The sequence below is a fragment of the Schistocerca piceifrons genome, chromosome 3, assembly GCF_021461385.2.
Source record: "Schistocerca piceifrons isolate TAMUIC-IGC-003096 chromosome 3, iqSchPice1.1, whole genome shotgun sequence".
Classification (NCBI taxonomy): Eukaryota; Metazoa; Arthropoda; class Insecta; order Orthoptera; family Acrididae; genus Schistocerca; species Schistocerca piceifrons.
Genome location: NC_060140.1, coordinates 740269506 through 740341594, shown reverse-complemented (window position 1 = coordinate 740341594; position 72089 = coordinate 740269506). Strand labels below are relative to the sequence as shown.

The 72089-nt window shown below is 38.7% G+C and overlaps 1 protein-coding gene and 1 pseudogene across 1 annotated transcript; both read right to left on the bottom strand.

Moving 5' to 3' along the window:
- Positions 1-21306: 21306 nt before the first annotated feature.
- LOC124787761 (eukaryotic translation initiation factor 4 gamma 2) lies at positions 21307-45386 on the bottom strand. Its single transcript, XM_047254636.1, has 17 exons — positions 45350-45386; positions 45138-45243; positions 40696-40806; positions 40144-40404; positions 39876-40055; positions 39632-39793; positions 39387-39553; positions 39141-39301; positions 38909-39055; positions 38686-38813; positions 38439-38607; positions 32676-32828; positions 32441-32601; positions 31879-32130; positions 31604-31790; positions 22665-22786; positions 21307-22355 (listed from the first exon to the last, which is right to left on the bottom strand). Exons 4-17 carry the CDS (start codon positions 40363-40365, stop codon positions 22290-22292), a joined length of 2277 nt encoding a protein of 758 aa, XP_047110592.1. The 5' UTR covers positions 40366-40404; positions 40696-40806; positions 45138-45243; positions 45350-45386; the 3' UTR covers positions 21307-22289.
- A 3438-nt stretch (positions 45387-48824) lies between these two features.
- On the bottom strand, positions 48825-48942 carry LOC124790429 (annotated as a pseudogene).
- Between the last annotated feature and the right edge of the window lie 23147 nt (positions 48943-72089).

Sequence of the window (72089 nt, the reverse complement as noted above, 5' to 3'; positions counted from 1 at the left end):
TGCTAGTAATCGGGAATTTTACACAGTTTTGATAATAGTATTGAATTACACGGGTGGGTTTGTAAATGTTCATATGGGATGGGCTTTACTTTAAACATAATTACTCCTTTTCATATATTATGTGGGCTAGTAACTTTAAACAAGAAGGGTAACAGCAATCGTTTACTGTACTGAAGAATTGCTTAACTGTTTCATGAGTAGCCAGCAGTGGTGAAGTCAGTAATTGAACCTGGAATGTACTTGATGGACAATCTTGTGTGTGCATAGCACACACATTCCTGATAATAAACTTAATAAAGAATCATATGGTATAAAGAACAGCAGTGTGAAAATAGGATTGTTGTTACTGGATTTGTATGTTAAATCCATGGACTGATATAAGCACATGTACACATAATACATTGAATGTGCACACAAGGATTTGAAAGAAAGCCAAGATGTTTAATTATTGTTTAAAACTTAAGAAACTATTTGAGTGTAAAGCAAGGTGCTATGAAGTTTATCATTTTGTTTCAGATGGAAGATACTGTTGCTCTGACTTACTGAAGATGTGAGTTGAAAAACAGTTAACGTTGATTTAGTTTTTCTGTACCATAGGATTGTCACATCATCATCTGTCTCTGGGGACTTTGACGTGTAGCAGATTGCTTTGGCTTAAAGCAATGTGTTATACCTTGCTCTTCAAACGGGATGAACATTATCCAAGGTTTTCAAAAGGAATTTTCTGTTTCTCTTTAGTAGATGTTTACGACTTTCCTTCTGTGCGCTTTTTTTTTCCCCTGTGTGCTGGGGTGAACACAGCATATCTGCAAAACAGGGAGGCGATATTATGGCACATTGTGTGACGTTTCACCCACTTTATTTATTTATTTATTTTTTTTGTTTGTTGTCCTCAGTGTCGACATACTGCGTTGCTATACTGGCTGAAAAACGGGGTTGAAAGTCAAACATGGACTACTTTAAATGATGTAGCCAACAGGTGCACATTTGTGTTTCACAGTTGTTTACTTTCAGTGTTCACAACCCCCACATACACATTTAATATGGCCAATGCACTATTGTTTAACTTTTGATAAGCCTCATTAATAGCTTGCAGGTGAACATCCACATGCTGCTACAATAGTTTACTATTGAACATCTATGAGCAGTAAAAACCTAACCACACAGTTCTTGAAGAATAACAATGCACGTATCGAACAGACACTGTCATTGTTTTAACACACAGCCTAATTGTGTTACACTTATTTCACGGGTGCATTGTTGTTGATCTAATCAATACAGGTTCCTCGTGTAAAACTCGGACATGGACTGACTGACTCGTGACCAAAAATCGGGCCCTTATGCATCCTCACAATAATAGGTACTGAAACTAAACATTGTTCGAAGTTAAATTTACAGAAATTACAATTAAAACTTAACTCATTAAATTCACTGAATACATAAAAAAATTGGTTCTTTTTAACAGTTTCTTCTACTACAAGGGTTAAGCCAAATTGTTTGTCTAAATCATGAAATTATCATTTATAGTTACACTAACAATACTTTTGACAAAACTATTAATTACTCTGGAATTAATTAAGGGCTGGCTTTGCTAACATGTTTTTGAATAGAGCCAAATGGCTGCTTTAAGAATACTACTAGTTGTTCCTCCAAATGTTTATCAAATGGCTGCTTTAAGAATACTACTAGTTGTTCCTCCAAATGTTTATAATTAGTACAGAATTTATATTAGTTTCTATGTCAACAATAGAATTTAAGTTACAAAACAATTACTGATTTCACCCTATAACAAAAGATACTAACTAGGAATAGTCAAAATAAATTAGAAAATCAATTACATATATAAAGCTATGCATAAAATTAGATCTGGTGTTGCTGTTGTTATGGCCTTCAGTCCCAATACTGGTTTGATGCAGCTCTCCATGCTACTCTGTCCCATGCAAGCTTCTTCATCTCCCAGTACCTACTGCAACCTACATCCTTCTGAATCTGTTTACTGTATTCATCTCTTGGTCTCCCTCTACGATTTTTACCCTCCACGCTGCCCTCCAATACTAAATTGGTGATCCCTTGACGCCTCGGAATATGCCCTACCAACCGATCCCTTATAATCAAGCTCTGCCACAAATTTCTCTTCTCTCCAATTCTATTCAATACCTCCTCATTAGTTATGTGATCTACCCATCTAATCTTCAGCATTCTTCTGTAGCACCACATTTCGAAAGCTTCTATTCTCTTCTTGTCCAAACTAGTTACCGTCCACGTTTCACTTCCATACATATACTTTCAGAAACGACTTCCTGACACTTAAATCTATACTCGATGTTAACAAATGTCTCTTCTTCAGAAACGCTTTCCTTGCCATTGCCGGTCTACATTTTATATCCTCTCTACATTGACCATCATCAGTTATTTTGCTCCCCAAATAGCAAAACTCCTTTACTACTTTAAGTGTCTCATTTCCAAATCTAATTCCTACAGCATCACCCATTATAATTTGACTACATTCCATTATCTTCATTTTGCTTTTGTCGATGTTCATCTCCTTTCAAGACACTGTCCATTCTGTTCAGCTGCTCTTCCACGTCTTTTGCTGTCTCTGACAGAATTACAATGTCATCGGCGAACCTCAAAGTTCTATATTTCTTCTCCATGGATTTTAATTTCTACTCCGAATTTTTCTTTTGTTTCCTTTACTGCTGGCTCAATATACAGATTGAATAACATCGGGGAGAGGCTACAACCCTGTCTCACTCCCTTCCCAACCACTGCTTCCCTTTCATGCCCCTCAACTCTTATAACTGCCATCTGGTTCCTGTACAAATTGCAAATAGTCTTTTGCTCCCAGTATTTTACCCCTGCCACTTTCAGAATTTGAAAGAGAGTATTCCAGTCAACATTGTCAAAAGCTTTCTCAAGTCTACAAATGCTAGAAAGGTTAGGTTTGCCTTTCCTTAATCTATTTTCTAAGATAAGTTGTGGGGTCAGTATTGCCTCAAGTGTTCCAACATTTCTACGGAATCCATACTGATCTTCCCTGAGGTCGGCTTCTACCAGTTTTTCCATTCATTGGTAAAGAATTCGTGTTAGTGTTTTGCAGCCATGGTTTCTTAAACTGATAGTTCGGTAATTTTCACATCTGTCAACACCTGCTTTCTTTGTGATTGGAATTATTATATTCTTCTTGAAGTCTGAGGGTATTTCGTGTGTCTCATACATCTTGCTCTCTAGATGGTAGAGTTTTGTTAGGCCTGTCTCTCCCATGGCTGTCAGTAGATCTAATGGAATGTTTCGACTTAGGTCTTTCAGTGCTCTGTAAAACTCTTCACGCAGTATCATATCTCCTATTTCATCTTCATCTACATCCTCTTCCATTTCCATAATATTGTCCTCAAGAACATCACTCTTGTATAGACCCTCTATATACTCCTTCCACCTTTCTGCTTTCCCTTCTTTGCTTAGAACTGGGTTTCCATCTGAGCTCTTGGTATTCATGCAAGTGGTTCTCTTTTCTCCAAAGGTCTCTTTAATTTTCCTGTAAGCAGTATCTATCTTACCCCTAGTGATACGCTCCTCTACATCCTTACATTTGTCCTCTAGCCATCCCTGCTTAGCCGTTTTGCACTTCCTGTCGATCTCATTTTTGAGACATTTGTATTCCTTTATGCCTGCTTCATTTACTGCATTTTTGTATTTTCTCCTTTCATCAATTAAATTCAATATCTCTTCTGGTACCCAAGGATTTCTATTAGCCTTCGTCTTATTACCTACTTGATCCTCTGCTGCCTTCACTATTTCATCTCTCTAAGCTACCCATTCTTCTTCTACTGTATTTCTTTCCCCCATTCTTGTCAATCTTTCCATCAATGCTCCCCTGAAACTCTCTACAACCTCTGGTTCTTTCAGTTTATCCAGGTCCCATCTCCTCAAATTCCCACCTTTTTGCAGTTTTAATCTACAGTTCATAACCAATGTGGTCAGAGTCCACATCTGCCCCTTGAAATGTCTTACAATTTAAAACCTGGTTCCTGAATCTCTGTCTTACCATTATACAATCTATCTGAGACCTTCCAGTATCTCCAGGCTTCTTCCATGTATACAACCTGTTTTCATGATTCTTGAACCAAATGTTAGCTATGATTAAGTTATGCTCTGTGCAAAATTCTACCAGGCGGCTTCCTCTTTTCATTTCTTCCACCCAGTCCATATTCACCTACTACGTTTCCATCTCTTCCTTTTCCTACAATCGAATTCCAGTCACCCATGACTATTAAATTTTCGTCTCCCTTCCCTATCTGAATAATTTCTTTTATCTCATCACACATTTCATCAATCTCTTCGTCATCTGCGGAGCTCGTTGGCATATAAACTTGTACTACTGTGGTAGGCGTGGGCCTCGCGTACATCTTGGCCACAATAATGCATTCACTATGCTGTTTGTAGTAGCTTACCCGCATTCCTATTCATTATTAAACCTACTCCTGCATTACCCCTATTTGATTTAGTATTTATAACCCTGTATTCACATGACCGGAAGTCTTGTTCCTTCTGCCACCAAACTTCACTAATTCCCACTATACCTAACTTTAACCTACCCATTTCCCTTTTTAAATTTTCTAACCTACCTGCCCGATTAAGGGATCTGACATTCCTCACTCTGATCCATAGAATACCAGTTTTCTTTCTCCTGACATCAACGTCCTCCTGGGTAGCCCCGCCCAAAGATTCGAATGGGGGACTATTTTACCTCCGGAATATTTTACCCAAGAGGACGCCATCATCATTTAACCATAACGTAAAGCTGCATGCCCTTGGGAAAAATTACTGCTGTAGTTTCCCCTTGCTTTCAGCCGTTCGCAGTACCAGCACAGCAAGGCCGTTTTGGTTAGTGTTACAACGCCAGATCAGTCAGTCATCCAGACTGTTGCCCCTGCAACTACTGAAAAGACTGCTGCCCCTCTTCAGGAACCACATGTTTGTCTGGCCTCTCAACAGATACCCCTCCGTCGTTGTTGCACCTACGGTACGGCCATCTTTATCGCTGAGGCACGCAAGCCTCCCCACCAATGGCATGGTCAGTGGTTCATAGGAGGAATCTGGTGTTATATTCTTTAAAACTGAGGGCCAATCTTTCTCTCTTATTAAAATGCAGATTATAGTCATGTATGTTACTGCTAATTAGTTAAAATTGAAAAAATGAATTCAAGGAGGCAGATGGATAAACAAGAGAAGTAAAACTATCCCACCTTGCTTCGTCACAGTTGTAAAGAGCAGTTATTATATGCTGCTTACACCCAGCTTAGGAAGTATGTTCCACTCCATGGAACCCCCAAGAGTAGGAAATTTTGCTTTTGACATCTCTAGTAAGAAAAGTCAATCATTGGCAGACAGTCCTGATATAAGAGACATTGTAAAGTGCTAATGTTGTAAACTTGGAATTGTAAGTAAGTGTAAAAATATGATGTATTTGTTGTAACGGGAATGTATTGCAAAGAAAGAGTCCAAACTCATTCAGTAGTAGCTTGTTTTAAGCAAATACCTGGGCCACGATTCTTCTGCAACTGCTTTCAAGTGCAGGATGATAAACAATTGTAATCTATGGCAACTGTAAAATAAACTCATAAATTGATGCTTACAGACGCCTGATTCATTGCTCTAAGGAGATATAGCACATATTGTGGCCCATGGTTCAATACTAGTGCCAGTTCTGTTCCTTCTTCACATAAACAACTTGCAGTACACTCTAAGCAGATAAAACTAGTATCTTCACTACCAGTGGAAATGACTCATGAATGCCAAAAGGCCATAACTGCAAGTGCAGGTGAGTTGTATGATTGGTCTGACAAGTTACCTGACAGTTAACACAAAGGACACCACCTTTCTGAACTTCCACCAGAGAACCTTAGGCCTGTGGATCCAGGACAGCTTAAAATGGTGCAGACACATCAGGAAAACGAGAGTACACTAAACAAAGTGTATCACATCTTACACAGCCGTGCAGACTGCAAAAACCCAGATACTCTTGACAGTCTCTACATATTAGAAATGTGTGTTTGTAAAAAGTAATTCTGTAAAACTCAGCAAAAATGTGAATGCCCATGATCATGGTACAAAACAGAAAACAAAACTCCATGTTCACAAAACAAGTGTACTGCTGCCTTTGAAAATTCACCATTTAACCAAGATAATGGGCTTTACAACAATCTGGCGAAAAAAAAGAGAGAGAATGACCCAAGACACTTATACGTATAAGGTACATTTGATAAGCCAGATAAAATTTCCATGAAAGAACAGAATATTTTTATTTATTTATTTATTTTTATGCCTTCATCGTTGGTAAGCTTGATTGTTCCAAGGATCTTATTAAGAATTTCAAAATTGTACAGCATATAGTTCATTGTTGACAGCCATCTGAATTGGTCAGTGTGTCAACTGTGATAGAAAGTGGAGAAAAACGAGTTTCGTGCTGTTATTAAACATTTTCATTTGAAGGGGTGGACTGCCGCACGAATCGAACACAGATTGGATGAAGCTCAGGTGGATTCTGCACAATCATTGGATACCATTTACTTTTGGGTTAATTAATTTAAAACTAGTCGGAAAGCACCAAAGACAAGGCATGTTCTGACCATCCAACTGAAGTCGCCACAAAGGAAACCACCGTCAAAATCCACAATATGGTATTGCAAGACTGCCGAATAAAAATTTAAACAATGGAAAACCCAGGATGGAATAATGACAATATTATTAAAAGGTACGGTTGCTATTCTCCATATAGTGGAGATGCTGAGTCACAGACAGACACAACACAAAGACTTAAGGCCAAAACGCCTTTTTCAAACACAAAAAAACACACGAGTGTGGAATGCGCGAACAGTCCCGGGCCAGTGAGGTCATGAGATTGCAGACTCTATACGCATCTCAACTGAGCAAATGCATTATATTCCACAGGGAGAACTGTTTAAGAAGAAGCTGTGGATGATATGAACACCACAGTTGTTTAGTCAACCAAAGGTGCATCCAGTACATTTCAACAAAATGTCTGGTGATGTTCAATCGCAATCAACAAGACGTTTTACGCCACTTTACGACTGTTAATGAAACCTGGATCCATCATTTTATTTACTGGTCAAGTTCTGTACGACTAAATTGAGAAGTAAATCTCCAAGGTCATGGAACATGTCAGTACATGAAACTACAAAATAAAAGTAATAACGGATAAAAATAAAATGTTTATGAACCCAAAAAGTCAAGCCATAAGTTTAAGTAAATACAATCAACAATATAACATAAGAATCAACTTTACTTTTCAAGGAACTCTTCAACAGAATAGAAAAAGTGACCCATGAGGAAACTCTTCAGTTTCGATTTGAAGGTACTAAGATTTTTGAACTCTCTTGGTAGCTTATTGAAAATGGATGCAGCAGTACACTGCACACCTTTCTGCATAAGAGTTAAGGAAGTCCAATCCAAAGGCAGGTTGGGTTTCTGCCGAGTATTAACTGAGGGAAAGCTGCTTATTCTTGGTAATAAGCTGATTGTGTTAACAAGGAAGGACAGTAAAGAATATGTACGAGTATATTGAGAGACCAATGTCAAAATACCCAAACTAGTGAACAGGGGTCAACAAGGAGTTCGTAAACTTACACCAGTTATTGCACAAACTGCCTGTTTCTGAGCCAAAAATATCCTTTTAGAATGGTAAGAGTAAGTCCAAAATATAATAACATATAACATAAGCAAATGAAAATAACCAAAGTAGATTAATTTTCGTGTCGAACGATCACTTACTTCAGATACTGTTCTAATAGTAAAAATGGCAGCACTAAGTCTCTGAACAAGATCCTGAACATTGGCTTTCCATGACAGCTGACTATCTATCTGAGCCCCTAGAAATCTGAACTGTTCAGTTTCACTAATCGTATGCCCCTTCTGAGAAATTAAAATATTGGTTTTTGTTGAATTGTGTGTTAGAAATTGTAAAAACTGAGTCTTACTGTGATTTAGCGTTAGTTTATTTTCTACAGGCCATTAATTTATATCATGAACTGCACTATTTGAAACTGAGCCAGTGTAGCACACGTTCTTTACTACCATGCTAGTGTTACCTGTAATACTAGAGGGCATATCATTTATATAAATAAGGAACAGGAGTGGCCCCAACACTGATCCCTGGGGCACCCCCGACTTGACCGTATCCCACTAAGACCCCACGTCACAGACATCCTGTGAAATACAGTACTTCATACAGCCTATGAATCTCTTCAACATCAAACTCAGAAAGGCATTTGGCAAGAGAGTTATATGATTCCCTTTTGCTGTTCTGTTGTTAAAGTAAGAGGTGAACCAATTGTGGGCTACTCCCCGTATTGTGTTATTGGTCTAACTTCTGGAGCAATATTTTGTGACCAACACAATCAAATGCCTTAGTTAAATCAAAAAATTTGCCTAACGTTCGAAATTGACCATTCCTAATGGAAAAATTACAAATATGGCTAAGTACAGAGCTAATATGTGAAGCACAGTACTTTAAAATTCTGCTAGGCGCTCCATCATATCCATGAGAGTCCTTACTCTTCAGAGATTAATTATTAACTCAATCACCTCCTTGTCAGTATCACACAGGACTATTTCAGACATCAATATCGGAAAGGCATTTGGCAAGAGAGTTATATTATTTCCTGCAGAAACTAAATTTTTATTTAATTCATCAGCGATGCTCAGAAAATGATTTTTAAATACTGTACATATATGAACCATGGACCTTGCCATTGGTGGGGAGGCTTGCGTGCCTCAGCGATACAGATAGCCGTACCGTAGGTGCAACCACAATAGAGGAGTATCTGTTGAGAGGCCAGACAAACGTGTGGTTCCTGAAGAGGGGCAGCAGCCTTTTCAGTAGTTGCAAGGGCAACAGTCTGGATGATTGACTGATCAGGCCTTGTAACAATAACCAAAACGGCCTTGCTGTGCTGGTACTGCGAACGGCTGAAAGCAAGGGGAAACTACAGCCGTAATTTTTCCCGAGGGCATGCAGCTTTACTGTATGGTTAAATGATGATGGCGTCCTCTTGGGTAAAATATTCCGGAGGTAAAATAGTCCCCCATTCGGATCTCCGGGCGGGGACTACTCAACAGGATGTCGTTATCAGGAGAAAGAAAATTGGCGTTCTACAGATCGGAGCGTGGAATGTCAGATCCCTTCATCGGGCAGGTAGGTTAGAAAATTTAAAAAGGGAAATGGATAAGTTAAAGTTAGATATAGTGGGAATTAGTGAAGTTCGGTGGCAGGAGGAACAAGACTTCTGGTCAGGTGACTACAGGGTTATAAACACAAAATCAAATAGGGGTAAAGCAGGAGTAGGCTTAATAATGAATAGCAAAATAGGTATGCGTGTAAGCTACTACAGACAGCATAGTGAACGCATTATTGTGGCCAAGATAGATACGAAGCCCACACCTACTACAGTAGTACAAGTTTATGTGTCAACTGGCTCTGCGGATGACGAAGAAATTGAAGAAATGTATGATGAAATAAAAGAAATTATTCAGATAGTGAAGGGAGACGAAAATTTAATAGTCATGGGTGTCTGGAATTCGAGTGTAGGAAAAGGGAGAGAAGGAAACGTAGTAGGTGAATATGGATTGGGGCTAAGAAATGAAAGAGGAAGCCGCCTTGTAGAATTTTGCACAGAGCACAACATAATCATAGGTAACACTTGGTTTAAGAATCATGAAAGAAGGTTGTATACATGGAAGAACCCTGGAGATACTAAAAGGTATCAGATAGATTATATAATGGTAAGACAGAGATTTAGGAACCAGGTTTTAAATTGTAAGACATTTCTAGGAGCAGATGTGGACTCTGACCACAATCTATTGGTTATGACCTGTAGATTAAAACTGAAGAAACTGCAAAAAGGTGGAAGTTTAAGGAGATGGGACCTGGATAAACTGAAAGAACCAGAGATTGTACAGAGTTTCAGGGAGAGCATAAGGGAACAATTGACAGGAATGGGGAAAAGAAATACAGTAGAAGAAGAATGGGTAGCTTTGAGGAATGAAGTGGTGAAGGCAGCAGAGGATCAAGTAGGTAAAAAGACGAGGGCTAGTAGAAATCCTTGGGTAACAGAAGAAATATTGAATTTCATTGATGAAAGGAGAAAATATAAAAAAGCAGAAAAGGAAGCAGGCAAAGAGGAATACAAACATCTCAAAAATGAAATCGACAGGAAGTGCAAAATGGCTAAGCAGGGATGGCTAGAGGACAAATGTAAGGATGTAGAGGCTTATGTCACTAGGGGTAAGATAAATACTGCCTACAGGAAAATTAAAGAGACCTTTGGAGAGAAGAGAACCACTTGTATGATATCAAGAGCTCAGATGGCAACCCAGTTCTAAGCAAAGAAGGGAAGGCAGAAAGGTGGAAGGAGTATATAGAGGGTCTATACAAGGGCGATGTACTTGAGGACAATATTATGGAAATGGAAGAGGATGTAGATGAAGATGAAATGGGAGATACGATACTGCATGAAGAGTTTGACAGAGCACTGAAAGACCAGAGTCGAAACAAGGCCCCCGGAGTAGACAACATTCCATTGGAACTACTGACGGCCCTGGGAGAGCCACTCCTGACAAAACTCTACCATCTGGTGAGCAAGATGTATGAAACAGGCGAAATACCCTCAGACTTCAAGAAGAATACAATAATTCCAATCCCAAAGAAAGCAGGTGTTGACAGATGTGAAAATTACAGAACTATCAGTTTAATAAGTCACAGCTGCAAAATACTAACACGAATTCTTTACAGACGAATGGAAAAACTAGTAGAAGCCAACCTCGGGGAAGATCAGTTTGGATTCCGTAGAAACACTGGAACACGTGAGGCAATACTGACCTTACGACATATCTTAGAAGAAAGATTAAGGAAAGGCAAACCTACGTTTCTAGCATTTGTAGACTTAGAGAAAGCTTTTGACAATGTTGACTGGAATACTCTCTTTCAAATTCTAAAGGTGGCAGGGGTAAAATACAGGGAGCGAAAGGCTATTTACAATTTGTACAGAAACCAGATGGCAGTTATAAGAGTCGAGGGACATGAAAGGGAAGCAGTGGTTGGGAAGGGAGTAAGACAGGGATGTAGCCTCTCCCCGATGTTGTTCAATCTGTATATTGAGCAAGCAGTAAAGAAACAAAAGAAAAATTCGGAGTAGGTATTAAAATCCATGGAGAAGAAATAAAAACTTTGAGGTTCGCCGATGACATTGTAATTCTGTCAGACACAGCAAAGGACTTGGAAGAGCAGTTGAATGGAATGGACAGTGTCTTGAAAGGAGGATATAAGATGAACATCAACAAAAGCAAAACGAGGATAATGGAATGTAGTCAAATTAAGTCGGGTGATGCTGAGGGAATTAGATTAGGAAATGAGACACTTAAAGTAGTAAAGGAGTTTTGCTATTTGGGGAGCAAAATAACTGATGATGGTCGAAGTAGAGAGGATATAAAATGTAGACTGGCAATGGCAAGGAAAGCGTTTCTGAAGAAGAGAAATTTGTTAACATCGAGTATAGATTTAAGTGTCAGGAAGTCATTTCTGAAAGTATTTGTATGGAGTGTAGCCATGTATGGAAGTGAAACATGGACGATAAATAGTTTGGACAAGAAGAGAATAGAAGCTTTCGAAATGTGGTGCTACAGAAGAATGCTGAAGATTAGATGGGTAGATCACATAACTAATGAGGAAGTTTTGAATAGGATGGGGAGAAGAGAAGTTTGTGGCACAACTTGACCAGAAGAAGGGATCGGTTGGTAGGACATGTTCTGAGGCATCAAGGGATCACCAATTTAGTATTGGAGGGCAGTGTGGAGGGTAAAAATCGTAGAGGGAGACCAAGAGATGAATACACTAAGCAGATTCAGAAGGATGTAGGTTGCAGTAGGTACTGGGAGATGAAGAAGCTTGCACAGGATGGAGTAGCATGGAGAGCTGCATCAAACCAGTCTCAGGACTGAAGACCACAACAACAACAACATATATCTGACTTATCAGTATCAGAAATATTTGACTACAGACTGACTTTACATCGTCGACCTTGTGCTGCTGACCAGACACTTCCTACAAAACACAATATGGCTTTAATTTTATTCTGTGAATTAGCCATTTTATTTGTGTACCGCATACTCTTTGCCTTCCTAATAACATTTTTAAGCACCTTACAATACTGTTTGTAACGCGCTGTTGTAGCCTGATTGTGCTACTTCTAACATTTTGATATAATTCCAACTTTGTTCTACGCGATGTCCTTATCCCACTAGTCAGCCACCCTGGTTACCTTTCACTGCTAGTACAATGTTTAGAACATTCTAATGGAAAAAAATTTTCAAAGATTATGATAAATGTATTAAGGAAAGCACTATATTTGACATCTATGTTATCGGCACTCTAAACATTCTGCCACTCTAGTTCCTTAACGAGGTTTTAAAAAACTCTGTATTGCCATTGGATTAGCTTTTCTACATAGTTTGTGACATTTGTTTGAGTACAAAATCCTTTTAGCGTTAAAATTTGTGCATCATGGTCTGAAAGGCCATTCACCCTTTTACTAACAGCATGACTGTCTAGTAATGGAGAATGAATATAAATATTGTCTATGGCTGTGCTACTGTTCCTCTGCACCCTCGTTGAGAAAAACACAGTCTCCATCAGATCATACGAATTTCGATCTTCCAATATACTTTTTCTTGCATCATCATACACAAAATTTATATCAAAGTCACCACATATACCTAATTTTTGATATTTCCTATAAACTGAACCAAGAACCCTCTCTAGCTTGAGAAGAAATTATCTGAAGTCAGAGTTAGGGGACCTATAAATAACAACTAGAAGTTAGGTTTCACTAAATTCAATTGCCTCTGCACAACATTCAAAAATCGGTTCAGTGCAGTGCTGTGATGAGTCTGTGGACTCAAACAGAACACTGTTTTTTATGCACATGGCCACTCCCCAACTCCACAAGGAACTCCGTGAAAAACAGCCAACTAATCTGTATCGTGGTAAAGGAAGCCTCTGAATTGTCAAATTATTTAAGCGTTGCTCCGATATACCAATAATTTCAGTCAACATCTATAAACAGTTCACTAACTTTATCTCTAATACCTCTTATTTATTGATGAAATATACTAATTCCTTCACTACTTCGAAACATCTAAAAAAGGTGCAGCTGTAACACCAATTACTACAGGATTTTCCCACCACCCACTACACCTATAAGCTTTGCCAGTCTCTCCTTTCCATACCTGTTGAGGTGCAGGCCATGCCTAGTGAAACCCGATATACTTATAGACTCAACTGGCACCACTGCACACATCACAGTCAAAATACTGGACATATGCCCTGCAGAAGGCAAAGATCATTTTGTCACCTGGTATGGTGATTGCCACTTTTGTGATTCCGAACGGATAATCCTCATAGATTACTTGGGAAAAGGCAGGACCGTAACTGGAACCTATTGGAAACTCGTTTTGGCTGAAGGAACACTGAGGATGGCACTCAGGAAAGTGTTCTTACATCAGGACACCCCTGCCCTGTCCCCCAATCAGTTAACAATGTTGAAAGTCCATGAATTGGGCTTCAAAATGGTTCCTTATCCACCCTATTCACCAGATCTAGACCCAATTGACTTCTTCCTGTTCACTAACTTGAAACTTTGGCTTGCTGGGAAGAAATTTTCATCAAAAGAGGAAATGAGAGTTGCAGTCAACAAGGGGCTTGATGAAAACTATTCTTTCGACGGATGAAAAAGCTGGAGGATCACTGGACCAAGTGTATATCCCTTCGAAGAAGACTTATGCCTAAAAGTAGGGTGAACTGTTTAAGAAAGAAACATTTTCTCCTTGCTTTTCTTTTACCAGACTTGGTTTTCTTTCCTTCCATCCAAAAGATTATCTGATTACAAAACATGGCACCCAGAATAATAATGATGGATGATGATCATGATCCATGTAGAGGTTGGGCAAAACAAAACTGGCCTGGAAAACATTCCCAAGAATGACTCTGAACTGACCTCACTAATGAGCATAACTGCTCATCACAGAAAATATTGGATACAGTGATTTTGAAGGACAAATCAGTTGTTACATATACACTGCCGATGTGCCCTGTCCCAAATAGTTTGCTGTACCATTACATTTAAGTGATGGGAGCATACATGTTTAGTGAACACTTGAATGCAACACAAAATGGCCCTCACAATAAAAGAGCGCGTTTTCAGTGTCGAGTGTTATGCAAAGCACAATTCGTAGAAAATTTGCAGAACTGTTTGCGCAAGTTTAAGACAAAGTGTTTTGGCCAAATATCCCATAAAGAGTGAAAAAAAAGAAAGCTATTGCCATTAAAGAGGCTTTGTGACTAACAAAAACTAACTATCCAAAAGAAGTTCAAACACCAAAGGACACTACACAGGTGGTGGGAAACCTGGAGCAAAGTCCAACAAAATATAAACACAAAATTGTTAAGGCTTTCGTCATGCCCACTTGTTGACAAACTGCCTATTGGCTTCTGTTTCGGGTTCTTCAGCTGATGTTCATCTAATGATTTTACTGACATTTTGCCAGCACGAGTGGCTGGCATTGTCAAAGCTTCACCCTCCATTGCCAGTAGTGAACTGGAGCCGAGCTCGCGGCCGCAGACTGTGTGTACCTGGCACGCCAACGTCCGAAGGCTCCTCCTCAGTCATTTCCAGTGCGGTTCTCCTCTTGCTACCTGCGACGGTCGTTTGCTGCAGTACAGGAAGCCAGGATCTGTTTACCTTAAGGCTTTCCTCTTTCTTGTTGAAACTGTTTGCGTGTTTTTGTATTTCTACAGCTTCTCTGAACAAGCGCGTATGATAGTGCTTCTCTACAGCCAGAACTTCCGTGTCGGCAAATTTTATTACGTGCTCTGCCACAGCCGATTTCTCAACCTGCCCCAATCTGCAATGTCGCTTATGTTCTTTGATTCTGATGTTGATTGATCATCCAGTCATTCCGACATAACCTTTTCTGCATGTACATGGTATACGGTATATTCCAGACATTGCTAGTGGGTCCCTTTTCTCCTCTGCCGGTCTAAGACTCTCTTTGATCTTCCTTGTCAGTTTGAAAATCGTCTTTATGCCATGTTTGCGCAATATACGGCCGATTCTGTCCGTCACTCTCGGAATGTATGGCAGAAAGGCCATACCCGACATTTCTTTTTCTTATTCCTAACTCTGCCGAGTATTTGGCTCTGTCACACTTCTAATATAATTTGTGGAGTACCCATTGCTCCTCAGAACACTTTCCAGGTGTTGCATTTCGTGTCTGAGGTGCTACGGCTCACATATTCATCCTGCTTGCATTACGAGCACATTAATCATGCCTCTTTTCTGGCTCGGGTGGTGGTTTCATAGTTTGTGCAGGTATTGGTCTGCGTGTGTTGGTTTTCGATACATGCCGCGGTCCCAGGTTTTCGCCATCCCTTGTGACCAGCACATCTAGAAATGGCAGTTTTTTGTCCTTTTCTACTTCCATGGTAAATTTTACGTTGGCATCTAGGCTGTTGAAGTGTCTTAGGAAGTCACCGAGCTGTTCTTCACCATGGCTCCACACAACGAAAGTATCATCGATGTATCTGTACCAGCATTTAAAGTCGCCAAATCCAGTGCCTGTGCTTCGAATTGTTCCATGAAGAAGTTGGCCACCACTGGACTAACAGGACTACCCATGGCGACGCCTACCAGCTGTACGTAGAAATCAACATTCCACGTAAAATAGCTCGTGGTGAGACACGCATGGAAGAGCTTTGTGATGTCTTAAGGGAAAATGGAACCGATGTGCTCCAGAGCATCACTGAGTGGCACTTTCGTAAACAAAGAAACAACATCAAAGCTGACCAGGATGTCGTTTGGTGCAAGTTTCAGTTTCTTCAGCTTCTCAGTGAAATGTCCTGAGTCCTTTATGTAAGTGTCGGTCTTCCCCACATGTGGCTGGAGCAGAGGCCAAGTGTTTTGCCAGTTTATACATCGGTGTGCCAGGAGCGCTAACAAGCGGTCTTAGTGGAATGTTGTTCATATGGATCTTGGGTAATCCTTACAGCCTAGGTGGTAGGGCTTCTGTGTTGCGCAGGTTTCTCTGTATGTCCACTGGCAGAGAAGACGCCTTGATTAATCGATTCATATTCCGTGTGATATGCTGCGTCGGATGACGTACTGAAAACTAAGCGCAGATCCTCAAGACATCACAAAGCTCTTCCACGCATGTCTCACCATGGGCTATTTCATGTGGAATGGCGATTTCTACGAACAGCTGGTAGGCGTCGCCATGGGTAGCCGTTAGTCCAGTGGGGCCAACTTCTTCATGGAACAATTCGAAGCACAGGCACTGGACTTGGCGACTTGCAAACCTAAGCTGGTACAGATACGTCGATGATACTTTCGTTGTGTGGAGCCATGGTGAAGAACAGCTCGGTGACTTCCTAAGACACTTCAACAGCCTAGATGCCAACATAAAATTTACCATGGAAGTAGAAAAGGACAAAAAACTGCCATTTCTAGATGTGCTGGTCACAAGGGATGGCGAAAACCTGGGACACAGCGTGTATCAAAAACCAACACACGCGGACCAATACCTGTACAAATTATGAAAGCACAACCTGAGCCAGAAAAGAGGCATGATTAATATGCTCATAACGCAAGCAGGACGAATGTGAGCCGCAGCACCTCAGACACGAAATGCAACAACTGGAAAGTGTTCTTAGGAGCAATGGGTACTCCACAAATTATATTAGAAGTGTAACAAAGCCAAACACTCGGCGAAGTAAGGAATCAGAAAAAGAAATGTCGGGCACAGCCTTTCTGCCATACATCCCCAGAGTGACAGACAGAATCGGCCGTATATTGTGCAAACCGACAAGGAAGATCAAAGAGTGTCTTAGATCGGCAAAGGAGAAAAGGGACCCACTTGCAATGTCGGGAATATACTGTATACCATGCACATGCGGAAAAGTTTATGTTGGAATGACTGGACAATCAATCAACACAAGAATCAAAGAACATAAGTGACATTGCAGGTTGGAGCAGGTTGAGAAATCGGCCGTGGCAGAGTGCACACACTGAGTGAGACCGACCACGTAATAAAATTCGCCGTCACGGAAATTCTAGCTGTAGAGAAGCACTATCACACGCACTTGTTCAGAGAAGCTGTACAAATACAAAAACAAGCAAATAGTTTCAACAAGAAAGAGAAAAGCCTTAAGGTAAACAGATCCTGCAGCAAACGACTGTCGCAGGCAGCAAGAGGAGAACCGCACCGGAAATGACGGAAGAGAAGCCCTAGGACGTTGGCACGCCAGGTACATATAGTCTGCGGCCGCGATCTCAGCTCCAGTTCACCACTGGCAATGGAGGGTGAAGCTTTGACAATGCCAGCCACTCGTGCTGGCGAAACGTCAGTAAAATTATTAAATTAAAGTCGGCCAAAGAACCCGAGACAGAAGCCAATAGGCAGTTTGTCAAAATATAAATACCATTTATCAGTGCAAGTGGGAACGAAGATTGTGTCATGTCAAAATATTTAAAAAGGAACTGCATCTCCATCCTTACTAGTTTGCTGTTGTGCACAAATTAAAGCATTTAATTGACTTTTGGGTCTTCAACTTTTCCAATTCTTTAGAAGAGGCCTTGCTCAGCGATCAACGATGGCCAGTTCCTGCATCATAAATGATGTTCATGAACACATTTACTGCCGCACACTTAGTCATGGACGTTAGGGCAAAAACATGGCATTTGGCTATGCTGAAGCTGGCGACAGTCAATGTGTTAACAATGGTCAACTCTGTCAGTCTTATTGTAAACATTTTCCAGGCCAGTTTTTTATGCAGGAAAGCAGTTAAATAATTGAGTTGCCACTCTGTTTTAGGTGTATCTTATGCGCATCACTTGCGTACTGTAGGAATTATGAGAGCTAATGGACTCAAATTCAGACAAACATCTTTTGTGACTCTGAAGTGAGGCTATCAGTGCAATAATGGTCTAACCCACATTTTTTGGAAAAAATGAGACATTCGCACAGAACATCACTTTACACCCTACCATTATGTCCTGCAATCGCCAGACGTGTGATCGGACACCATCGACAAGTTGGCAGCATCAGATAAAGTTTATGCAACTTGCAGTGCCATACGATACAGGGCGTAATAGTGGCCTATGCCGCATAGGGCACTAATGGGCCATGTATGCATAGCTCTGTGTGTGTGTGTGTGTGTGTGTGTGTGTGTGTGTGTGTGTGTGTGTGTCCCCATTTCAGACCTATTTGGTTTGGATACTACTACTGATGCCTCAAGACATGGAATGTGCACCTGGCCGATTCAGCCAGCATGGAAGTGATTCAGTGGATGAGTTTGTGTGTGTGTGTGTCATGTTAGCAGAGCCTGATCTACCCAGTACACCTGATACCACACCCACTACGTCAACCATGGATGTATCAGACGGGGATCGTAGTACTGGTACCGTAAGTGCACCACAATGAGAGAGAAAACATGTCCGAAATGCACACCTGTGGGCACAGAATGTTCAAAAAGAAAAGCAATCAAAAGGGGAATACATTAACGTGAAGGGAAATTTAGTGCCAAAGAAATGTCCTACCCTCAGAGCATGCGCTTCTCAGAAGGAATGTGGTTGACACTTCACCTAACACCAGCAACATCTATGACTCATTCTATGCATTGGGGTAGTTTCAACTTGCAGTTGGCATACATTTTTGCCATGGTGAAGGTAGTCCCTACGGCACGTGTGTATTCTTCTGCCACTACAGTCACGACGACTAACATGCCTATACCATTTCCAAAATGAAGAGGCAGTGGACGTAAAGATGTGTAAAGCATTCTCAAAGAACATTTTGCAGATAAGATTACAAGGGTTCTTTCGCACAAAGTGCAGCGCTAGACAACCCATCGATAATCAAGGCGCATGCTCTGCTAAAAACAAAACACCAGTATCAAAGACAGTTGCGGTAGAGAACTTCATAAAACGGTTTCGAGCATATTGGACCATTATACACAAATGAATGAAACAGTGGATTGAAAGTATTTGTCACCAAACCTGAGCATTGGAAGTTATACCATTTATATAAAGCGAGCATGATATCTTGGTCTCGTACTACATGTTTGGTCAGATATTTAATACAAGATTTAATCTGTCCTTTCATCGCCCTGTAAGCGATTCCTGCCATAAATGTGACCTCTATAACATCAAACATGCTGCAGCCGACACTGCGAAAGAGAAGGTTAATGGGAACTTGAAAGCACCGCGAAAGAGAAGGGTATATGGGTACCTGAAAGAATTACATCAATGAAAGGCCAAGAGCCCACAGACGGGATTGCATTAGGACGCAGCAGAATGATATGACCGTGATTGCCTTTGATTTGATGAGGATTTCACCGACACCGGTACTTACGACATGTATTTGTTACTACAAGCTGCAATTGTGGACATACTGCCTTGGAACACACAACCTATGTACCAAGAAAGCTACCATGTATGTATGGAGTGAGGATGAAGCATCCCGAGGACCGCAAGAAATTGGATCGTGCCTCATGCATTACATTAAACATAACGTCCACACAAATCGACTGATTATGTACTCGGATCAATGAGGTGGGAAAAATCTGAATATAAAAATGGCCTTAATGTGTCAATTTATGGTTCTGCACGCAGACTTCACACTGGAAGTAATCCACCATTAAATTCCTAGTCAGTGAACATTCATACCTACCATGCGACCAGGACTTCGCTATCATCGCTAAAAACAGGAAATTTCACCTGAACATATACATACCCCCTCTGACTGGAGGAATGTCATCATCACTGCACGAAAAACAACAACCCTTCGCCACTATACAGATGCCAAGGAATGTTTTCATGTCCACAGCACGTTTAGAGAGAAACACACACAACCATAGTGTTGTCACAAAACACCAGGCTGCAATGGCTCTATACTCAGTGGCTTCAGTATAACGCATCCTCCCCCCATATGTTAAAGTACTCCAATGAGCCAATGTCCCGTTTGCCAAGGTCAGTTTTGCTAAATAAGGGTTGAAAGTAATTGAGACTCTGGACGTACTATACCCCAATGGAAATGCTATTAGCATGTTGAAAAAGACAGATTTAATGACCTTGCTGCAATTCGTACCCCTAGTGTACCATGGTTATTACCGTAACTTTAAAAGACATCTGTGACACCATTCCTGTAACTGATGAACATTAACACCTCATGTTTATCTGTAACTACAGTGTGTAAAGCAATAACGCTCTATCCCGCATGTTTCATGTATTACAGACATGTGTGCCGAAACAATAGTGGCCTAACCCATACAAAAAAGGGTCTAAAAACACTATTATGGGTAACTCTACATACAGCCGATTACTGGACACCATACCACAATCGTTGCTATATGCCAGAATCACTACCTTAACAAATCAATTCTGCAAATGTCAGTATCTTCCAGTGGGCATTCCCACAAACTAGTGTGCTGAGGGGTTAGGCCACTATAGTGCTGACAGCCTCATGTAATCTAGAAAAAGAAAATAAATAAATAAATAAATAAATAAAAATAAACAAACTAGTTGTCTTCACAGATTCACCCACCACTCCCCAAACTTTTCGAATTCCCTTAAAGCTCTCCATCTCTTATAATAATTCATTTTGGAAATACTATTCCATCTGCAGTGTGAAGGAGCAACGCACTATACCTTACATTAGACTGATTATTTTCAATGACAAATTTCCTGGTATCAGTAAAATCACAGCACTCTTAAGTGATCTTAGTGCAAATAATCGCTGCAGTGTGCAAGAAGACTCATTACATCATTTCTGAAGGAATTAGGTCAAACATGAAATAAAAGTACACAAATTAGTATGAAATGTGGTATTTTAATTCTTCATAGCAATTTGAATTTTGTTTTGATTGCCTAGGAATGTCTTTCAAAGACTAAATGAAACTGGAGGAAATGACATTTTCAACCAGTACAGAGAGCACAAAAATGTGACAAATACATTTGTATGACCAATTTTACAGTGCACAATTGTTGTTCCATATTGTGGACAGCCAAAAATTATCAACTGGCATTAAAATTTCAAATTCATAAAATTAAATGTTTTTAATTCATATGGCTGTGATTCAGAAGAGGAACTGGGCATGATAGAATAAAATTTGCACTCACAGTAAAAAACAACTGACATATAAAAACACACAGAATGAAAAACCTGTTATTAAAAATCAATAAATTACAAATAAGGAATTTATTTCAGTTTACACCAAGTCACAAAGCCACACACTGATCACAGTCAAACTGCAACCATGCTATTGTGCTAAAGGTGATTTCTTTTTAAAAATTAACAGTGCCATTTATCTGATCCTGCAACCAGTGGCTAAGACTTACTAGAACATAATATGCAACAACTACATAATCCCACATGCGATTGATAACAGATCATTTAGAATAAATATGAAATTCAAGCAAATTAATTGGACACACACAAGTATTACAACCAAGTATCATGGGGGCTACAATTTGTATTATAATAAATATGCATACCTACAGGCCTGTGGATGTGTCCACAATCTCATTTAATAAGGATGTATAGTAAGCTTTCATGAATAAATTGGCAATTGTTCAAGGCACACTAAGTTACAAATACATGATTACAATAGATGCTAAAAATTAAAAAATGTTTAAAAAGGAACGTACAAAATGAGAACAATTCACGAGGAAACAGCAAAAACTGAGTGACATTGTTAAATACAATATTAACTATGGTTTGCCTGTTAACAAATCCTGAGAGAAATGCATTTAAAATTAGTTAACAGGTTATTTGTATTTAAACAGTATACTAGTATAAAATTGAAATCCACTTTTACAATCAGCTCTCACAGTATATACTAATCTGTCAGTGATTTAACATCACCATTTCCTTCCAATGACAGATGAAACACCGTTCCACCTACACATCTGCATGCAAACCTTTTACAGTATCCTATGCATTGTCAAGAGCCACAAATAAACAATCTGAATAAAAATTACAACTTCAAATTACTGTAATATTTATTAATCTTTACTAACTTTCTTTTCATTTAAATGCATGCATCTGATTATCAAGCATATTGCAACTGTTACACAATACTTTCATTTAAGCCCAGCCGGATGAGTTCACGAACTTTACATGCATCAATTGGCTAATACTGGAGCTATAATTTTTACAACCCATTGTCAATTGTCTCCCTCATCTTCTTCTTCAGACTCTGCTTCTGCAAGCCACATCAGCCAAGTATTTACCTGCAAAACAATATTCACATGAGAACAAGATACTTCCTGCATACAAGTTGCTGCTTGTTGGGAAGGCAGTAATTAAGCATTTCTTCTATGCATAGAAATTCAGAAAATCTTTCACATACATGTACTTAAAATACTGTGGATAACCTTTAATGCCACACTGTCTCTACTTGGTATGTATAATTTTTTTGCTATACATTATTTCACTCATATTCTGGATTTGGAAATTGTCATTAAACATAAAAATACATGAACACTTTATGCACACACAAATAAAAATCTAGTGCAGAAAAAAAATTCAGTGGGACATACCTGGAACAAAGCTTGACCCTTCCCTGGATACGCATCAGTGATATCTTCTTTCCATTTCAAGAAAGCTTCTTCCTCAACCACTTCCAGATTGTACAGATTCACAAACCAACGCAGAAGCATACCTGTAAGACAAATTAGAATGACCTTCCTATAAACATCAGATGTAATGTTTACCAGTTTGGCATGCAATCACATCACAACAATCATTACCAACACTGAAAATCTGTGAGATGTTGTGATACTATTAAGTATCAATTACTAGCATCTGTTGGCTGAACTTGGGTCTATTCAACAGGGATTACGTAGAAACACTTTTTTGTTCATAAAACGACAAAACTGAAGCAGATGAAATTTATAGTGAATAGTGACAACTACTGTAAAGAAACAGTAACTAAACCAATGGAGCTACAGTTAGTGCATTATTGCATATGCAAAAAAGTTAACCTGCTCGGCCTCATCCTAACTCATCACAATCCCCCTTAAACGAAAGGAAGGAACTACAGTTCCACAGCTCATTATCCATATTACCATTATACACTAACTGAAACAATAATTTGGGAAAATGATATAGGCAGAAATTCTAACATACAACACCTTCACCCAGCTGGCTGTGCTGAAGAACTGCATGCAACTCTTCAACCCTTTATGCAAGATGGTTTCATAGTGTACCTCCAACATTTTGAGAGCAACTTAGCAGCTCCATAAAATCACCATGTTGCTGCACTGTGCTACCCTCTGTCCGGAAACTCTACTCACTGCTGGTTTGGACATCAAATTGTCATGTGAAGGCAACAAAAGCACTTAGCTGCACAAAGTGGTCCCACATTAGCCATAGTTCAAGATCATGAGATCATATATTTGATATCAGCTATATTATCTTTCAAGTTGGTGTAGATCTGACATTTTCAGTAGATCTGACATTTTCAAAGTTCATTATAAAGTAGATTAATATTTTAGAGTGATCCATTTCTTGCATGCATGGGATGTAACAGAAAATTGTGAGTGATATCACCACACAACCACAATGACAGTTTAGTGACAACTGCTGTTTTAGGTTTGGAGTGTGATCATTTTTTCAAGAAGAAAAATCAAAGCAAGTTAATTGAACAGCAAAAGCAAGTGAATCACAAGCCAAAACGTTAATGGAAACACTTTATGGAATATCAAGTGATACTGAGTATTGTACATCAAATAGTGTGTTTCGACAATGAAATACAAAATTCTTCATTTCTAAATTAATATACTTTCAAAGATGAAGCTATACAGCTGTGTAACAGAGTGAACAAAAGGAACTGGAAACAAAAAAGCTGATGATGCAGTTATAGGAGAGCATTTTCCATCAACAAAAGCTCAAAGTTTCGTCATGATACACGACATACACTGAAAGAGACCGCTTAATAGACATTTTCTGTACACTGTTCCCGCCAGAGATTTTACAGGTGATAGCATATGAAGCAAATCTATAAGCAACTAAAAAGATGGATGGCTCAACAAATGTTGTGCATATAGATTAAGATTAAATATGGAGATTTCTTGCAATAAATCTACTAATGGGCATAAAGAGATCCCAAGGATTAGGGGAACATCAGGTAGTTTTAACACAGGGCACAGTTTAACATGTGGATTTATGTTTTAAGTTATGTTGGCAACCTTTTGTTTGACTTCTTTACAATCATTTTTTGTCACCACTTAGAGCAAGCAAGTAGAATTAAGCTGTGGTGTGTAGCAGAAAAAAAAGTCATTTTGAGGTATGATAAGTAAATTTTTACCATTATATAACATCCTATTGTTCATAATTTTCTTCTTGTTTGTAACAAACAAAGGCTGTAATTCAGAGTAATATTGAGTCATTATTCTGTATTATTCTGCATTTTGAAGAATTTGTGATGTTTTGCAGTTTTTTCGAAGCTTACAAAACTATATATAGTTGCCCTGAAGGCACAGTGTAACAATTTAATGTGAGGCACAGTGCAACACTGTTACTGTATACCCCCATTACATTACATACTAATAAAAGATAGTTATTTGCCTCTAAAATGATATGTAAAGACACATAAGAACACAATATAAACTGTCTTACACAGGGACATTCAGTTACAGACTGTCAGTGATTCCTCAAAGAGCAGAAGAAACCGATATTGTTCTCTTTACTGAGGATGATAGGAGGGCTTCTGCCAAATTGGTGCTTTGAGCAAGAGTTTTAACAAAGGCAGCATTTTACAAAAAATAGCAAATCAGTTTAAATTACATAATTTATGTTTTAATACCTTCCAGGTATGCTAAGAGTAAGGAAAGATGAAAAACATATTTGCATGTGCCCAAAACATGTTTGTCAGGAAATCATTCCTGATTAACAAGAACATTCTTTGGTATGCTACTTGATGAAACATATTCAAACATGCTACAGCCTAACACTGTAGAAGTTCCAGTTCATCAAGAGTTGCTGCATTCAATGTAAAAAATGTTGGAATATTCTTTAGCAATCAGAAGAGTATTTTGAATTTTAATTCAGCTTTTAGTGACAGAGTAAAGATATTCAATCTGGATGAAATTGGTACCTCAACAGAACAGACTCCAAGAAAAGTTTTGTTGTGAAAGGAATTAAGCAGTTGAACAAGGTTACCAGTGGGGAAAATCTTATACCTGTAACCACAGCATGCATAAGAGGTGCTTCTGGTACTTTTCTTCCTCCAGCAATAGCATTCCCTAGTCATTTTCAAGGATCACATGCATACAGATGGCACATTAGAATTTGCAGCTTCAACAGTCTGCAGAATACGAAATTGTTCCCACATGTAATGGAGCATTTTGTGAAGCATAGACAATCAACGAAAAGTCTTTCCTATTCATTGTAATTCTGTGTAATTGACACTGCTGAGAAGTCTCGTGAAATTAAAGTTTAATTACAGATCCTGTGACAGATCAAGCTAACAGTACAATCCCTGCTCTAGGAGCCACTGAGGGTCAAAGTGAGCCACAAACAGACCCTTCTACCACCACCATGGGCCCTATTCTGTATCTTTCCGCCATTTTGCCAATCGGTTCGGTACGCGAGTGGACCAAACGGTCTTTTTTCGAAACAAGAGCTCCAACATTATTTAGCAAGCATTTCAAAAGTGATGCCGAACAGTCCTAGGGAACTGAAATGCTGTTGTCAGTTCTCCCCATCCCATGCCAACCAATGAAAAGCAATCTGCGCAGATCCGCGCAGGTGCACTGCAGTGCCACAAACTAAGCAGCTAGCAGCAGACACGAGCATGCCATTTTTCACCCAAAAAGTGTGGTTAGAGTATGTAATACTTTTCGAATTTCGCTGACCATGGGCTTCCATGAACGCATGATAATGACAATATTGGCTGTGTTCTGGAAACTGCAGTAAATGTCACATTATGTCATTTTATTCCCATTCACATCGACGTCTTGTTTTGGATTTTAGGTTCCGGAATATGAATTAGGAATAGAGTGTAGTACCACACTGTATAAATACATCTATTTGTCATTTTTATTCTGTTTTCTGTCGTTCCTAAGTTGCTTCAACCTTCACGGAGGTACGTTACATCTATGAAACTAATTGAACGCAGTTTGTTTATTGCCATACGTGTTTCATTTCCTTTATTCGTGATGATGCTTCACAAATAAAAGAAGCTAAACGCATATGGGAATAAACTGCCTTCGATTAGTTGCATAGACGTAACATCTCCATAAATCCACAAAATCGTTTAAGACAGTGTCAAAGAATAAGAAGATGCATAGAATGTGGTTATAGCTCGCTCCTAGAGATCCAAATGATGAAGCTGCCTACTTCCCTATATGATACCTCAACAATTTCGTTCTTAAAAGCAAAATTTTTAAAAATGTCTTTTCATAAGTATGTGGTGAGTTCATTGTAGTTTATAACATGCATCTGATGAATCAAAACGTTTCATATATGGTTGTATATTCCGAAAATATTGTTGTGGTAGCCTTCCATCTCTATCTACTGTTAACGATTTGATCACAGATAAATACCTGTGACACGCTGGAGTATAAAGATGATTGCTGCTACTTTCATTCACAGTAATTTATGTTGCGCTCTTAGATTCTTGTCTGACCAAATTCTTTGAAATCGCTACGTATTTCGAAAAAAAAATGTTGAATTATTTGTGACAAGAAGAAGTATAAATGTCGCTGTCAGTTGTTTCATGCACAGTAATTTCATCCTTCATTTATTGAATATATGGAGGTCACGAAATCGGAGATACTCGTTACTGAGAAAGCAAACTCTTAAATGTAAATCACAATGAATATTTCAGAAAAATGCTTATCTTTGACGATTAACACAGTCTCTGAGCGTGTTGCAAACACGACGACGAAAAAAATATTTTTGTATTTGGCTGTATACGAACCAACGTCCTTTGCAACGGCAGTTCGTTGCCTTACTGACTTTGCTACTTCAGCTCGCGTGCTAGCAGAGCTTTATTTTATGTAATTGCAGTTGAGAGACACGCTGGCTGACTGTTGCCAATTGATGCGGGCGTAAGCCGTAAATGCATGAAATTTTGGAATGTCTCCTCTATCAGGCCTCACAAAATTCCTTTGCATTGGTACTTAAAAGTTTTAAATGCATTTCGACATTTAATACAAAAACCATTTGCGGACAAGAGTAGGCGAAGTCACTAGTACTTTCAGCTAACACTCGTTTCTAACAAAGGAAAATAGTCTATTATGAACTCACTTTCCAACTGAATACGTCCTGCGGTGATTCTTTAGTAACACTATCACTAAATACAAAGTTAAAACCACTCAATATTAAACCACAGCTAACTGAACAACAGAGCCATACTGAAATCCAAAACCTCTCAGTACAATTGTCGAAAAATCGGCAAGATGACTATTCTGCAACAGGTCTCAGAAGCTTACTGAACAGGAAATTCAGTTAAAGAACTAAAACTGATGTCACTACGGAGACTAACCTATTGCACCGATCAGTATGAACGATACAGGATAGCGCCCCAGGCGAAAATCCACCATGCACGAGTTTAGCTGGCCCCAATATTTACAGAGATTTCCCTAAAGCTGAAGAAAGAATGAGCAGCAGAAAAAATAGAAACATTATAACAAATATCCATGTTGAAGAAATGTTCGGCAGTATATTTGAAAATCTTAGTGACCTGGAATAGTTGAAGATAAAATGTGTAAACCTTTATGTTACCCAGACAGTGAACACATTAAAAGTAAAAAACTGACAAAGAAAAAACTGGCCAGCTGTTTGCTTGAGAAAAACCAAGACACCATGGATGCCCTAATTAGATGTCAAATTAAAAAGTCTGATCTTTGATGCTTTTGAAAAAAATTGAAATTATTTTCAAAGATTCTAAATATTAATTCTGACACACACACACACACACACACACACACACACACTTTCAAAACCACAATGAGTTGTGAGCTTTAAAGGAAAACACAGACATACTGAATAGAAAAGCATATTCACCATATTTTTTTATTTAAGAAAAATTCTGTTGCATTGTGTTCCACCTTCTCCTTCTGGTCTTCTGATCCAGCAAGACAAAATGCATTTCTTCAACAATCTCACAAAAAACAGTTTTCTTGGTTGCTGGATATCCAACATCTAAATGACAATGACAAGCAGCTACAGAAAGAAGAGGATGGCTATGTTTAATATAATACCCTCTCTTTTATGTTTTCTCTCCTTCATTCATCATCTTATAAACCAACAAAGAACGTGAGTGAGGATGAATTGATAAGACAGCGACATTACGTTTGAAGCAATACTTACCCCACAAGCCAATAAAAAGGAGTTATATAATATGGGTGCATGCAAATGAAAATTGCTACATCTCTCAATTTGAAATGTTAGAAATGCTATTAAAAATTTTTAGATAATTATTTCACTTCATTACCTCTCATGAAGTAACAAGAGTGTAGGTGTGTGGAACTGTTCAACACAGCAAGTTGGGACACCTTTAGATTCCACTGCCAAAAAAGTTATGGACAGGGAAGATTTCCTGTTCAGGATTTCTGAGAAAGGACTTTCTGCTATATCATGGAAGGATTAAAAAAATCTTGTTTCCCTCAAATTACCACAAAGTGGATGACGTCAACAGTCATGTAAAAAATAAGGATGGCACAGAGCTGTAATTTCATGCTCACAACTTTTAGGATCGCAATACCCTTACGAGATGGGTGTTGAAATCGCTGTGTGAAACTGACAGAAGTACAAAGTGGTAGCACTGTATATGAAGTAAACTGTAGCTGTGAATTGTGTTCTCATACCTGATTTTTGAAAGGAAACTACTGCGAAAGCAAAGGGAGCTCCACTCCAAGTTTAAACGCAGCCAAAACCTCTCAGACAAACAGAAGCTAAACGATGTCAAAGTTAGCGTAAGGAGGGCTATGCGTGAAGCGTTCATTGAATTCGAAAGTAAAATTCTATGTACCGACTTGACAGAAAATCCTAGGAAGTTCTGGTCTTACGTTAAATCAGTAAGTGGCTCGAAACAGCATATCCAGGCACTACGGGATGATGATGGCATTGAAACAGAGGATGACACGCGTAAAGCTGAAATACTAAACACCTTTTTCCAAAGCTGTTTCACAGAGGAAGACCGCACTGCAGTTCCTTCTCTAAATCCTCGCACAAACAAAAAAATGGCTGACATCGAAATAAGTGTCCAAGGAATAGAAAAGCAACTGGAATCACTCAATAGAGGAAAGTCCACTGGACCTGACGGGATACCAATTCGATTCTACACAGAGTACGCGAAAGAACTTGCCCCCCTTCTAACAGCCGTGTACCGCAAGTCTCTAGAGGAACGGAGGGTTCCAAATGATTGGAAAAGAGCACAGATAGTCCCAGTCTTCAAGAAGGGTCGTCGAGCAGATGCGCAAAACTATAGACCTATATCTCTTACGTCGATCTCTTGTAGAATTTTAGAACATGTTTTTTGCTCGCGTATCATGTCATTTCTGGAAACCCAGAATCTACTATGTAGGAATCAACATGGATTCCGGAAACAGCGATCGTGTGAGACCCAACTCGCCTTATTTGTTCATGAGACCCAGAAAATATTAGATACAGGCTCCCAGGTAGATGCTATTTTTCTTGACTTCCGGAAGGCGTTCGATACAGTTCCGCACTGTCGCCTGATAAACAAAGTAAGAGCCTACGGAATATCAGACCAGCTGTGTGGCTGGATTGAAGAGTTTTTAGCAAACAGAACACAGCATGTTGTTATCAATGGAGAGACGTCTACAGACGTTAAAGTAACCTCTGGCGTGCCACAGGGGAGTGTTATGGGACCATTGCTTTTCACAATATATATAAATGACCTAGTAGATAGTGTCGGAAGTTCCATGCGGCTTTTCGCGGATGATGCTGTAGTATACAGAGAAGTTGCTGCATTAGAAAATTGTAGCGAAATACAGGAAGATCTGCAGCGGATAGGCACTTGGTGCAGGGAGTGGCAACTGACCCTTAACATAGACAAATGTAATGTATTGCGAATACATAGAAAGAAGGATCCTTTATTGTATGATTATATGATAGCGGAACAAACACTGGTAGCAGTTACTTCTGTAAAATATCTGGGAGTATGCGTACGGAACGATTTGAAGTGGAATGATCATATAAAACTAATTGTTGGTAAGGCGGGTACCAGGTTGAGATTCATTGGGAGAGTGCTTAGAAAATGTAGTCCATCAACAAAGGAGGTGGCTTACAAAACACTCGTTCGACCTATACTTGAGTATTGCTCATCAGTGTGGGATCCGTACCAGGTCGGGTTGACGGAGGAGATAGAGAAGATCCAAAGAAGAGCGGCGCGTTTCGTCACTGGGTTATTTGGTAACCGTGATAGCGTTACGGAGATGTTTAATAAACTCAAGTGGCAGACTCTGCAAGAGAGGCGCTCTGCATCGCGGTGTAGCTTGCTCGCCAGGTTTCGAGAGGGTGCGTTTCTGGATGAGGTATCGAATATATTGCTTCGCCCTACTTATACTTCCCGAGGAGATCACGAATGTAAAATTAGAGAGATTAGAGCGCGCACGGAGGCTTTCAGACAGTCGTTCTTCCCGCGAACCATACGCGACTGGAACAGGAAAGGGAGGTAATGACAGTGGCACGTAAAGTGCCCTCCGCCACACACCGTTGGGTGGCTTGCGGAGTATCAATGTAGATGTAGATGTAGAAGGACAGCAGATTCATGTTGGTCAAAGAGTTTTACCTTTCAGTCATTGCATTGATGGGATCTACAGCTGTACACCACTGGTGGCAAGAGACTTTAATGGAAAAAATACTCTTCACTAAACAGATTTAGTGCAATATCTCTTAACTTCATTTTAGTCAGTGATTTCACTATACAACCATGTCTGATAATTGTGTTAACACTGATGTACTGTTCTCACTCAAAGTGTTGTATGTAATATTTGTAATGTAAAATATATACAGTTTCTTCTCCTCAAGAAAAGATTTTGGTGTTTGGGATTGGTTGGTTTAAGGGGGATGTTTAGAGCCACAAAGCATTAAAAACTGCATGAAATTATGTGAACAGCACTCACAACAAGATATTCACAAATTGCTTTGTTTCTGATGTGTGTCCTACTTCCTGTACACAATGGCACAGAAATACCTCCAATGCAATAAATGTTACTGTCAGATGTTTCTTCAAGACTTCTGCCAATGTCGACGTGGGTTAAAATCCCATTACAGATTGCATTGTATCTTCAATTTATTCATACATGTGCACGCACAATAATCTCCACTCTGCTACCAGAAATAATACTCTTTCGCATTTCCTGGCCAAGTTTCATACCATCTGTCTCTCAAACACCGAACTAGTGACACATGACACCTCCCCCCCCCCCCAAAACTAATCTTGATACTGTGCACAAGGCTTTTTAATGAGGGTACACATCAAAAGCAATCAAATTAAACTAACCTTTTGGAAATTGTTGTGAATAGCAGAATACTTGTAAGGAGTAAACTGCTGTTACTTGAAGGTCTACATGCTCATGCAGGAATGCTTGCAATACAGCTTTGTACTTCTCCAACAAAGTCTTCTCCTTCTCAATTAAAGTTTTATCTGGAGGGGTGTTGGGATCACATCCTTCTGAGAGTGTTGACTCCTACAAATTAATAATAATCTTATTACTTTAACAGAAACACTGCACGTATAAACAATGTAACTCAACTAAATGAAACGACAACTCATACCTGTGTGATATATTTCAGTAAAACAGTCATGAGAGCATTGATAAATCCAGGATCTGTGTGGTGTGAAGGATCAAGATTTTCTTTGATCCACTTGTAAAACTGTCCTGGATTTGGATCTGTCTGAAGCTGTTTCCACAGTTCAGACTGAATACGTAGTAAGGGAAATAAGAAACTAAGTCCACGACCTTCCAGAATATCTGCTAAACGTTCTTTTGTGCGATCCACTTCAGGAAGCATGTTGAGGAGATTCACCTGAAATCCAGGGAAACATTCATGAGGAGGAAACACACAAGCACAGTGAGCTTAAGAATGTCTGATATTGGGAGAGAAATGATGTCTTTAATATGTTATTTAACATTTCTTCAGAAAAATTCATGGTTTTCACCTTTTATTTGGCAACGATATTTTTATTTATAGTTACAATTGGGATGCTGACTTTTAGGCAGATACAAGTGTTTTCCTTATAAAGTGACTATATTTAATGAGTGAAAGAATATACAGTAAATGGCTACCCAATCATTACAAAACAGAGTAACTACTGAATTGGATAAAACTCAGTTACCTTGCTTTCATTAAATAGCTGAGTTAATTTTGATTTATCTTGAGTCTTGAGAAGTTGTTGCAGTATAAGCAAGAACAAAGGGTAATGTGCACCATTTTCAGTTACTTCAGAAATCTCTGCTAATGTCAGCAGTCCTTCAGACACAGCACTTGCAGCAAATCCTAAAAATTTAAGAATTTTATGACTACAGTGAAACCATAAACTATTACCACCAAACTGATAAAATTTCTCTTACCTGCCACATATGAATATATACGCGGTATCTCTTGCTCTTTTTCAGCCATTATTACAACCAGATCACGGAATGCATCCATAAAGTTATTCGAGGTGATGAGAGACTCTTTCTTCATGGCCATAATTAAATTTGATGCCAGTTCCCTATCTGAATCTAGAACAGAAATGAAATGAGTATTAAGGACTTACCTATATTGCAATTATCTTTTTGTATGCTGTAAGTGGGTAAAAGAGCACTTACAGGTGACCTGGCTCATTTGTTGCATGCTGCAGTTGGTAACTGTTTGTACAATGAGCAATGTCAAATGAACAGGACAAATCACAAATCTGGCATTGCTCATTCGTAATATTCTTTCCTTTATAAACAAGTTAGATAGCATAAGCAGAGTTTAGGTCCCACCATAACCACCACCTTCGAATCACAACGCATTTGGAAAAAAGAGCCACATGTGACAACCAAGATGAGATATGGTTCTCACTGGGTACCTCATCACCCAACTGGTTACAACAGACATATTGCCAACAGTAGTGCCCTACAGAAGAGCCTGGTACTGAATGTACACTCTAGCCCTGTTAGTGTTTGCCATTACATTTATTCATAGTTACAGAACTAAAACAGGTGGACATTAAACGAAACCCTAGTAACAAATACATTTGTACACAAATATAAAAATTTTCTTCTCTGCAATAGCACATTGGACAGCATAAGCTCAAGGTAACAGAGAAACTCATTTTTAGTGTCATTTGTTCATCATCAGTTTCATTCTTACTTGCTTGTTTAATATTTCATGGAGTTCGAACTACAATCTGCCACACTACTAAAATCTCTAATGCATTTGCACTAAACACTATCTACAAAAAAAGTTTTAAATTTGTTCACGATTACAGTCTATGTATACTCTGGAACTACGTATGTCCAGTTTCCTCATACAAACACAGATGCCTGAAGAAATGTGACAATGATTTTGGGACATTCAAATAAAGCATGTATGAATAGATGCAGTACACTTAACACAGCAGCATAAACAACTAAAATGAAGCATGTCTTGTGTTTTAGCACAAATAAGGTATAAAATTAGAACAATACTATTAAATTACTGGAAATATATACTAAGACACAATAATGCATTGGTCCACCTCTGGTGCTGATCCAAGCAGTTATTCAGTTTCACACAGATTAATAAGAGTTATTGGATATCCTCTTGAGGGACATTGTGCCAAATTCTGTCCAACTGACTTAAAGAGTCCTAAGCTGGTTGTAGGGCCCCATAATGGTCCAAACATTTCTCTTTGGGGAGAGATGTGGCAATCTTGCTAGTCAACATTGGGTTTGACAGGCACAAACACAACAGAGAAATTCTTGATATGTGCATTATCTTTCTGACATGCAAGCACAATATGACTTGCCATACAAGGTAACAGAGGATGTAGAATATCATTGACATACCACTACACACAGAAGAATACCGTACACATATTGGTGTGCTTCAGACAACAACCAAAGGGGAACCGCTATGAAATGAAATGGCTCCCCAATCACTCCTGCATTGTCAGGCCATACAGCAGGAGACAGACAGCTTGGTACCCAACTGCTGTCCATGGCATCTACAAGCACATCTTCAACCTGGAATGTCCTTTAATGGAATAGAATTGTCTTCAGTGAGTAGTCATGTTTCAAATGAAGCTCCAATGATCAGTGAGGACATATCTGGAGACACCACAGACAGCGGTGGGATAGCAACTTGACTTTTGCCCACCACACTGACTGACATCAAGGAGTCATAGTATGTGTGCCACTTTTCTTGCCATCCACAGCATCCTTACAGCATGCTAGTATGTCGACCATATTCTTCAGACCATTTTGTTGACCTGTATGGCAAGCCCTCTTGGGCCTACACTTCAACATAATGCCCGTCTGCACACACCAAGAGTTTCTACTATATGAGAAACCCTATGTTGGCCAGCAAGGTTGCCCGATCACTCCCCAATTCATGACATTTTAAGCAGTACTGGCAGGACCCTACACCAAGATCATGATTTTGACACTAACACACCAATTGGACAGAATTTGGCACAACATCCAAAAAGTCTATCAAACAATGCCAAGCAAAATAACTGCTTGCATAAGGGCCAGGAGTGGATGAATGCATTACTGACATGCTGAATTTGTGAGGCTCTGTCTTGAATAAATCAAAAATTTCTGAAATTGTAATGATTTGTTCTGTCTTTGCACATATATCTGATTTCTGGCCTATCTGACCAATTCCTTTAAGTGTACGTTTTTTGTCTTAAGAGTGTATTATTATATACAAAGCTGTCAGTATCAGAACTGTTCCACAGGCACCTACAAAACACACTAGTACAAACAAATTTAAGAATACTAACTGGGTGATTCCTTAATTTGACACAAAAGACCATCTCAGGCTTCTTTCATATTAGGTACACCAAGAAACCCAGATAAGAGATGGGAAACTACCAGTTTTCAGAGGTATATGACAATTGTGAAGTTTTAGGTCTGCTAAGTCTGAAAACAAATTTACCTGCTTATCTCAAAATAAATGACTATATTTCTGGTTCTAATGCAGATACAGCAATGGAATTTTTATAGTTGCAAAGCTAATGATTGGAGTTTTACACCAATATGCAACATGGCAGGTTTCTAAGTCTTTTCACATTCAAGATCACTGACCTTCAATATCTCAAAAGACCCTACTCCCATTTTTTAGAAATTACTGCAGTGCTCCAATATGCTACTATATACAGTGAAACCTCTTTATAATGTTCCTCTATATAATGTTTTCCTCTATGTTGCATCTGTTTTTTTTTTTTTTTGTCCCGACTAAAAACCCATACAAACAATGTTAAATTTTCCTCTTTACTGCGTTTCCTCTATTACAATTTCCTTCATGTAATGCTCATATTTTTGGACCCGTGGTTAATTATTTACCTCTTTATAACATTTAAGCGACTGGATGTAGATGCATCATTTTCCGTTCTGTGGATCCACAGTTTGCACCGGCTCGGAAAGCCTGCACTCAGCGTGTTTCATATGTCAGCGGCAGAACCTGGTCGCGTTACATGTGACGCACATTCTGCTTGCGATCTTTTTGGCACCATTTACTTTCACCCATCCACCTACCGGGTCCCATGTTTTAATTACAAAAAAACTAATCATTTGCAAATGAATATCATACTACAGTATTGTGAAAGTTTAAATGTCATCTATGGCACCATTTGTCAAAGCTGATTAGTGGTATCCTAATCTTCAGTAATGCCCTGTAATTATTATTTGGAAGCCTTCCTCTTTATGTGTTTTCCTCTATACAGTGTTCAGAATTTGTGGTCCCTTGAAAAACGTTATATAGAGGTTTCACTGTATATGGTGAAAATCAAGACGACCCCCCAAAGGAATTAGACTCAAAAATTTATTTTCATGGCATCAGTAGAACCAAGTAGTGCACAAATATGAAACACACATTATTAAAAAGTATTCAAGTAATGTAGTAAAAACACAGTTTATATTACTGCAGTGGTATTAGGAACAATGAAAAAGCAATAAAAAGTGGTTAAATCTCCTTTCACAAGTCTTCAATTAGATCGTTAATGTTCACCAGATCAGATATGATTCAAGGAAAGTGTGTCCTTCCAGAGGGTGTCACTGGATGCAGTCTTGTTGAGAATGTCATATCTTCTGGTAATACAAGTGACTGGTTTGGCAGGAAACTCAAGGGGGGGGGGGGGGGTGATCCATATGGAGGCAAGAACCTGGTGTGTACTTCATTAAGTCTGTGAGATATGCATCCACCAATTATATAGGCAGGCAAAAAATTCATGTATTTTACTTAACAGCATTTCACTCCCCATAGCAAAGAAAATGACTCACTCTTCTCTGCTCACTAAAGAAGCAGTATTTCTTTTCACTAGTTATGTTAACACGTACTACACAATGAAGCTTATGGGTACTTACAATTCTCATTATATTCTTGAAATGGTTAAAGTCTTTATAGTGATGGGAAACCAATGTGTAGTCAAAGGCTCATTAAGGAAGATGTACGTTGCACAACAGCTGCTTTGGTGTCAAAAAATATGGTTTTTAGGAACTAGCATGAGGCTGGCAAGTGTTGCTACTCTCTTTACAGTCTCTCAAACCAACCACAAGGTCCTTTACCATGTGCTGTCGCAAAAACATGCTATTCTGCTTTTACATCATCTTCCTTAGGGTAGGACAGATTCATGAAATTCTTTCTATTTTTGTATTGGGCAGCACAGCCACCAGAAAAGTAATAAATGTCCCTTGTAGTTGGAAAGTGACAAACTGATGAAACTGTGCTGGAAAGAACCCACACGCATACATAGAGAATATCATGCTTATGGCAATCAGATATTTCCACATATTATATGGTGTGTTTTATCAGCATTTGCATATCTGAAGTAATCTACTAGAAGACAAATTGTAACCTGTGAAATATTCCAGTGAAATCTGTGTACTTCGTTCTGAACAGTGATGGAGTAATACTCTGCAAAATTACAGATTACAAGATATTCATTTACTTTTTATTCTACTTTAGTGATTTTAAAGACTTGACTGCCGCAACATGATACAGGAGTGTGGTAGGAACTGTGTAAACTCCATGCAAACACGTCAATGGAATTGACTGTTGATTTAGTTATAGTTTCTATAACTACCCAGCTTATAGTTAACCAACCATTACACATAATTTCGTCAATGAAATTCATTATAGTTTATTTTTTGTCCATTGATCAATATCAACCTGACAGTCATGTCAAACTTTGACAATAGGGGGACACTTAAAACGTGCTGGAAGTGCACAATTGCATGTAACAAATGCTGTACAGTGCTTTTATGATCTAGAATTCAAAGAATACAGTGTCAGGACCTGTACAATTTCCTTTTCATTTAACTACTTTTCTGGAAATACCCATTGACAAGTTCTGTGATACTACCTTTCTACATTGGCTGCAAATTTTTCTACCTAGCAATACATTAGGACACTTGTTTACAATCCACTCCCGAAAATTCCTTAAACTGTTATGTATCCTTGAATGCCTTTCTTTAAATGAACTGCAACCCTACATTTTTGATGTGGAATTCATTTTTTACAAACTAGTACTTAATACTACTTAACAGCACTTGTACACAACAATGACTAAACAAAACACCATGGAATAAAATGATCTGGCTGTTAACAGCAAGAAATGTTCACCAATTTGTCAGAATAATAGTGACTGCTGCTGTTTGCTGTTCTGGAGAAAAAAGCCACATAGCCACTTACAGCAACAGCAATAGCCACTTACTGCAACAGCAACAACAACAACAACAACCTTTGGTGTGCTATCTTGATTATTTACCATATTTATAGTAGCATATTGGATTAATGCAACTATTAAAAAATGAAGATGGAGTGTTCCAAGACAAGATCAAAGGTTGTCAATGACCTTGAATGTGAAAATTCTTACAAACTCCTTATGTTTCATATCAATGTAAAGCTTTACTTATTAGCTCTTCAATCAGAGAAGTTTCAATGCTGTATCTGGATTAGAAGCTGAATTATAGCAATTTACATTTAGACAGATGCACATAATTATCACACAATATCCAAACTTTCCATAATTGTAACTTTCTTCACATCAGTCACATACTTTTGCAAAATGATAGTTTTCTGCCTCTTATTTGGGTCACTGAATGCACAAAATTTGGAAGAAATCAGAGGTGTGTGGGTCGAGATATGTATTTACTTCTTACCATTTTTATCTAAAGTGTGTGTCATAATTTTGAGGATGACATATCGTGAAAAACGTTCTGGTACTTTCTGTTCCTTATATGTACTTATGGCATCTTCCAATTTTGTGGAAGATTGGTAATCATTCATAATTGACTCAATCTTCTTTAAAACTTCTTCTTTGTTTGGGCCCTGAAAATTCGTCATCTAGTTAGACTTTGACAATGCAATTTGAGTAACAATTTCTTTAAGTTTTGATCCACAACTTACCTTGTCTTTTTTATTGCTTTTTTTGCCTTCTTGTGGAGATGGTTTGATGAGGATATTATTTTCCTTCAGTAAGGGAGGAGTTGGTTTCAATACAGGAGAAGAATCTGGCCTTAAACTTGTCTGGCGTGCTATCAATTTAGAAGAGCAGAATTGATTAAGCTTTGACCTTTACACTGCAATTATAAACACATTAGAACAAAATGTTAATAGTTAAATCACACACCAGCATTAAGCCCAAGGGCTGGTTTTGCCATTGCCTGCTTGTAGACAATAGAACTTGAGGGAGGCCTTAAAGAAACATCATCCAAATTCTCTGGTCCCTGCGGAATTATTGTAGGTCGCTTGAATCTTGGTGGTACATCCTTTACCCCTAATACAGATAAAATTTTAAAAAAATGAGGTGGTATACTTAAAGAATTTCAACAGTATGAAATATTAGTTCATAAAATACAAACCATTACTAAAATTTTGCTGATGAGAATTGTTCATATTTCTGCTTTGTTTCCCATGGTTCTGTCCAAAATCCTGTCTGTTATTCCCACCACCTGAATAGAAACTTTGCTGCTGACGTTGCGGACGACCAAGACCACTGGTAAATCCATTTCCTGATGAGTACCTAGAAAACGAAGTGACATCCTGACAATTTACAAAACTTCTCTGAACAGATAGTAATTATCTTGCGCAAGATTAGCACTACTTACGGGAACTTGTCATGTGACATGCCAATACCACCAAGAGGAGGAGGACCTCTTAACGGAAATGAAGACATTGCAGGGCGTGAGAACATATCACTTGAGCTTCTGCTTCCTGGTACGCCAATGTGAGAACCAAATCCAGGGCGACCACCTCTGATATCATCATCTCGTATCTGGAAAAGAAGACAAATGTATTTATAAAACCTGTAACAAGAGCACAGACTTAACCAGCAGACAAGAAATGTTTTTACCTGATGTATAGGCATTGGGCCCTCAACACTCGCCGCCTTGCGAGGAATCCAGTTGTTTTGTCTGAGTTCTATCACATCTTGAAGCATGAAGCGGATTCTCATTGGCAGATCCTTGTTATCTGCATGAAGTGCCATTCGTTCAAAGTATTGATTCATCAGCATCTGCAAAATAATGATACACATTCATATTTGGGGAAACAGCCACTGCTTCCTGTTCTGGATGGAAGTTCAGAATTTGCCTTACCTGGGCCCTTTCAGTGTCCAAGATGCGCCCACAAGTCTTCATTATCTGACAGAGGCACTCCAAATCCTCCGCCAGGTCTTTCGATGAGCCACCACGACTCTTTTCGTGTAATAAGGATTGAATACACTGATGCAAGATACTTTCTGCAAGGATTTCCAATTTTCCCAGTTCTCCAATGAACTATTTAACAGGAAACAGAAAGGGAAAAATCAAACATTTAAGCTTAAACTTTCTCATTTAAGATTTGACCCATGTCAAATCAACCTACCTTAATGTTACCAAGCATTTTGCGTTTTGCGAACTGCCGCCTTTCCTCCTCTTCTGCCCCCAACGGTCCATTGTGCCCTTCAAATTCTTCAGTTGCTCTTGATCGGTTTTCAAATTCAGCGCGACACTTGCTGAGCAGCAGCCGACGGAATGTACAAGGCCCAGGTGGTGGTTCAAGATTTGGTGCTTCCTCTGATAATTTCTTGCACAACAGTGCATACATAGAACTGTACTTCGGCTCATCTAGTGCCTTTTCGAATATCTGCATGAAAAATTATGAAGAAACTTCAGTATCAAACAGCATTATATGGATAACACACTTCTATGCAAATTTTAGTGTCATTCAAATAAACATCCTTCAAGCAATACTACACAAATGCAATCGACACTTTTCAATACTGGAAAGTGAGTGTCAAGTGATACTGATAAGCATAGCTCAAAAATATTGACAAAAGCAATCAAATTGTCTACAGAAGTACCTGTTACTAATACTATCAATTCAATTTCACAATTCAGAAATTAAGAGCACAGTACTCAAAATAACATAACATACCAGTAATATAACTCCTGTAAGAATCTTTGGGGATTTGAGGTCTGTACGGAGCAGGTCATCACTCAGCTTCTGGAATTTTTCTGGGGTAAGTTTATTGAGGATCCCCCGCACCTGAAAAATTAAACTATCAGCATCTGCAACAGCATGGGTTTCCTCTATTACCTGAACTGTGAACAATTCGAATTTTAAACAATTTATCTTCAATCTTCGCGTCTGGATAAATAATCTACAGCGGTGAATTTAAGCAAATACCTAGTATATACCAGGCAGACAAGAACATGAAAGCAAGTTCCAACAAAAATGTTAAATGACAGTACTTTTGCAAGTGGCCTTTTGTCAGTCAAGGGTAAAATACTGACAGGATTGGAATAAAATGTCTTTAATGGATGTGTGGGGCAGTTCTTGCACTTTGGTCTTTTCACACAGATATGGGTTGTAATTATGAAAAAATTTATATGACAAAATGACCAACTTGAGAGCAAACATACACACTTTACACGTTTTTATTACTATCTTTTTGGAAAGTTTTTGAATGAGATTACCAGTTTCGATTATGCAATAGCCATCTTCAGGGCCTAAATACTCTTGTTGTGTATATATGAGTGAGCGACAAATTTTTGGAAGGGTTGGAAAAATTATGGAGTAGTTCCTCACTTCAATTTAACAGACCTGCCCGAGTATGTGGTGTAGCTGTTCTAGGGTTAATTAAACAGCAGAAGGGACAGTTAGGGGTGTCCCTTGCTCGTGTTTAGTGGAAATTTACCAACAACTGCTACTGCATAGGTGAGATGCCTTCTCCCTCCAACGTACCCTTTGTTCTCACAATCCTCGTGGCTTCAATTTATTTTAGTCCCTCTACTGAACCTACATTTCCCCATGTTCCTACTGGGCCATTCTGTGCCAAGTGGTCTAATATTGAGAAATGTTCCCACACGACCATCATGGATTTTGATGAAATTTTGTATGAACATTCACACATGTTCTCAATGAACACTGGTAAAGTTTGTTTCAGAAATTCAATACTTCCGGAGATACAGTCACTTGTTTAAGACCATAGCACAGCTTTCTATAGTGCGTCATTGAATTTTCAGCAACTTTGAGATGAGATATCTCTAAGTATTTGCATGAAAGAAACAAAACTTGGCCATCTTATACAACTTTTAGAGCTCTATAAAGTAAAATATTAAGGAAAGGATTTCTGAGCAATTTTCATATAGATAATTTGAAGCGAAGTTGGGCGAAAAAATAGCTGTTAAAAAAAATGCGAACTTTAGTTTTTTATATCTCCAAAAGTAATTGTGGGATGTACATGAAACTTTGCACACCATAACTCACCAACACAAGGTCTTCGAATATAAAATTTCATTCTCCTATTGCTTTCCATTATTTCACAAATCTAGGGTGAAGTTGACGATTTTTCAAAAAGTGCTAAAAATGGGTATTTTTAGTCAAATTTTTCAAAAAGTGTTCAGTTAGACTTTTAATCAGAAAGACATACATGCAGAAAAGATTGTTACTCTGCAATTTATGGGAAATGTACGTTATCTATAAGAATATAAATGGTCCAGAAATGGGATTCTCAAAGTTTTGTGAACTTAGACCCAAATGGTGTGTAACAGTAGGATCAGTTGGAATGCATGCAGTTAGCATCTGTGCAAGTCACCAAAATGTTAAGCTTATGCTTAGCGGAGCTGATATATGTGAAAATTATATGGAGATATTCCAGCTCCATCAGTAAATTCGTCTGGCCGGCAATACACCATTCCTCTTGATATTCATCGAAAAATTAATGTAGCATACCAAAAATTGAAATAGGTTAGAGGAAACAATCTAAGGAACCCAAGAGTGCCTTCTAATTTTACACAGGGCACTTAATTTTACTATCAGGCTTGGGAACCTGTGTAAAGAAACCCTTATCATGCTTGGGATCCGGTGGTAAAAAAAAATCACCCATGGCTGTTGTTGCTAAGCTATCGGGCGTGGCCCCTATGGCAATGGGAATGATGGTTTTCTCAGGTGAAATGAAACTAGCAGTGGTTAAGCCACCATGGACCATAGCAACGCATTTATACACTTCTTTTCCATCAGTAAGCTGGTGGTGTTCATTAAACAGGCAACAAATAATTAGATGATTATGCAAATAAATTTTACGATTTACATTCATTCTTAATAATAATTTTGTGTGTGTGTGAGAGAGAGAGAGAGAGAGAGAGAGAGAGAGAGAGAGAGAGAGAGAGAGAGAGAGAGGGGGGGGTGACAATTAAGAAATAACATTGCTTCTATTTTTCTTCTTTTGTTATTCGGACTTAAGCTAGGTCCTATTTATCAGAACTTCTTATTTCACTTATCCCAGACGTTAATAAACGTGTATAAGGCAAAATAAAAGATTTCATGTATAATTTGAGTGCCAGAAAAGTGTGTTCAAACTTCCAGTGTGCCTCTTTGATGATGCTACTTTTTAGGGCCTTATATGCTTGCATTGCAAAACCAAATTCACTTTTCAAGATAGTTTAGAATATGCTCTTTCTAATGACCATAGTTTAGAAGAATTTGGAGAAAACACTTTTGAAAAATTTGACTAAAAATACCCATTTTTAGCACTTTTTGAAAAATCGTCAACTTCACCCTAGATTTGTGAAATAATGGAAAGCAATAGGAGAATGAAATTTTATATTCGAAGACCTTGTGTTGGTGAGTTATGGTGTGCAAAGTTTCATGTACATCCCACAATTACTTTTGGAGATATAAAAAACTAAAGTTCGCATTTTTTTTAAACAGCTATTTTTTTGCCCAACTTCGCTTCAAATTATCTATATGAAAATTGCTCAGAAATCCTTTCCTTAATATTTTACTTTATAGAGCTCTAAAAGTTGTATAAGATGGCCAAGTTTTGTTTCTTTCACGCAAATACTTAGAGATATCTCATCTCAAAGTTGCTGAAAATTCAATGACGCACTATAGAAAGCTGTGCTATGGTCTTAAACAAGTGACTGTCTCCAGAAGTATTGAATTTCTGAAACAAACTTTACCAGTGTTCATTGAGAACGTGTGTGAATGTTCATACAAAATTTCATAAAAATCCATGAGGGTCATGTGGGAGCCTCTAGACCACTTGGCATGGAATGACCCTACTCACTTCAGTCTGGGCCTCTCACTTTAGTTCGTTACATTTTCTCTCAGTGGCTTCCTACTCCAACCAAGTCTTAACATTCTTTACTTACAGTTTCTTACTGTGGCTGAAATGATGCTAATTGCTCACTGTTAAAAACATACGTATAAAATCTACAACAGTTTTCATGGCTTAAATGTCAGTGTGTGCAAATCTCCTTTGCTTGAAAGCACAGATTGAATGCTCCAGAGTGACTTAACATGTTTCAACAATAATATTAATCAATCTAAAATAATGGAGAATATATGTGCTTGTGTGTTTCACCTAAGCATTTCAAGCACCTTCAGTGGTTTCCACTCTTACACCCAAGTATGCCCTTACTCTTCTACACTACACTACACTACCTTCCTTACCTAAAAATTTACTGAATTTCATTTCACTACACTGTCACTGCAATTTAACCTTCCTCACAACTTGGCGAACCAATGGAGAAGAATATAAGTCCAGTTAACATTGAGGCCATTAGAAGGAGCAGCTCTGATTATGGAAAGATAAATTGGCCTTCCCTTTCAATGAAATTGTTTGCAGTGATTAAGGGAAATTGCACAAAACCTAAATCTGCATGGCCAGACAGTGATTTGATTAGTCTTCCTCACAAATAAAGCCAATGGGCACACATAGGAAATTAGTTGACACAAAAACCAGAGTACACCGAAAACAACTATAAGAAATACTTTGTTAAAAATTCAATCTCAAAAAACAAGTAACTTATTCTAATATAAAAACAAAATAAAAAATCTTGAAACTAGCAACATATGTTTAATTCATTAGTAACAAAGGACATCAAGCAGGACGGACACACACACACACACACACACACACACACACACACACACACACACAAAAAAAAAAAAAATCAGACTTATGCACAGACATACATAAAACTTTCAGAGGTTGCCAGAAAAACTAAAATTACACAAAACCATAGAACACCACAGAATAAATTAGAAGTGAAAGCGTCTAATACACAATAGGCAACATTATTTATAAACAAACTTAAAAGCTACACCCTAGTAACACTGACTTGATTCTGTCAAAGAAAAAAAATTAAGACATTTGTTTGTATATCATTAAATATTAATAGGAAAAATAGTTAAGTGGCCACCTACAAAAGACAACGTGAAATTCACAAGTATAACCATTACCAATTACTTCAACACCTAATTTACATTCTAACATCTGAAAAATATAAAAGCACAACTACATGTTAATGTGTACACTTCATTTAAGGAACCACAGCTACTGATAAAAAGCAGTCACTGAAAGGCTGTACCTTTCGAAAAACCAAATCTTCATTGCCTTCTGAGGTGAATGCATCTCGTCTTACAGCTGAAGGAGGGATCCAGCGCCGATTTACGGAGTGGGTGCGAGAATCGTCCCTGAAACAAGGACAAATGTTATGAGTAGTCTACAGATTGTACAGTACTGGTATCATCACTTATTATACGGAAGAAGGGTCTCTACTTAATCCGAAAGAACACTTACCTTCCTCCTGAGACACGAGAAGCACCCCCCGGTCCTCTAGGGCCGTCCGTTGTTGCTTGTTTGTTAGCCCCCCGGACAATAAATAATTAAGAGCCTTGGGTGAAATGGGGTTGGGGTGCTGAAACAAATAATTGTATATTTACCCTACGTATAACTATAGGTCAAATATAATAAAACATTTACATAAACCCTAACACTCCGGTGCTTTCGCAAAAGCCAGCAAATCAGAAGATGAGTCATTAAAATGGCGTAAATTACTGTACGGGGACAAGGGACCCTTGCGAGTAATGACGGATCAGACGTCCGCCATCTTCACCTTTTTACGCACGCTTTCCTACTACATAAACCATGAACTCACCAGGTAAATGAAACACTTATACTGTCCTTTGTACGTGCAACTTCGATTTAAAAATAAAATGTCCTCACACTCCCTTCTCGAAAACTGACGTTAGCACCACACGATTCAAGATGGCCTTAAAACTGAGAACTGTGCAAAATCACTTGACAAAAAGTTGAAATTTATTAAGAGGTCCGTTCCAGTAAGTCACCCAATAAACTTAAGACTTTATAAACGCTCGTTTAACACTGCAGTAACCTCCTACACACTTGTCTTTAACAACTGTCAGCAATGTTCTAGCTGTTTCTTCCTAGCAAGGCACTTCAACGGAAGCCTGGGAAAAGTCCGTGCGTTCACCCTTGTAGTCCCCACCACCACACTACACGTGCTTGGGACGCATCATTTGTCAATTAAAGAGCACTACGCTACGTAGTGCAACAAAACTGAAAATTCAGAGCTTCATATTCTTAAGTAAAAGCGCAATATTCAACGTTTATTTTAATTTGGATCTTATACATGCAATGCGATTCTCACTATGAAAGAATAATATTCTACGGGTTACACCAACTACCTTCAAGTGATTTGACATTTGCATAGCTAAAAACGCCCACCTTGCAAGACGTTCCGTTGCATACACAAAGAAGGGGTAACCCGTACGATATTTTCAACGGAAAGGAAATAAATTTAGTTTTCTTCAATAAAGCACCCAGTGCCATAACTCGATACGCTTGAAATAGAAATAACATCACTCGTAATACCTGAAGCCCGAGGAATACTGTTATCCAGAATGTGTAGTCTCTAAATGAAGGGTTCAAGACTTAATACACAGAAACCATTTGCAAATATGACGACACGGATGTAGGTCGCATTCGCCTTCAAAGGAAGGTCAGCTGTTCTCTGACGTTTCCAATCCAAGGACTGTGTAACCTAAAGTTTCAACACGTCAAAACTACATATGACAATTTCCGAGAACTGCAATGTGTTTGCTTATCTTATCAGACAAAAAAATGTTGCTAGACATTGGGATACATGATAAACTAGCATAATTTAGTTCCTAAATTTTGTTAAAATGATCAAACTTCATATTGTCACTTACTAGCAAGCTTTCAAACTATTTTTATCCTTTGTGCTAGCAACTGCTTCCATTTATATGGAAACAGCGAACGACACAATGAAAAGCGAATATTTTACGCGAATTTCAAAATGGCAAACATTTACTCTTCAAACTGATTTCAACATTACACATTTAATTCGAAGTGTAAATCTACCTGAACCCTCCAAGCACGACAAGACATGTGTTACAAACAATTCTATGGGATAAAATCAGCTACTAACAGCAATTTCATCCACGTTATTTTACTTCGGGTGTACACTGCAGAAATCGTACTCATCGAACGACTCACATTATTCACCAATTTATTTATTGCGGGGGAAATTCCTTACCAATCATAAACTATCACACAGACAAATGTCTGGTACACTTACTGAAAGATAAAGAATGAAACCAACGTCTTTAAGTTAAATACAATTTGAAGTTTTACTACTACTATACTCACGGGCCAACGGTTTTTGTGTGGACTGCACGCAGCAATCAATTGAGAATTTTCTCTCTGCACTTACTTCCGGTCGAGTCAAATGCACAGCAAAGTGTTTTGGTGTCTTGTGATAATCAGTCACTATCATTTAATTTTACGAACAATTGAAAATGTAAATGTGAAAATCTCTTACGCTTTGGTAGCTATTTACCATGCCAGACTAGACGTCCAATTGACACACGTGGCTCTTCTGCATGGTGAGAAGAGAACGCTAATGGCCACTGGAACCGGACAAGGATGTCGAGTCGCATATTGCGACGAGATGAGAAAGAATCATATCAGAGCCTCAATTGACAGGGCATCGTAGATATGTGGGCTACCGAGTTGGTAGTTCACTCATAACTTTCATGTCCGTGCAAGCAGCATTGACTCCGAGACATTTTAAATTTGCGCGCTGATATTTCTCTAATCGTGTTAGGAAGCACCTAATGACTTGCCGATACTTATGCAATTGTGTTGGGGGCGGCGTCTCTCTCTCTCTCTCTCTCTCTCTCTCTCTCTCTCTCTCAGCTGAGTGAATGTAGTGCTTCTCTCAGTAATGTTACATGTGATCTCTGCAACTATGAAAATTTTGATGAACACTATCATATAATAATAGCAGAGAGGGTGCTCGAAATGCTTAAAAAAAAAAAAGACCTGTTACAAAGGCATCACCAGGTGATGTCAAAATGATTTCACACACCAATGTGAACACTGTGACACTTTGATTGCTTTGTCACCCCTCCCCCTGCTGCCACTACCAGGGCTCAATTGTCATGTACAAAATGTGAAAGATGATCAAATATAATTGTGACAAACATACCATTCTCTGCATATGAAACTGATTGATGCATTATTACTAAATGCGCAACATCACAGTTCCATGGCTTCCATTTAACTTCAACAGGGAAAAGACTGCTTGTTACCAGGGCAGCACCTGCCCAATCCTAGTAATAACACACATAGAACACTTGCCTTTATGACGTTAATGGGAAGAAAAACAAATAGTAAAAGAGCAGCAGTCCATGATTTGATGATTTTGAGTCGATGATTATGTAACTGCACAAACCTACATTAAAAGGATATCTGTACATCAGTGAACATCCTACACAATTCTGAAAAACAATGTTATTTTTATAGGGGCATCATGACAAATGCACTACTACAAGTAAAGTGTCACCAGCCATGACTCTTACCCCTCTGAAGCTAAACTTAGCTAGCAGCACTTTCAATGTATGCTGCATATACAATACAAAGTCTGATACAAGCATGGTATATGCTTGTCACGAGGGTGCAGGCAAGAAGAGTGCGAATTAAATGTGCTCATTTATAAATGACGATACAATATACCACAAGAATACACCCACTCCGTCTCCAGGCCATGAGTGGCCTACTAGGACCATCCGACTGCCGTGTCATCCCCAGTGGAGGATGCAGATAGGAGGGGCATGGGGTCAGCACACCACTCTCCCGGTCGTTATGGCGGTATTCCTGACCGAAGCCGCTACTATTTGGTCGAGTAGCTACTCAATTGGCATCACGAGGCTGAGTGCACCCCGAAAAATGGCAACAGCACATGGTGACCTGGATGGTCACCCATCCAAGTGCCGGCCACGCCCGACAGTGCTTTACTTTGGTGATCTCACGGGAACTGGTGTATCCACTGCGGCCAGGCCGTTGCCACTCAGACTACTGCTCAGCTCGTAATAAGAGACACTTAGCAGATTCCTGTTGTACCTAAGCAATTCTAAGCTTCAACAAAATTCAACAGTACTTTTCAGTGAGAGAACACAGCAATTAGGATTTTGATATTATACAAAGGAAGCTAAGTAAATAGGGTGGACTGTTTACCATGCATTATGTCACAGAGATGATTCTTACAAGTTCAAAACCAAGGAAGTTTCTCGTTAGAGAGATTGCTGCTTCTTAAATACTAGACTGAAGTCATGGTAGCAGGCAAATCAGGGAGACAAGAACTTCTGAAGGAACTCAAAATATTGGAAGACAAAGGAAGGAAACATTTCTGCTGATACTTTTTCATATTCTGTTTTTATACCACAAGAAGGGCTTGTATCACAGCTTCCACAGTGAAGAATAAAATGAAAAGTCACACTTTACTTCTTGGTCCAATGGGGTCCACTCGGAAGACTTCAATGTTATCTGCCTGACAAACAGCTACCTTCCTATGCAAAAATTTTGAAGTGGCCAATAAAGAATGACAGCCAAGATGGCATGTGAATGAACTTTCAAATACTGATTACTGTTGTGGAATGATGCATTAGTACTATGAAATGTAGAACTGCACTTGTTAAATTGTATACAATTAAGATAAAGTTAATGTGAATAAAATGGTGTGTGCAATTTCAGTATCTTTTACATGTATTTTTTTAAGAGGTCAGTTTCCACCTTTTAATGACTAATTGCATTACCAAAATATAACATTACAAAATCAATCCCTCGTCTGGCAAGAAGTAGAAAGATATAATGGGTGACTCAAATCCTTTGAGTCTAATTGAAACAGGTTTTGGTGGGTCCTCAACCTATTGTACTGAGATAAGGAACCAATGGTCAGAAATGAGTATTATTTTGTGTTATGGACATACACTGTGCACACTTCATAACAACAACATAGCTCACAGTAACTGTTCAGAGCAACAATCGCCAGTCTCAATGCCCGCATGGCAATGACATACGCAATTCTACTGCACTCTTGCAATAATCCTAGGTGTCTGTTGTACACTGGACTGGTAGTGGGTGATAAGCAGCTTGCACCCCTGACCACACGAACAGTCGTATCAAACACAACTTAGCTTATAGTATGCGTGTCACGTGATGGCTGCAAGCATCACACTGGTGCATTAACCTGTGCTGCAAACACACCACTATCCCTGATGTCAGGTGTCCATTGCATCAGACAGCTTGTGAGGTGTGTTACTGTGAACAGTGCATGACACATAGCCACAGGTAGAACATTACTTGTCACAAAAGTTGGCAGACATGCATTTAATGTATGGTGTGGCAGGATGTAGTGCCAGTAAATCAGCATTAATGTATGTGGAAGGCTTTTTGAACAGGCATCATCCTTAGTGGAAGAAGTTTATCTCTATGTATACCAACATGTGAGAGATGGGGTCATTTGCTCCACAGAGAGTTGGCCAAGGTTCCTGCCAAAGACATATCTAGACACCCGACTTTGAGGAGATGGTGTTGGATCGTGTGGCCGACCATCCAGCAATAAGCACCCAACAACTTGCCATGAAACACTCACTTCAAAGGAAACAATGTGCACAGTACTGATGGAACAAGTATTACACCCATATCATAAATAAGATGAGCAAGCACTGGGACCAACAGATTTTGAGTCCCGTGTTCACTTCTGTAAATGGATTATGCACCACAGTGCTGTAGTACCAAGCTTTGTACAGTCTGTATTGTTCAAGATGAGCCCTCATTTACTCGTAATGCTGTTCTCAACAGCCGCATCAGCAGTGTATGAAATGAGAACAATCTCTGCATCCCTATCTCAATATAATTAGCTGCAGACCCTCTATCACTTGTTTCAATTTGACCCACAAGGCTTGGAACATACTGTATATGTCCAACAAAATAGATAAAAAAGCAGTAGGTCGTATCTCTGAGGAATGTGAAAATTTTAGGACAGGACAGGAAGAGGTAGAAGAACTAAGTCTCAGGTTTAAAAGAATAGTTGACCATGTACTGGAAAGATATGAATGAGGTATCTCAAACAGAATGGATTCCTCCATGTCAGTCATCATGTATTCTGAAAACCTCAATCATGTGGAGCCCAACTTGAACTTTTCTCACATGACATACTGAAAGCTTTGGGTCAAAGCAGTCAAGTAGATGCAGTATTTCTTGATTTTGAGAAAGCATCTGACTCTGTACCACACCTATGCTTATTATCAAAAGTGCAATCACATGGGGTATCAAGTAAAATTTGTGACTTGGTCTGAGGACTTTTGGTAGTATCTTGGCTGGAGAGTCATCAACAGATGTAGAAGTAACTTGGAAGTGTGTTCAGACCCTTGCTGATCATGTTGTGTATTAATAATATTGTGCACAATGTTAATAGTAACCTACAAATTTTGCAGATGATGCAAAGTAGTGCACAGCGTTTCTACTGTATAGCTGCCCAGTGGCTGCCAATGCATTATGATTAGAACTCTTGCACTGATTGGCCCAACTGCATGTTATGTATTACCAAATACTATAATTTCATACACTGAAGATGGGATTTTAAAATCTTGAAACAGGTCATGGTTTAAACAATTATTAGTAAAACTGAAGTGGATCTCTCTAAATAAAGTAATTGTGCCTCTCAGTTGCGAGTGTCCTACACACCAAATTTTGGGCATCTGTAATTAAGTACCGACTGAAAGAAGCTGCATAAATATTCAGATTTTGATAAGATTTCAATGTGGTGCAAAAATTGGCAACTTGCTTTTAATGTTCAAAAAGTAAAATTGAGCACTTCATTAAAAAATAAACAAATAAAAAAAAGCAAACATAGTATCCTACGGCTACACTATCGACAAATAAGAGTTTGAGCTGGTCAACTCATACAAATACTTAGGTGTAACAATTCGTAGGGATAAAAAATGGTACCATCACATAGGCTCAGTAATATGTAAACCAGGGAAATGCAATCAGTCTACTTGCTTACAAATGACTCGTACAACTCATTCCAGAATATGCCTCACACTGTGGGACATATACCAAATAGGATTTACAGAGAATATTAAATGTATGCAGAGAATGGCAGCACGAATTGTCATTGGTTTGTTTGCTCCATGGGAGAGTGTCACACGATGGTGAAGAAACTGAATTGGTCATTTCCTGAAGAAAGTCTACTTACAAAGTTTGAATAACCGGCCTTACCAGATTAATTACAGTAAGCAGAAGATGCACTTAAACAATCATTCTTCCCACACTACGTACATGAAACGATTGGGTAAAAACCGTAATAACTGGTATAAATGGACTTACCCTACGTCATGCACTTGACAGTGGTCTGCAGAGTGTAGATGCAGATATGAAGTCATTACACAATTTTTCTCAGTTTACCAATGTATATTGGTTGACTAAGCCCCCTTTAAAAATATAGTATTAAAATGTGCTACTTAATGAGAATAAAGTATTTGCTGTAAAAACTTAAAAGTAAGGAAAGTTAATAATGCAACAGATAACCTCTAGTGCTTAAAAATATGTCATCATATACTTAAAACAATCTCCATGCATGTATGTCAAGCAACAAGGGACATAAATGCAACAACTGCTAACAATCTGTTTAACTGATCATGACCTAGAAGCTACAGAAAGTAATCAGTACATAGTTATAGATAGTTCTTACTACAGCAGGACTAATGTACGACAAGGAGAGTGTGACAGGAGGGGGTTTGTCAGTTTAAGTGCATGACACTCTTTGGTCACAGATAGTAGATATAGCTCTATTGCTGTAACATTTTGAATACTGTGCCATAGAATTAAAACTGGAAACTCACTGTTTCATAATTATAACAGTTTCCAAGTTACCTACATGAGATATTGGAGAGTACTTTCCTCAGCAAGAAACCATTATTGTAAAACTATAGAAATGGCAGTAAGATTACAATATGTGGAGAATGAACATTGATTTTCTTTCAAATAACAACAATTATAAACAACTGGACTAATTACTGGCCACTTGCAACTTACTCTCTCTGATAACACTCACTACAATAGCATGTGGCTCAAGTAAGATCACTATTGATAATCTGTTTCTGAACATAACATGTTATAGTGAAGTAAAAATACAGATAATAATAAATGATCTGTCTGATCAAGTTGGTGACAACATTAAAACTTGTCAGCAGAACAGCAGTAAATGATCATACCGAAGTTAAACAAATTAGAGCAATAAATGGTAGATCTACTAGTCTGCTTGGGAATAGCTTACATCAGAAGCAATGGAAAGAAATTTGCCAGGCTGACACAGTTGCCATGAAGTGATTGGCTCAGGCAGGTGAGTGAGTGCTGCAGAGTGCTCCGAGTCTCTGCTGCAAGCCACAATAAGAGGTGGGGGTCGTTATCCAGTGGACCAGTGAGCAGATGCAACCTGGAATTCCCATAATAGGTAAGCTGTACTGCCACATGCCTGTGAATGCCAAGGCAATATGACCAACTTCTGACTGTGCGAAAACTAACGTCTTTGAATTTTCCCTGAAACCACAAAAATCACTTCCAGACATTCTACAGAAAATCTGGCAAAAGTGTTGAAATCATAACAAGATAAATGCAATAAAACTATTACTACATCTATAAAATAAATCTCAACGAAATCATTAACATTTATGTGTAAAATTTTTTGTAACAAAATCCTGCCTTTTGTGTCTCTTCTCTGAAGAGGATTCTCTTATGGTATCTATTATGTCCATTCTAATTCTGATATTTTCCACATCTTTGTCAATGTCAGTGAACCATGTAGGTTTGGATTTGTAGTTGTTTAGTAAGTTGAAGATTTGCTTGGTTAGTCTGTTACTATCCATCCAGTATATGTGTCTACAAAACTTCTTTTCCCTGCTACATCAATGAGCTTTTCCAGTAGAGCTCTCTTGTTTGATCTTTATTTGTATTCCATATTACTATTACTTCTAGGTCACAATATTTTCCTTTGAATTCTTCTTTCAACTTATTCCAGTTTCTAAAGATCCCAAATTTCATTAGTTTAAGAATTTCTGCTGCATACAGTGTTAGGTTACCACTATTTGACGGTGTCTTAGTTATGTGTACTAGGACAATTTTTTTGTTACCTAAGATTTTTTGTTATTTGGAATGCCCTTTCCATTTTCTATGGCTATCTTTTCTTTTGTATTGCTTGTCATCCACTCCTCTAGGTATTTAAAACAGTTTGTTTTTTAAGATTTGGAGGAGCATCACAGATATTTATACTTTTTTAATTCTCTCACTACCTTCCCTAATGCACAGCTGGATAGTAGGGGTGCATCTTCCTATTTTACTACTGATTTTATTTCAAAAGTTTTTGACAGTTCCCACATAAGTTTTACCTTCAATACTGTGTTTGTTAAAGTTCCTTTAATTATTACTGCTGCTTTAGTGTCAAGTTGGAATTCCTCTATAATGGTGATTAGTGCATTTCTATCAGCTGACTCATACACCTTTCAAAAATCTACAGAAGTTATCACATACTTCAAGTATCCGATTTTTCTCGTTTCTATTATGTTCTTTGGATTTAATCTATTAATCCTAACATTCATCCTGATGGTAAATTGTTTATTTTTCCAAATTTCATTAATGATTTCTGTTAGAAAATTTTGTCACTAGAATGTTTCCACAATACAGCAACTATATTGTCTTTTCCTTATGCTGTGTTATTTTTAAGCTGTTTTGTGATTTTTTTTTTATTTCCTCTACTGTTGGTGGCTTAAAGAGTCTGGCTGTATTTGGATTACGTCAGTATTTTGGTGGATTGCAGTTGTGTAGTTCTTTGAAGTAGTCCGCAAGTAATCCTACAGTTCTCAGTGTTATTATATGCAGCCTTCTGTCTTTTTGGACCTTTTAACTGTAAACGTGGTGCTTGGAACCAGCAGAGTGGAGTTATTTATCTTATTATCAAACAGATAAGTAAATCATTATAAATAATTTATTTAATATAGTATTTATGAAGATAGTGCCAATGTCCTTTTATTACAATTTGTTTACATTTGTTCAGAAGAATTTTAATAAGATAATGTTTGTAAGAAGGCTAATATTATAGTATGGCAGCAGCAACCTGAATAATAATAGTAGTTTGTCTAGCTCTTCTCTTCCATTTTAATATGTGTAAAATATAAATTAAAGTTGATTGTTATGCAGTGTTTAGCATGTAATAAAGTAACGTCTGTCTGCAAATTGCCTAAGTATGTTTGAAATATCTAAAGATTATAAAGTATGTGCTTCGAATTGTGGCCTGATTCCAAATGTTCACTTGACTACAGTATTTGGTCAAATGGCAGAAGTTTTAACAAGACAGTAAATCATGATTAATGGTCTTTTGATATTTGAATCTAACTAGATAAGGTCACAGATAATGTTTGCCTGGCTAGTGAGCCACATGTCTACAAGCAGTAAACAGAATTATTTCAACATGCTTCTATTCAAGACTTAGAGAATAATTGGGATTACAGTTTGATAACTAATTCAACTGGGACGAGCACACCACAGAACTGCTTAAGTGTCTTAACAAATCTCTATTTGCAAAGCGAATTGTGTCAGACATAGGGGATATAAAAATGAAAAAGCTGGCATGCTATGCTTACTTTCATTCCATAATGTTATATGGGATTATTTTTTGTGATAATTCATCAAGCCAAGCTAAAGTTTTCTGGGCACAAAAACGTGCAGTAAGAGTTATATGTGGTGTGACCTCAAGAACATCCTGCCAGAAGCCTGTTTAGGGAACTAGGGATACTAACTACTGCTTCCCAATATATTTATTCCTTAATGAGATTTGTCATTAAAAATATATCACTTTTTCAAACCAACAGCTCAATTCATGGAATCAATACTAGAAATAAGAATAATCTTCACAAAGATTTAAAGTCACTTAGTCTTGTTCAAAAAGGTGTGCATTATTCAGGAACACATATTTCAATAACTTGCCAGCAGCCATAAAAAGCTTAACAACCAATGAAATTCAGTTTAAGAGAAGCCTAAAGGATTTATTGGTGGCCAACTCCTTCTACGCCATTGATGAATTTCTCAGTAAAACCAACTGATTTGTGTGTGTCTGTGTGTGTATGTGTGCAAGTACAATCTAACTTCTACACCATTTCAGTGCAGTAATGTGTTAATTGTAAATAAGTATTATAGTAGTTGTATTACACATTTATTACCTTATAAATAAATAAACTTTTATTTTAAATTCAGTGCATTAGTATTTGTAAAATGATTCTTTCATATAGTGTCCATTAAAAAATGATGGGCTTTCAACTTGGGACCTGTGGAATGGTACATTAGCTTATTTGTTTTAGTTGTAAATATTTGTCATGTATTGTAGTTTTTCTGACATGTTATACATCCTGGAGGACCTCCTCACTACCGATCAAATGGAATGAAAGTTAATCTAATGTAATCTAATCTAACCAGAACAGAGAGGGATAGCACAGCTATCAATGACTGAGTTCTGTAATAGAAAAAATGGTTATTGTATATAGTCTTCAAAGAACTTATTGACCTTTAAAAATTTTATTCAGTTTGAGGAATTTAGGTGCACTGCACGATACCTTTGGCTTACATTTGTCATTGCCTACCAATGCTGTGCTGGATCACTTAATTGATCCAAACTGCTTATTGTGTTCAAATACCAGCCTGCATAAGGCCATAATTTGAAGTAATTTGAGTTTCGTTTAAATAAACTTCATTTACTCATGTATTTTATACAATGTTCACTGACTGTCAGCTAAGTGTGCCTTATGAATAATCTGTGCTTCTATAAGGATTTAAAGCAAGAGTGCACCGCAACACCCCTAATTTCACATGAGTCACATCCAAGTTTAAGTCGTGTATTTGCCCTCTGGCTGCTAGGTACCAACAAATCAATCTTGACTGGTGACTAATTTCACAATATTTATCAGTTACCAAACACCCTTAGTTAAGTTGCAATTCATTCCTAGGTCATTCCAGGGTCAGAAGTCAAAAGTGCAGAAGCAGCAGCAGCAGTAGTAGTAGTAGTAGTAGTAGTAGTAGCAGATAGCTGTCTGTGGGTGCATATTCACTGTGGGAGTAGGCATCCGTATACATGATACTCCATGGGTCTACACCAATTTGTTCCACCACATTTCCATGCCACAGTCTCTGCGTAACAAATTTTATATTACCACACTTTCTTGTCACAGTTTCACAGGACAACTGCAAACATCCTATTGCCTCTCAACACTGCAGTTGTTACAGGGCTGCTGCATCTGTGCCTTTCTCGGTTCCTGCCTCAGTTTTGTTGAGTCACTGCATTCCTGCCACCACCTGCCCACATTGCAGTTGGTGTGCAGGGCTGCCATGATCATTCTGTCACATGTCCACGTTACAACTGTCACAGGGTCATCACATCACTGCTGCAGCCTGTCCATGCAGCAATTGTTGCAGGACCGCTGTAGTCTCACCACGGTGCAGTTTTCGCTGGGCCACCACATCTGTGCTGCTGCCTGTCCACATTGCTTTTGTAAGACTTCTGCATCTGTGCTGATGTCTGTCTTGGCCTCAGTTCTGTCACACTTATCCTCACCACTACCTGACCAGATGGCAGCAGTCACAGGACCATCTTGTCCATGCCAACATCTGTCTGAGCCACAGCAACTCAGTGTTGTCGTGCCTATCACTGTCACAACTTGACCATAATGCAGCCATCGCAGGACTGCCCGACTGCACTGACATCTGAGTAGTAGTGACTCTCTACTGCAACATCCATGCAGCACTGCTTCCATGCTGCTGACTCCTCGTTGCATCGCCTCTGTGCCACAGCATCTCAAGGCTACCACCTACATGCTGCGTCACCTCTGTGCTGCCACCTTCGTTTTGCAACATTTTCGTGTCCCTATAACTATACTGTCTCGCCTCCACACTGCTGCATCTCTGCACCACATGATCTCTGCTTCTGAGCCGTAGGGTCTCTGGGCTGCCGCTTCTAAGCCACGTCATCTCCACACTACTGCTTCCACACGACAGCTTCTCCGTGTCATCGCTTCTTTACCACATCGACTCTGCAGCTTTATGGCTCCTCACCCATTCAGCTCCACACACCACATTGTCTCTGTCTCCACGCCACAGCAGTCTCCACTCCGCTGCATTTGTGTCATACCATCATCTGCATGATGCAGCATCTCCGTGCCGCTGCCCCCACGCTCCAGCTTTTCTGTTGTTGCCACCTCCATGGTGCGTTATCTCTGGGCCACAATGCCTCCTCACTACTGACGGTGACATCAGGCAATTCCAAGGCACATCACACAATAACAATGATTGAGAGAATTTTAAGTGCCACAGCAATTGTTCTTCTTTTATTGTGTTTGAATTGTCTGCCACGGCTAACGAAAACAAAAGATTGCCAAGTAATCATGGATTGTATATAGTGAAACAGGGAGCCCTAAAAGCCAGAGAGAAGTGAGTTTTGAGAAGCAGTGATAAAGGAAGATCAATCCACAGTACTTTTGAATGCTCTGAGATGTGAATTAATTGGGAAATGTGACCAATTTGGGGAATATGGATTCAAAATTAACAGGAGAAATGGAATGTCTGAAGCCAGAACACAAATTCAGAATAAATTTGAGATTACTGTTATACTCGTTGAGGAAGTTCAGTGAAGGGTTGATGGGTCAGAGAAAGGATTAGTAGCTAAAACAGAAGCTGTGCAAATTTTCTTGTGGGGCAGATTCAGCACAAAAACAAAAGTGTAAAATGTATAAACAACAAACAGATGTAGAATTCAGGTCAGTCAAGATAGAATTTTCTGAATGCCACAAAGGGAAAAATAGTAATAGAAAACAATCAGAAGGAGAAATAAATATTTTTAAATATATTTAATAATGTAGCAGCTGGATATGTAATTTAATGTTATGACATCCTGTGGGGCAAGGGTTCAATACCAAATCCTTTGGTGGAAAAAATAGGTATCATGCAGTAAATTTCTTGGTTGTATGTAAGGATAATTTGGAGCTGGTATAAGTGAGGTTGCTAAAACTAAATTTATAAAGAGGTTGAAGAAGGGGCTGAAACCTAGTCTAATCAAAGTGTTGAGCACTTATAGATTATAATATACTAAAACAAAGGTATTGAAAAAGTATTGGGGACAGGCGTAGTGTATGAGATTGCTGAATAATTTGTTGAATGGCCCCAATTACAGAAGTGGGAAGGAAAACATGAAGGAGTTATGTGTTAGGGAGCTGTATAAATTAATTCATTTGGACATGTCACTGGATGCGCTAAAAGAAATTCAACTTTGAAAAGCCGGCTGCCAGAAGTCTTGTAATGGGAACTCATCCCGAATCCTGCTGATTGTGTGGAAGAATTTCTCAACTCCCACTGAAAATTGTGGATAGGGTTTTAAGTTATAGATGAAGATATGTTGAACAAAGAGAGAATAGCAGGAATCAGGGTGGGAGAAATTACAATAATAACAATCTGAATAGGCACAGCACTGTCATAAATGGAGAGATACAGAAATGGGCACAACAATCAAGGTAGGGACTGGAGAGAGGCAGCATGAAGAAAATAGAAATTTTGGGGAAGAAGGGGTAATTTTGAGCCAAGAAAAGATAATGACAGGCAAGCAGCAAGGCAAGAGGGACATTCAGATGCCAATTTTCAAAGCAGACAGTTGGGAAACTAACTGGTGAATCACTTAAGAACCATGAAGGGATTTATAATTAATAAATTAGTAGGGCCTTTTATGTCCCGGGATAGTATTCATGGCAGACAATAAAAATTCGTCCCAATTCTACATTGGTAGCTCCCAGAAGCCAAACCACTTACGTCACTGATTAGTAGGCTGCCAGCTAGGAGGAAATGCTGAGTTATCGCAGCATGATGGAACCATCGAGCACCCAAGTCTGCAAGTGAAGCATAAGTATGTCATGGAAGCCGAGAGATACTGTCATACTAGTGACAAAGCAGATTTTCATAAGGAAGGCAAGGTACACCGTAACAATAAGTATTCATGTGCAAAGCCAGCAAAAAAGAGCCTCTGAAAGGATCGAGTGAAAACCAGGACACATGATGTCACAGCCATCCCCACTACCACAGACCACACAGGAAGCGCCAACATTAAATACCCCACACTTCTTAGCAAATGTCCATTGCTGCATGCTGATTGTCAACTGCCCAGTACATAGTCTCCACCCTTGTGTCAGCTGCAGCTGCCCAGTGAGAGTGGAAGCTACGCAGGTCAACCCTTGGCTTATGAAACCAAAGTCCAGCTGGATGGACGCTGTTGCTGCGAGACAACACAGAAGGGGCGCAGAGGCCACCATCACCCTGCAGGTCTGCTGGAGGCTTCCTGCATGATCTGAATGCTGTCTGTCATCCACCATTGAGATTGGGGCACTGCTGTTGCTCATCCCGTTCCTGAACAGACACCGATACTGCTGGGTCCTGTCTCCTCAATGGGGGCTGAGAGCTGACCCCTGGTTGCAAATCTGTAACATCAAGTCCTGCAAGACAAGCGCATGCTCAGCTTCTGCTACTGACAAAGTGCTGCTCCGTTGGCCCGGCCGTGGCCCAGTGCTTTTGAAGACAATGCTGTATTACTGCCTAATAAATGTGTTATTAACAATGATGTTTTCTTGGCTTTCTCAAGCATAACTAGATCCTCAACACTGTATCCTAGGTCCTCAACATCACATCCTAGGCCCTCAACACCGCATCCTACCCAGCTCTCTCGTGACAACTGTAAGAGTCTGGGACCAGTCTCCTATATCTGGTGTCAGCAAACAGTTGCCAGTGGTAGAGATGCCTTCACCTGATATGACACCCATACATGTAGGACAGCAGCAGCCAACCATCTATGAAGCTCTGATGTGAGGTCGTCAGCTACGAACTGAAGTTCATAACAGTGGTGCGGTGAGTGACCAATATTTGTTTGCTTTCTCGCTCTCATTTTCATATGGCCATGTTGAGCCTTAGAGACCTTCACAGAACATTAAAAGTGTCATTTGTAATACCACAGGAACCTACAGACTTGTCTCAGTTCAGTGGGAACTCAGAGGAGTTTACTTGCAGCCAGTGTGGTGTCTGTACTATAATTTATCTAGGCAGAGCTTGCCATGTATTTAAGCTGTGTCAGCTGCCTGTGGTACCTGTAGACCAGTTGGTCACAAAGCATACCAGTGCACAGAATCTCTTTGGGCTATGATAACAGTGTAAAGATTAAGTATAGTATACACCCCCCCCCCCCCCCCCCCACTGGCATTGTGTGTGCAGTTTCCTTCTTTTTTGGTATAACGTCTAATGGAGTTTACACAAATGCCAGAAACACAAGCAGTGACTCTGAATGAAATAGAAGAAGCTTTAAAGGGGCAGGTAGCAGTGGTGTTACAAACTCCAACACGATAGGGGCAAGACAACAAAGCACTATGTAGGAATATGGAACAATGGGAAGCTGTTGGGGTCAAGGACTCTTTGGTTCAGGAGAAAATGAAACCATGGTGAATGTACCCATCCATCACTGTATCTCACATTGGCTACTCACAGAGTGCCATTTTCAGGGAAAGCAATCAAGGATGTATCTATTTTTATTAGTGATGTAAAGGCTGCCACTAAATTGGGAAAATGGTCAGAAGAAATGGCTCTGAATATGGCTAGATTAAGGTTAGTGGGTGACGCAAAAACATACATTGTATACCATGAGACCTTCAGTAAGGCTCAAACGTCGGCTAATGGTGTAACATAGTGCTATCAGAAGCAGGACAATGTTAGGTTCTTTAGGGAAAAACTCAATGGACTGTTGCAGAAGCAAGACAGTCAGTGGAGTCCTTCTATGACTGAACTCGCAAGTGTATGAACTAATGCAGAATGCAGAGGCTGATAGGGTGATTCTGCGTGGGGCAGAAAATAGGCCTCTGGACATATTCCTAAGAGATATCTGCTGGTCTGTCATGGAGGGTCAGAATGGAGAACTCAAGTGACTTATCTGCTGCCATCAGGATTGCTACGCAATTGGGGGTAACTGACACTACTAGGTGAAGACAGAGTGATTGCGATGTTTTTTCTCCTACTAGGTGAAGACAGAGTGATTGCGATGTTTTTTCTTCTTAAGTGAAGTGTTGTAGATGTGGGCACATGGGTCACATCACGGAACAATGTCGTCAGCCTGAATGTTATGAATGAAGGGAGGTGGACCATACAGTGTGTGATTGTCAGAAGAAAGCACGAGACAAGCAACAGAAACAGGGGTGTTCATCTGTCGGATGGCATTCCCATTGGAACATGAGACTGCATAAGCATGTGCAGAGATGGAGTGTTGTTTGCTAGGCAAAGTAAATAGTACAGAACATAAATTTCTGGTGGACACAGGGGCTCATGTGTCAGTAGTCAGTCTGAATCTCTTGGGACCAAAGAGACTGTGATCACCACGGTACAGGTATTGCAGTGTAGATGATAATGATGTGAAGTCATTGGGGACAATGCTGTTCAATTTTAACATGGAAAATAAGTGTTTTCAAGAGCATGTAAAAGTATTGCCACGTGCTGGTGAGGGATAATGTGCAATCCTGAGACTCAACTTTCTTGCTAAACCTCACACAAAAATTAACCTTTTGCAGTGTACAATTGCTTACTGGGCCCTGATCAAAATCCTTCAGTCATGTAGCCTGAGCAGAAAATCAAAGATGACTGTCTATCAAACAGTCATAAGACCAGTGGTAATGTATGGCTCAGAAACATGGACAATGACTGTAGCAGAAGAAGAACTCTTGAGAAGATGGGAGAGGAAAATATTAAGAAAGATTTTTGGAGCCGTGTATGAGGTGTGGTAATGGAGGATAAGGAGAAACAAGGAATTGGAAGAAATGTATAGAAATCCTGACTTGGTGACTGAAATTAAGTGTTACAGGTTGAGATGGCTGGGCCATGTAGAAGGATCAAGCTGTCAAAAAGGTTTACACAGGAAATCCATGTGGCAAAAGGAGCAAAGGGAGAACCCGGAAACAATGGATGGAGGATGTGGAAAATGATTTGAGAAAGATTGGAGTCAGGAGATGGAGGAAACGAGCAGAAAATCATAAGGATTAGGCTGTGATTATCAGAGAGGCCAAGGCCCTACGTGGGCTGTAGAGCCAAGGAGTAAGTAAGTGTACAATTGAACATGGTGGGACATTTTTTCTGCTACGGGCAACACACAAAGTCCACTGATCATGAAAGTAGTAACCAATAAACTGCGGACATAGGCACTAAATATCAATTCACAAAGTACACGGAAGCTGAACTGGGTGAGCATAGATATGGACTACCTCACGATTTATTATATGTTGCAGAGCCTTTGGAAACTAAAAAAGAACTGAATAAATCACACTGTTGTGTACAGAGATGTATAGTACACGTCAGTGATGTGGATGGAGATTTTATGATTCCAGTCAGTCTTTGATAATTTGGCAGGGATGAAGTGAGTCTGCCATAGGGTTTTCTAATTGCCAATTTGGATGTTTTGGAGAAAGAGGACATGGATAGGTCACATGGGGACCTCCGCTGCAAGCAAACCGTCAAGACATCTGCATTATGCAACAAAGTGAAACATTTACAGGGAAATGATAGACAAACAATGGAAGCTTTGTTACTGCAGTTCATGGATTTGTTTAATCTGAGTGGTCCGCTACCAACAACTCCACTCACAAGACACAGAATACCAACAGGAAACAATGCTCCAATGTACAAGAACCCATATCAAGTCCCGAAATGTATGCAACAAATAATGAAAGAATTTATCAACCAGCAGCTGGCTGAAAGTTTTACTGAGTATCATGATACTCCCTGAGGGACACGGGGGCACTCATGATTTTGGTTCCAAAAGAGTCACCAGCTGGTACAAAAAAGAACAATTTTTTTTTGACATAACAGACTCTCGACAACTTGAGTTAGTATAACCATTTCTCCACCATAGATTTAAAGACTGGACATCACCAGAAGGTCAACCAAAGACAGCTTTTTCTGTCCCGAGGGGTCATTTCCAATATCATTGAATGCCATTCGGACTCAAGAATGCACCCTTTCAGAGATTATTGGATTGCGTACTTAGAGGACTGAAACCAAAACAATGTTTGATCTATCTGGATGACGTAATAATGTTTTCAACAGATGTGGAAAGGCATGTACAGTGGTTGGAGGAGGTATTAAAAAGGCTGGGAACAGCACAACTACAAGTAATACTACGCATCAATAAATGTCATTATGCAGCAATGGAAGTAACTTATCTTGGGCTTGTAATTAGCAGGGAAGGTGTGAGAACAGATCCACATTTGGTCTCAGCACTTCAGAATTTTTCATCACCAAAGAAAGTTAAAACAGTTGCAGAGTTTCATTGGTCTCTGTAATTATTATTGTCAATTCCTAAGGGACTTTGCTGAAATTGCCAGAGCAGCTTTGAACCATTTGTTAAAGAAAGGAGCAAGATTTGAATGGTCTACCAAATTTCAGATGATGTTCAGTACTTTAAAGTGAGCACTGACATTGGACCCATTTTCAATATTTCCCAATTTTGGAAAAGAATTAATTCGGTTTTGTGATACAAGTAATACGGATCTTGGGATTGCCCTAGAACAGAATATAGGTGATAAAGAGTGTACTGTAATGTACGCATCCTGACGGTTGAACAACACAGAGCAAAATTATTCCACGACTGAGAGCAAGATTCCAGCAGTAATCTATGGTATTACATACTTCCACTGTTGTTTATATGAGCAAAAGTTAAAGGTAGTGACAGATCACACTGCTCTCAAATGGTTATTACGACTGAAGGATCCTTGCAGCAGCTTCACACAGTGGGCACTCCATCTGAATGAATCTAATTATGACATAAAACACAACACAGAGAAAAGACACGCTTACGTCAACAGTTTCAGTAGAAAAATTGAAGTTCTACAAATACTGGGCAGCAGCGTTGCTAAAGGCAAAAGATGCAAGCTGCTGATGACAGTTAACAAGTCAAGTCACAATTTCAGTTTGTGACGCACGATGGCTTGCTGTGTAGAACAACAAAGTGCAGAATTACAAGTGGTAGTGGTAGTACCTGTAGCTTTCCGGAACAAAGTCGTGGCACAAGCACATTTATTTATTTATTTATTTTATTTATTTATTTCTTGTTCCGTAGATCCAGTTAGTGAGTCAATCACAAGGATATGGAACGTGTCAAATTGTACAGGTTTCAATTTAAACTTACAATAAATACAAGGGCATTTCAATGGCAAATTGTACATAGTTTAAGTAAGACATACTATAAATACAGTAACAGGTACAATGTCAGCTAGATAACATAACTACCATTTGACAGAAAAAGGAGTTTCAAATAAAGGTTAAAGATAAGAGCACAAAGTTAAATCAGATATTAGGCCTACAAGAGTAAATACATGTACAGCCAATCTGTTGTTACAAAAAGTGTGCTAATGCCCAAATGCACAATAAAATCAATTGAACTACTTCTAGACATAATACGTTTAGTGATGGTATACATTTTCTTTCAGGTATTCATCCACAGTATAATAAGATTTTTCTGTCAGGTAATCTTTGAGAACTTGTTTAAATTTTGGCAGTTCTGTATGAACACATTTGATATGTCGTGGTAGAGCATTGAACAGCTTCATGCTGGAATAGTAAACTCCTTTTTGTACCAGAGTGAGACGTTTCATTTCTAAATGTAGATTGTTTTTGTTTCTGGTATTATAACCATGGAATTTACTGTTGTCTTGGTAGATGGAATAATTTTTGCACACAAAGGTGAGCAAGGAAAAAATATACTGTGAGGCAGTTGTTAGGATACCTATCTTCCGAAACAAGTGCCTGCAAGAGTGTCTTTGATGGACCCCACACATTATTCTGATTGCTTTTTTTTGGATGGTGAAAACTTTTTTTGCAAGTGGTTGGTTCCCCCAGAATATGATAGCATATGACATCAATGAGTGGACCATATGCCGTCAGACCACAGTGGGTGAAGAGCAACAGATGGATGAATTACTGAAAAATTTTGGTGGAGGACTAGAAGACGAAGTTGAGCAATATGTCAGGAACTGCATACCTTGTGCACAATGAGCTAATCTTAGCCACTGAATGATTCCTTTACAATGTCTACTGGAAGCATCTAAACCATTTGAGATGCTTGGGATGGGCATTTCAGGCCCATTTAATAAAACACTAACCAGAAATAAATACATATAGACTATAAATTTGCTCAAGTATTAGTGAATAATTGGGTGCTCACATCTGACATTCTGGATATGCAAATTACTGACCATTGTACCAATTTCATGTCCAAGCTTATGAAGCAATTGTGTCAACTGCTCCACATTCACAAGCTTCCAACAAGGCCCTTCCACCCCAATCCAGCACCAGAACAGAGTCCATTGCATGATTTTGAAGATGTTGAGCAATAATGTTAGCAGTAATCAAGCAAAACTGGGATGTATTTTTAAATTTTGTAACTGCCGCATAAATTCTAGTCCGTACAGCAACTGGTCTTTCACCATATGTGGTAAAATTTGGGAGAATAACACTTTCACCTTTCGAAGTGATTACCTTGAAGCTTAGCCTTGTGGAACAAAAAAGAAACAGATGACTGATGACCAGGGTACTCTTAAAATGCCTTACATCCTCAGACACTGTTGACAGATAAGATTTCAGATTGTTGTTTGCCTATTCTGCACTTCAATTTGTTCTTGTGTATATTATTAGGAAGACATTCTGTTTTAATTTGTTCAATTTACAGTATGTTTTAAAGTTTTTTTTTCGATTATCGAGGGGATGATACAATGTTGTATGTGGGGGCGTAGTTCTGTCGGGGTGATCATGCCATCTGAAGGTAGGGGAGAGAGTGGTAAAATTTCCTTTCTCTCAGGTTGCATAGCAAAATGGGTACACATACTGACCAAAGATGTATTAATACTTTCAGAGCAAAGAGATGGCTACATTCTAATGTCATTGGAAGACCAATAGAGATGCCAGAGGGCAAGTGTTACGATCTGCCCAAGTAGGAGGAAAGAGACCGGTGTACAGGCATGCAATGTCAAGCTATACCAAGGAAAAACAGAAGTAAATGATGTCAAAGGTAAGTGTTAATGCTATATCCACATTTCCAGAAAATAAGTACCTACTAGTCTACTCAGTTTTTTCACCAGAAGTAGTCATAGTAAACTGTTTTGAACATGGAAGACCAAGAAGTATGTATAGAGTGGAATTATAAGATACTGGAATAATAATAACTTACGTTGTACCAGCTCAAGCAGCTGTTAGAGGTTCTGTCTATCCGAAACTTAACCTTCCTAAATAACATCCTGAATCCAAACATTCTATGCTTGACTACACAAACAAGTAGCAAAGCAAAAAGGGAGAATTACAGCCGAACAAATGTTCCAGCCAATACAAGAATACCACTATAGACAACATCATAGTATCACGACTACAAAGGTGACATCTACCAGTGCTGTATGGTTCTTGTTGCCATTTGTGTAATCTACTTCTGCTTTAAACGAAAGTAAATGCGCTGTTCAGATTTACCTCTGCATGAGATATCCTTTGATTGGTTTGTAAATAAAGCTCAGACATAGAACAGGAATTACTTGTAAACAAATAGATGAACTTACATGTATGTGAAAAATTGCTAGATGAAATTGCGTTAGTGAATAAGAAATTACTTCTGCAAAGACCTCCGTTATCATTTTGATATATCAACCACTGAAAATCATGTAAATTATCTGTATGGTAATGGAATAGTAACTAAAGTTGTATAATGTGTAACTACTGGTGCTAAACATGTACAATGAGGTTATTATGGGTACTTCAAACTGAATAATTCGAAACAAATTTTTTGAAGCAATAGGGAAATGTTACACCCCAGGATAACATTCCCGGCGGGCACTAAAAATTAGTCACAGTTCTACCTTGGCAGCTCCTAGAAGCCAAACTGCCTGCCTCAATGATTAGTAGACTACTAGGTAGGAGGAAATGTTAACCAAGTTGCGGCAAATACAACAGCTATCACAGCATGACAGTTTCGCAAGGAAGCTAGGTACAACACAGCAATTAAGTACTCGGGTATTGAGCCAGCAGAAAAGAGCCTCTGAATTGTGAATGCGAAAGTCTGAAGTCACTTGGAGAGCTGACACTGAGCAAAAATCAGGACACATGATGTCATAGCCATCCCCACTGCTGCAGAGTGCACAGGAAGTGGCAACGTAAAATACCTCACACTTCTTAACAAACGTCTCATTGATGAGTGCTGGCTGCCAACTGCCCATAGCATAGTCTCAGTCCTTGCAATCAGTTGCAGCTATCCGGTGAGAGGAGAGGCTACTGGGTTGACCCCTGGCATACCTAGTTATCTTCGATCATCCCTGGAATTACGAGTCCGGCTGGAAGGACACTCTGTTAGCTGCACTGCCAATCTCCAAGGCAACACTGATGGGGCGTGGAGGCCGCCATCACCCTGCAGGTCTGTTGGAGGCTTGACATGTGTGACCTGGACATTGTCTGTCATCTGCCTTCAAGAGTTGGGCACTGCTGCTGCTCATCCCATTCCTGTGGCAGACACCGATGCTGCTGGACGAGCGTATGCTGGCCTCACACTGCTGATGAGGCACTGCTCTACCGTCATGGAGTTCTGAAAGACAACCCTGTATTACTGCCTAATAAATGTGTTATTGTCAATGATTGTTTCTTGACACTCTTGAGCATAACTAGGTACTTACCATCGCATCCTGCCCAGCTCTCTTCTGACGACTGTAGGAGTCTGGAATCAGACTCCTATAGGCCACAAGACGATGCAACAGGATAAGTAGCAAGTGTAACAGGGAGAGAAAAGATAGGAGTGTATGCCACATGGATACTATTACAGTTAGTGAAAAACTTGGGGGAGGGGGGGGGCACAATAAATACTAAAAATGGAATAGGAGAAATCATATTAACAAATTTATTATGACTGAGTTTAATATGATCAAAGTAATTTTCATGTTGAGGAAATGTTTGACATAATGGAGGTATCTGAAACAGAAGATGAAAACAGTGCGGGTTTTGCTTCAGTTAAAATTACTGAAATATCAGGAACAGATACATTAGTTTCTTTCTTTATAGAGGAAAGCAGAGGTAGATATGGACCCAAGGGGCAAAAGAATTAATAACAATGAAAATAACTGTAAGGAAGGTGTAGGCATAAGTACATCCCTATTCCTAACGAAAAAGGTACTATTATTAATTATGCTTGCAGCAATGATGTTATAGACAGTGGAATAATGGTCTGCATTTGGTAACGAATGTACCGTTACATGAATAATTTAGTTGCGATGGTGGTGAATTGATTAATAAAGTAAGGATGAACTTATGATTCCAGTTGAGAATATTAATTGTAATTGTATAGGCAGTGAGGAAGCTGCATATACTGTTTACAATTGGGTATCCTATGCTAAAGTTCATAAAATTTTACTATAAAAGGTATGTGGTTAACTGGAATTCAAAGTTGCCAGGAAGTTGGAAGGGTTATGTGGGGAGCAGGATACTGACGCTGTATGTGATAAATTATTTAAAGGGGATTCAGAAATTTAATATGGGGAAGGGTGTAATATATAATGGAGGAAGAGAGTAGAAAGGAAACAAAAACTGATTTATTGGGGAACAGAATTAAATAGGATAATGATTGAAAAGATTCATGCATGGATGGGTCAAATTAATAGTGGGAATGGCACGTATATTAAGGAATGGGCTGGAATTAATTCATGAGTATGGTTAAACGGTGGATTTGAATATTTTTGTTAAAACTTAAAACATACTTTGTAGTGTGTGAAAAGATTCAGGCAACCATTGAAGTTACGATGGGAAAAGTGGATAATATGCCATTATTATATGCATGTTCAAGTGTATGTTTTGTATCTGAATCATACTGGCAACAGATTAGGTGTGAGGAACTGGTGGAACTACCATTAACTGATGTGAAAATTAAAACAACAACTGGGGTATGTAGTAAGAAGTTTTATTGCATTTTAAAACCAATGACCATTATTTTAGTATCACGGGCAGACAGAGAGTGAGGTTTAAAAGAGAACTAAGAGACTGATATTGGAGTACTTACATTTAGAATAAGGACATGAAAATGTAATTGTGCTCAAGTGTATGAAATATATGTTTATGTGATATGTCCTATATAGTTGAAATTATTTTTGGGTGTTTTCATGAAGTGTAATTAAGTTTGCATGTATATTGTGTGAAACATTATACTCTGCTAGTATGTGAATGGCAAAAATTTTAACCTGTGTAAGGATGGAAAGCTGAAAGTGAATTATATGATCCAGTCTGCGTCAGGTTACATCTACATAGCTTAATTGCAAATGAAGAATTCTGGGTGTTTACCCGTGTATGTGGGCGTATCTATGACCTGTGTAGGCATATAGGTCAAAATCAAAACGTGGCACTTAGAGTGTTAAGCCTGGTGCATGGATAGGTCAAATTAATAGTGGGAATGTCATGTTTATTAAGGAATGGGGTGGAATTAATTCATGAGTATGGGTAAACTGTGGATTTGAATATTTTTGTTAAAACTTAAAACATACTTTGTAGTGTGTAAAAGACTACAGAAGTATGCAGATGTTTGAATTTTCAGGGTTGGCACAAGTTTCCCCAAGTAAATTCCTTGATATTTCACTGATTTCCAGACAAGTTTTAACATTTTTCCCTGACAAAATTTGAGATCTCAAGGGTAAGTAAAGATGAAAGTTGACAAAAAAAGTAAGGACTTCCGTATTTCTAAAAGTATTATTAACAATCTGGTTTTGAATGGACAGCAAGTTGTCTCCTTTACAGGATTTACGGTCTGAATGGCAAATAAAAAAGTAAGCTGTGTAAATGAAAGCCATTTTTAGATGAAGAAATTATTTTTTTTATTGACAAGTTAATTCCAACCCTGAATTAACAACAATCCTATAATTTCTGACACTAAATCAGAAAAAAAACTGAGACAAAAACATTTTATTCGAGAATTTTCTTGTGTTTCTGATAGTTTACTTTTTATTATTATTTATTTATTCAATTTTCAGATACAGAGATGGTGAACAATACATTGTAAAATACTCAGGTAAAACTGCTGCAAAAATATCAGTCCTCCTCAAATGTAGAACAAATGAAGACACACATCTGTATGTCTAAGATGTATCTTTAAGAAAACAAATTTGTCAAAGCAAAGAATTAAAGTGTGTACAGAAAATACACTTGGATAAAATTGTTAGTGATATATTATGAAACAATAATTTAGAAGAAACTTTTATGCCAGAACCCAATAATTAATTACAATTTAGCACTCCAAAACCTCATATATAATGTTGAATACTTTGATTTTTAAGGTGTTTATATTACAACCACGTGATAGCTTCCAGCAATGCTTTTAAAGATAAACATATTTTCCTGAAATCAAACCTTTTAGACATATGTGACAGCATCAAATCATCATACAAATTGTTTGAATCACAGTGCAAGAACTTAATACAAACTGTTGATCAGATTAAAATCAATAACAAATTGAAAGTTTATCAAAACTGCTTTTATATCTAACGCACTAACAATCTTATGATTAAATGAAAACCAAACAGAAGTTTTGCCTTTTCATCGGGTGTTAAAATATGTGAAAATTCAGTAATTTTCAGCAAATTACATAACACTTTCAGTCCTTTCATGTAAAATTCAAATAAAATTTAAGCTGTGAGAAAATGCACTGCTTGTATAAAATGAGCAGTCAGAGAATTTAGGCATTATATTCAGTCTTAAATGACAGAGTGTGTATTTTTACATAGCTGCAGTCTCAACAATTACCACCTGGGACCAAAGGAGTAAGCAATGAAACAACCATACGCAAGGGCTAAAGTAATGTAACAAGATCTACATATAAAAATAATGACAGTACATTTGTTCATCCTTTGTCTACTAGGGTTATTAGATATTTCATTTGGTGCTGGCACAGGAAATCTAAAATTTGCACTTGAAGTTAACTTTCCGCCAATACTGAGTGTTTACCTGCCCAACATCATACACAATGTATCTGAAAAGTTGTTAATGAAAAAAATAAGAATTTTTAACAACAGTTCAAATCACAACAATAGCACACATCTTT

Coding starts and splice junctions, on each gene's coding strand:
- LOC124787761 (XM_047254636.1), bottom strand. CDS start 40,365: ATGTATGCACTGTTGTGCAAGAAATTATCAGAGGAAGCACCAAATCTT. Junction 38,608..38,685: donor AAAGCAATAAAAAAGACAAG/GTAAGTTGTGGA, acceptor ACGAATTTTCAG/GGCCCAAACAAAGAAGAAGT. Junction 22,356..22,664: donor AGGGTCAAGCTTTGTTCCAG/GTATGTCCCACT, acceptor ATTGTTTTGCAG/GTAAATACTTGGCTGATGTG.